The sequence below is a fragment of the Panicum hallii genome, chromosome 1, assembly GCF_002211085.1.
Source record: "Panicum hallii strain FIL2 chromosome 1, PHallii_v3.1, whole genome shotgun sequence".
NCBI classification, from domain to species: Eukaryota; Viridiplantae; Streptophyta; class Magnoliopsida; order Poales; family Poaceae; genus Panicum; species Panicum hallii.
In genome coordinates, this window is record NC_038042.1 from 28682903 (window position 1) to 28754991 (window position 72089).

Sequence of the window (72089 nt, forward strand, 5' to 3'; positions counted from 1 at the left end):
TTCAAACGAGCGATGAGATCGGCTTCAAAAGCAGCTTTTATTTCATCATACCTCTACTTATGCTCTTCAGATAACTCTTCATAAGTAATCGGGTTCTCGCTCGGCATCTTGACAATGGAAGTCGATGAAGCCAATGAAGATGATGTAGCCGATTGCGGTCGATGTAGTCGAAGTAGTCACTGAAGTAGTCGATGTAGTTGACGCAGTAGTCGATGTAGTCAACGCAGTAGTCGATGTAGCCGGTGAAGTCGATGAAGTAGTCAATGTGGTCCCACTGGGCGTGCCAGAATGTGTTGTCGGTCGAAACCCACCGGCGAGCAGCGACAGGCAACACGAGGAGCCGGGAGGCTTCCGGGACTGCTGGTGGGCCCCGGTCCCTCGGTCAACGGCCCAGAAGTCCGGCACACGCCCTGGCTTGGTGAAGTGCTAGGCGTGCCACCTGACCTATACCTGATTAGAAGGTGTAGGAACCGTTCGTCAGCTATTTTCCTGCGTACACAGCCAAATCAAACATTAGTCCGAGCCATGATCAGCTCTGACAACGATTCTCAGATCAGCCAAAGAAGCCGATGGAATCATTGCATTAAATAAGTCCTTCGGGTACCTTCCAGAATCGGCCGGAAGAAGCTGATTGCTACATTTAATAAACCGGATCTACTAAACATATGAACATTTTATATGAATCCGATAGGAGAATAAAAGCATGTTCTGTCAATGCCAAGCCGATCCAATCTGCGACGGTAAGAGTTTTCACCGTATGACCAGAACATCCTACATGTGGTTAAGCCTAACGTACATGAAAGATAACAACATGCTAACCCAAAGAGAGGCCTAAAAACCAACTTAACAAGTTGATTCCCAGAATAATCCCTCGTCAGGTTACCATAAGGCACCAAACATGCAGCCGGAACATTCAACCCATTTGAAGGGCCTAATCATACAGATATTAAACCAATTCCTTGTAACACAAAGAACACCATAACAGATTAGATCTACTAAGCGACGACAGAACAAGGCGCTGCCCTTGCACCTGGGATCGCGTACAAGAGCAGCTAAACGGTTACGAGCAGCAAGCAAAACATGGATCTACTATTCAAAACAAATGCAGCATCATAATCGTTTAAGATAACTAGTGTTACTCGCCATCAAAAACGCTTCAGTATGAGAAACACAATGATAAATAGATAAAAGCAACGCTGCTCCGATCATGCAGAGCAGGATCGGAGCAGCATGACGATTACCTGGAAAAGCCCTTAGGAAGGGGTGGCGATGCGCCGAGAGTTTGTTGTGAATGATTGATTGTTCTGATTGAATCTCATGATACATATTTATAGTCTAGAGACTTAATCTTTTCTAACTAATCCTGGCTGATTACGGTACAATCTCTAACTTACTATATTTAAACTATCCTTAGATATACGGCCATCCTGGCCCTTGACACGTTCGCTCAGAGGCCGATTTGCAGACTATGATGATGACTTCCTTCAGCCCATGTTGTTCTCGGCCCATCCTTTGGCCCAGTCAAATTATGGCGATAACACATTTGCAGTCGCCTCCCATCTTAACGGCCCCACAACTAGGCGAGAACCTATTACTCTACATTGCTGTGACTACTCACGTCGTCAGCACGACAATCGTGGTGGAACACCAAGAGGAATGCCACGTATTTGGTGTGCAGCAGCCCTTCTACTTTGTCAGTGAAGTCCTTTCTGAATCCAAGGTTTGTTACCCAACAATTCCGAAACTACTCTGCGCTATACTCATCACCTCCAGGAAGCTTCGCCACTACTTCGAGCATACAACATCTCGGTGGTCACTGTTTCCCATTGGTGAATATCCTCCACAATCAGGATGCCGCTAGGCGCATCTCTAAGTGGGCAGTGGAATTATAGGCTCTTACTCTCGACTTCAAGCCCGAAACAACCATCAAGTCGCAGGTGCTAGTCGACTTAATGGTAGAATGGCGAGAAAACCAAGTGGAAGCCCCAGCCAACCAGCCAAAGCATTAGGTGATGTACTTCGACAGCTCACTCAAGCATGAAGGTGGTGGTGCGAGAGTACTCTTGATCAGTCCAAAAGGTGAACAACTCAAATATGTGTTCCAAATACTATTTGAGGTCTCAACCAACAAAACCGAGTATGAGGCACTACCGCACGGGCTACGCCTGACAGTCTCTCTGGGCATCAAGCGACTACTTGTCTATGGTGATTACTTGCTGGTGGTCAACCAAGTCAACAAAGAGTGGGATGTCAACAAGGACACCATAGACGTGTACATCACGGAAATACGCAAGCTCGAGAACAAGTTCTCCGGGCTGGGAATTCATCATGTGATTCGCGACAACAATTTGGGAGTGGATGTGCTCTTGAAACTAGATTCTGATCGCGCTGATGTACCATATGGAGTTTTAGCCATGAGTTGCATCACCCACCCATCAAGATACCAGATCGAACATCATTATTCAGGGTCCACTGGAACCTGACCGAGAGGTCTTGATTTTTGAGGTTGATTGGCGGGTGAAGTTTCTCGACTTCATCAAGGAGCACAAACTACCCCCCCCCCCTCCCGGTGTCGACCCAAAGAGTGCTGAGGCAACAAGCATCCTAAGGCACAGCAAAGGGTACATTCTAGTTGGGGACAACTTATACAAGCATGAATCAGCATCAGGCATACTCATGAAGTGTGCCCGCACGGAGGAAGGCAAAGAGATACTCTAGGAGATTCACCAAGGCGTGTGTAGGAACCATGCCGCTTCTCGCACACTAGCGGAAAAGCTTTCAGATCTGGGTTCTACTGCCCAGCTGCTTTGGCAACGCTGATGCACAAACTGCCAGTTCTTTAGCAAGCAGCCTCATGTCCCGGCCCACAACCTTATTACCATCCCACCTGCTGGGGCCTTGGGCTGAGCTGCACGCCCCTGCTGTCCTGCCTGTGCCTTCCGAGGGCAGGCGTTGGCGTAGTGCCCCGGCTCGCCGCAGTGGAAGCACACTCGTGGAAATGCAGCGGCCTGCTGCCCAGGAGGAGGAGTGGGCACTCCCTGCCTCTGAGCTGGTGGAGCCGGAGGCGCTGGAAGCCTCTGACCCTGTCCCGCCAGCTGCTGCTGCTGAGGACGAGACGGAAACTGCTGCCACTGCTGGTACTGCTGGGGCGGCCTCTGCTGCTGCTGTGGTGAAGGTTGATAGCGGGGACGAGTGTTGCTGCCCGAAGAGGATGGAGCCATCTTCCTCTTCTTATCCTCAATCTCCCGGCGCTTGCGCTCGGTGTTGAGGGCAGCATCAACCAGCTGGTTGAAGTTGTCGAAGCGGTGGTTCAGCAGCGCGTACTGAATGTGATCATCCAGTCCCTCCTTGAAATACTCCTGCTTATCGCTATCACGAGCGACGTCAGCAGGGGCATAGCGGGCCAGCTGAAGGAAACGGTCACGGTACTCCGTCACCGTCATAGATCCCTGAAATGACAACACAGATAACAAGGATAGAAATCGCTCAATGGGTCAGGCTCACGAAAGAGGTCAAGGATAGATCGAAGCTCAAAAGAAACTGCAGGGGATTCCATTCAAATTTACCTGCTTAAGAGCACGGAACTCCTTCTGCTTCATCTTCATAATGCCCTCAGGAATGTGATGGTTCCTGAAACGCTCACGGAACTGGACCCAGGTGAGAGAGTCACGGTCCTGAGCCAGGTAGGACTCCCACCAGTCGAGAGCGGAGCCTCGCAGCTATCCTGCTGCGTACAGAACCCTCTCCCGGTCGTCGCACTGCGCAACAACCAACTGGCGCTCTACCGAACGAAGCCAGTCGTCCGCCTGGAGTGGATCCGTGGCGTGAGAGAAGGTCGGAGGGTGACCTCTCAGGAAATCCGCACGCCGATCATGAGGCTGAGGTGGCGGAGGAGGCGGTGGCTGGGCGTGGATATGCTGAAGAGCCTGAACAGTATTGTTCAGGGTAGTCATCATCTACATCTGGAGCTGGAAGAACTGCTCCGGGGTCAGTGGTGGCAGCATCGGCAACGGCTGACCAGTACTCTGGTTGTTCTGCTCCTGCGGGTTAGAACCGGAACCGGTGCGCCTGGTGTTCACCATCTGATTGCAACAAACGAAATTTATGAGAATAAGTTATGGTGCCGCTGAGGAAATGAAACTTCGATAGGATATAACAGAGAGAAAGGAATATAGGTTTTACCCCCAATGATCTAAATCAAATTTTATTATTTAGTTCAAGTTGGGTTAGGGTCGATTTGCATGAACAAGTTTAACTACTAAACTATGCAATCAACCAAAGATCCAAATCATACATTTGCACCATAACAACCATTCAATATTCACAACTTAGTCGAGTTTATCACACTACTCGACTAACACACTCGTTCTAGCGTATTTTCATCGGGACAACCTAAACTTTTAGCTTATAAGATTAGGCGACTCAGGCCAACGTCTACGGAAAACTCAAGCTACTTCTCAGAAAGGACAGGAGAGATAGCAAATCAAGGACTTGAGACTCAAGGAATAGAAGCAGAAAATGATGGTTGAAGATTTGCGGAAGCAAGGCAAGAGAAAAGAAGCCCTAAACTCGTCCAATTCTATCTAGGCTTCGTCCTACAATCGACACGGCTCTGATACCAATCTGTCACACCCGATTTATAAGAACATAAATCGAGCAATCATATATGCGCCAAGATCAAGTCACGCATATATACAACAGATTATCAAGATATCACAACACATGTCACAAATAAAAGCGTTTAAATTATAAAATGAATATCTTTATTACAACTGAATCAAGAATCAGTTCAAGGAATGCGGAAGCGTAAAATGAATACATGAAGAGCTGGACGCCACAGGGACGTCGACTGGGAGACAAACGCCTAGAAGTCATCGAAGCCGCTGACGTAGTCCTCCACGTTGCCGGGTACTGAACAGCAGTCGAAGATATCCGAAGTAGAACAGAAGAGTAGAGAGGCAAGTGTGAGTACAAACTAGTACTCAACAAGTATAACACAAACTATGAGGCTCTAGGTTGGCTGACTCAACTGCATTAGCTTTTAGTCTTGGCAAATTTTATTAAAGCTAATTACTACAAGTGGATGAATTACCATAACCCAATTGCATAAGAAATTAATCAGTATTAATTAAGAACTACTGAGAACCATCCAAGCCAAAACCACCCGGGGAATCTCCCTAATCAAAGGTTGATAGCCCCACTAATCAAAAGGAGGATCTAGGCCGCTCATGACTGTGAGCACAGCTGATATATCAGTTTTACACTCTCGAGAGGTTGCACAACTTTACCCACAAGTCGTGAGCTACGCTAGTTGTTCATCACACTTCCTTAGGTGAGATGGCTAGCAAGCACACTACGAGACCGTTAGAAAGGACCACGTTGGTAAGGTGTAACCGCTAAGGATTCTGGATCAGCGACGATGGGGCCCACCTCCGGGGGTACAAGACACACAGCACAGACCAAGCCGGAGGAGCAGGGACCATTGAAGCTTACCACCCCTCTTGCCCACGCAGGTAAGTTACTCCCGAACCAAAATGACCTAATTAGTAAGTCAAGACCGTCCCATTCCAGTCTTGTGGTTGCGCGGTTGTCCCAGGTTGTCGCTCTATGAACCGGTCCTTAGGGAGAGTGACCAACCAAGCACTAAGCACCGTGCTGGCCCCCTAAACCATGTTTCTACAAAAACATATTTTTAAGGACGCACAAACCACTCAAGCACACAGCACAGAGGGTCGGCTCCAGAATTAAATTGCATAAGACCATTAATCAAATTAATTAACAAGGACCAGGTGTGTTAAAGCGCAGCAACCTAGCACAACTAACCAAAATGCAACCCAAAGGATATATATATATAGGATATAAGTGGCTAGGAAAGTCCTTATAGGTATACAGTATTAAAATGCAGTATGGAATTGTATTAAAAAGTGATAGGCGGTTCATGTTATACTTGCCTTCCTCGTACTCTCCTGGCTGCTGCTCGAACTGCTCGGAAGATGGCTGCTCCTGGTACTGCTCCAAAGGCTCCGCGTCTACTCACGATCATCAAGCATAGTCCACACATACACACATGCACAAATGATAGCAAACTATAAGAAAACAGTACAACATTACATAGAAATAGCACACAAAACTATGCTAGAACTATTCTACGCGTTACAACGATCGCGTGGATATAAAGAACACCTAAAACGGAGCTAAAAGGCGAAAACTACGCTTAAAACAAGATCCAGGGACCTATTTGCGAGAAAAACAGAGCTTCCAGGGGGTTCTGTGCGCAAACTGAGGAGCTAAATGTAAATAAACTCTAGACACAGGGGCTAGCAAGCGAAAACACGCGGCATGGACGGCGGCACTAAAACCTGAAAGCGCAGGGGTCTAAACGAATAAAACTGGACTTAACTGCAAATACTTTTGCACTACATGGGAGCGCGGGTTGATTCCAGGAAAACCCGAGGGCTCTTTAGCAAAAGAAGCGGGCTGAAGCGGTATCTTCTGTTCTGGGCCCTTGGATCGCCATCTAACGGCTCGGATTAGATCTATTACACGAAGTGGTATCTACGCGTATCGGCCGTCGGATCTCGATCCGACGCTCCGGACCCTCCCTTAGCACGGATCTAATGCCTCCCGCTGGATTTGAAACCGACGGCTTGGATCTAATCTGATCCGCGAACCGGTACGCTCCGTTTGGGGTCGTTGGATCTGGATCCAGCGGTGCGGAGCAGGGGGGTATGCGGCTTCTAATCCTACGCGTCCAACACGGATCGGGCGGCCAGGACTACGCGGACGTGCCAGCGGCGGTGCAGGTCGCCGGAGACCAGCATCCCGCGGTGGCGCTTCACCGGAGACGGCCCAACTTGGTGCTCCGGGCTCGGTTTTGGACGAGATCAAGCTCGGGAGCTAGGGCTAGGCACCACGAACGCATCTGGGCACTCGAGGCGGTGAATTTGGGCTCGATTAGGGTGTATCGACGGTGAGGGCGGCTCGGGGTGACTATCGACTCCGGCGTGCGCGTGTTCCAGGGGCTAGGAGGGATCCCGGGCTTCGACATCTAGTGCATAAGCTGCGGGGGAACGTGTGATGCTCACCAGGGGCCTGTGGTAGCCGGTGCTGCAGTGGAGGATGGCCGGCGACGAGATCCCGCGGTGGAGGGGATCGGGTCCTCGCGGGAAGTGATGATGCAGGGGCTCTCCGGGCTACTGGTCACCGGGGATTGATGCGTGGAGGTCCTGTGAAGGCGCCAAAGGGATTAGGGGAGTTCGGGGACCACCGGCGATGAAGAATTGCGGGGGCGGAGTGGCTCACCGGCGGCAGCCTCGTCACGGATTCCTGGCGATGCAGAGGCGTAAGACCCAATTGTTGGGCCCGGGAAGCTCCTGGATGGCAAGGTGGAGCTACTACGGCCTTTGGCTGGAGCTGAAGGGCACCGGAGCGGGGGATCCGTGGCGGAGCAGGGGGCGCCGGGCGGCGGAGCAAGGCGGGCGTGGTGCTTGGGCGTCGGTGGCGGCTACGGGGGTTAGGGTTAGGGTTCAGAGAGGGTCGGAGCTGCCCTTTGTAGGGCGGCAGAGCAACACTGGCGCGCGGGCCCGGGGAGAGAAGGCCGCCGACGATCTCGGGGTCGTTGCGCGCTGAGGAGGAAGAAGGAGAGGGGGAAGAAGACGCTGACACGTGGGGCCGGCCGGGCAGAGAGCAAAAGGAGAGAGGGAGCGTGTGGGTGGCCGGGCTGAGAAAAAAGAATGGGCGGCCGTGGCCCATGCGGGGGAGGGGGAGGAAAGAGGGCCCGAAGGGGAAGAAAGAGGGAGTTTGGGCTGCTGGGTTGCTGGGCTGCTTTTCCCTTCTCCTCTTCTTTTCCTTTTTCTTTTCCACACTCAAACTATTCACACAATTCCTTTTGAATTCAAATGAATTTGAATTCAAACTCTATACACTCCACATAAATAAAACCAATGCTCCAGCATGAATGCACAAACATGTTGACCTTATAATAAATTTTATTTTCTTGTGTTATAAAATTACTTTAAATGCAAGATAAATTAGGGAAAACCCTGGAAACTTTATTTGAGCCCAAATAAATTCTTTAAAATTTGGGAAAATTACATTAGGGTGTTACAAATATGTGTTCCAAATACTATTTGAGGTCTCAACCAACAAAACCGAGTATGAGGCACTACCGCACGGGCTGCGCCTGACAGTCTCTCTGGGCATCAAGCGACTACTTGTCTATGGTGATTACTTGCTGGTGGTCAACCAAGTCAACAAAGAGTGGGATGTCAACAAGGACACCATAGACGTGTACGTCACGGAAATACGCAAGCTCGAGAACAAGTTCTCTGGGCTGGAAATTCATCATGTGATTCGCGACAACAATTTGGGAGCGGATGTGCTCTTGAAACTAGATTCTGATCGCGCTGATGTACCATAGGGAGTTTTAGCCATGAGTTGCATCACCCACCCATCAAGATACCAGATCAAACATCATCATTCAGGGTCCACTGGAACCTGACCGAGAGGTCTTGATTTTTGAGGTTGATTGGCGGGTGAAGTTTCTCGACTTCATCAAGGAGCACAAACTACCCCCCCCCCCTCCCGGTGTCGACCCAAAGAGTGCTGAGGCAACAAGCATCCTAAGGCGCAGCAAAGGGTACATTCTAGTTGGGGACAACTTATACAAGCATGAATCAGCATCAGGCATACTCATGAAGTGTGCCCGCACGGAGGAAGGCAAAGAGATACTCTAGGAGATTCACCAAGGCGTGTGTAGGAACCATGCCGCTTCTCGCACACTAGCGGAAAAGCTTTCAGATCTGGGTTCTACTGCCCAACTGCTTTGGCAATGCTGATGCACAAACTGCCAGTTCTTTAGCAAGCAGCCTCATGTCCCGGCCCACAACCTTATTACCATCCCACCTTCGTGGCCATTTGCATGCTGGGGCCTGGACATGATAGGGCCCTTGACAACTGCGCTAGGGGGTTTTACTCACATGTTGGTTGATATCAACAAGTTCACGAACTGGATCGAGTACAAGCCAATCACAAAGCTCTCTGCAAATCCAGTGGTTAGCTTCATCTGCGACATCTTGCACTGATTCGGCTTCCCCAACACTATCATCATGGATCTAGGATCCAATTTCCACTCGCATCAGTTTTTGGATTTCTATGAACGTAGTGCCATTGAGGTCAAGTATGTTTCAGTGGATAACCTCGCGGGCCAATGGCCAGGTTGAGCGCGCCACCGGCTTGATCCTTGATGGCTTGAAGAAAACACTCTACAACAAGAACATCAAAAAGGGTGGCAAGTGGATCAATGAGATCTCATCAGTAGTCTGGGGGTTTCGCACACAACCAAGCAAAGCCACAGGACAGTCACCTTTCTTTCTCGCCTATGGGTCAGAAGCTATACTACCGGCTGATGTCACGTGGCAATCTCCTCGACTGGAGATGTATGAAAAAGGTGAGGCTGATGAAGTAAGACATCTTGAACTCGACTCGGTAGAAGAAGTCCTATGTAATTTTTTGCTCCAGTCGGTCCGCTACTTACAAGGCGTCCATCGTTACCATGGCCGGAACATTCAACGACGATCTTTCAACATTGGAGATATGGTCCTTCACCGGATCTAGGATGAAACCGGGCTGCACAAGCTTAATTCATGATGGGAGAGACCCTTCATTGTGCACAAGGTTAAAGGACCAGGGTCATATCGCTTATAGTACCCTGATGGCCAAGAAGTTCCAAACTCCTGGAATATCAAGCATCTACATTGTTTTCATCCTTAGCCAACCAAGACATCTTCGCATGGAACCATACGATCTGTCATGACCTGACCAAGGAACTGATCAAACCCCACATGAAGGACCTCGTCGTCACTTCCTTCGGGCCAACCATGATGTTTTCGCATGGCAACATGTGAATTCTTATGGCCGGCCCAAGGAATCATCTTCAGCAGGTGACTGGAGATCAACACTTCCAGTACTACTCCTTTTCACTGGTTTACGACTAATACTACGTGTAGTTCACTGCATGGGCCTCGCTCCCATACATCCAGTACTACTCCGTTTACTAGTTTACGACTGGTACCACGTGCAAGTTTACTGAAGGGGCCTCACTCCCATATTTCCAGTAACACTCCGTTTACTTGTTCACGACTGGTACTACATGCAAGTTTACTGAAGGGGCATCGCTCTCATACTTCCAGTAACACTCAGATTACTAATTTTTTACTAGTATTCTATGCTACCGAAGGGGCTTCGCTGCCATACATCTAGTACTACTCCGTTTACTAGTTTATAACTAGTACTACGTGTAGTTTACTGCATGGGCCTTGCTCCCATACTTCTAGTACTACTCCGTTTACTAGTTCACGACTGGTACTATATGCAAGTTTACTGAAGGGGCCTCACTCCCATATTTCTAGTAACACTCCGTTTACTAGTTCACAACTGGTACTACGTTGAAGTTTACTGAAGGGGCCTCGCTTCCATACTTCCAGTAACACTCCGTTTACTAGTTCTTGACTGGTACTATGTGCAAGTTTACTGAAGGAGTCTCGCTCTCATACTTCCAGTAACACTCTGTTTACTAGTTCACGACTGGTACTACATGTAAGTTTACTGAAGGGGCCTCGCTGCCATACTTCTAGTACTATTCCATTTACTAGTTCACGACTAGTACTACGTGCAGTTTACTGAAGGGGCTTCGCTCCCATAACACTACGTTTACTAGTTCCCGACTAGTTTTACACGTCGTCATCCCTTCAACAACTAGTCTCGCCTACAAAACTAGTTGAAATCGACTCCGACTAGTCGGCTTCATCGACAGTTCAAGATCCAGCGACAACTTGGCCAATGCCTAACCTCGGGGGCTGGCGCCACCGACTACTTGGTGTATCTTGTGCGACTCATCTTGCTCCTAGGCTCGGGGGCTGGATGCGACATGACACTTAGGGAACAAGGTTTAATTTGAGTGGTAATTTAGGATGCTTTTTGAAGAAGTTATTTGTTTAACCATTTTTTTAGGGAATTCATTCCGAAAAAAGCTGTTTTCAAATTTCTGAACCAATTTGCCCATCTTAACCATCAAGTTATTACTGTCATATATTGCATGCCATGATTCTTTGGACATGTCATCAGTGACTTATTTTTCAAATCTTTTGGAAGATAAGGATAGAAGATTCAAGACTAATTTGACCCTTAGTCTAATTCTCCGAGTCAACCTAAGGCTCGGGGGCTACTCCATATGGAGTGCGAGTTCAATCGCACCCCATATAAATGAAGACTTGACAACTACTCGAGACATGAGCACCTCACAGCCTCGATGTAGCCAAGGAAGTACTCAGAAGACACCTTCAAGATGGAGCTCGGGAGAACTCAAAGACGCCTCAGAAGTACTTGGAAGCCGGTAGTACTCGACTACGAACAGCTTGGGGTTTGTCAGACCCGAGCCCACGGGACTGTGCATATGGCAAACATCTTACAGGATAAAGGGTGGGACATGGCCCACGCCCTACACCAGTTGTAACTACTCATAACTGTTATCGCCATAATTTGACTGGGCCAGAAAGTGGGCCACGAGCAAGATGGGCTCAAAGGATAATTGAAGTGGGCTTGCGAATCGGCCCCTACGCGGGTGTTTTAAGGCTAGGGTTGGCCATGTATCTAGATAGGCGTGTGTGTTTAAATTAGTTAAGATAGAGATAGCCAGGATTTATGTCGTAGTCAGTTAAGATTCGTTATGAAGACAAGTCTCCGGACTATAAATATGTACCTTGATTACGAATGGAAAAAAAATCAATCATTCACAAACAACTCTCGGCGTATGGCCACCCCTGTTCTAGGGTTTCTCGGGTAAGTGCAGTGCAGCCCCGATCACGCTCCGCGTGATCGAGTAGCACCATTCCTCCCTGTCTACATTTGTGTTTCTTGTACTGAAGCATTGTTGATGGCAAGTAACACTAGTTATCTTAGCGTTCACAGAGCAGCATCAGCTCTTTTATGTTATGTTCATGCATCGTTTGTTACCTGTGAACGTTTAGGTGTCCTCGTGTCCGATTTCGGGTGTGAGGGCAGCACCTTGCTCTATTCTTGATTAGTAGATTCAATCTGTTATGGTTAGTCTTTGTTCATCGAAGATTCAGCTTAACATCCGAATGATTAGGCCCTTCAAACGGGTTGAATGTTCCGGCAATATGCTTGATGCTTTTTATCAATCTAAAAAGAGATTGTTCCAAGAATTGGCTTTCTGCCGGTTTTTAGGCCTCTGCCTAGGTTGTTATTCTGTTAACTTTCGTATCTGTTAGGCTCAACCACGCGTAGGATGTTCCGGTTATGCGGTGAAAGCTTTAACCATCGTAGATTGGATTAGCTTATTAATTTCAGAGCAAGATTTATATCACCATCGGATATACGCACTTTGTCTAAATACTTAGATCTGATCTGATACTGGATACAATTGGCTCTTTACAACCGATATCGGGAATCACCCGATGAACCGATCACAGCTCGGACATAGTTTACACGTGCCTGTGCATGCAGGAAACTAACATAAATCACTTCTACTCCATCCTGATCAGGTACAAGGTCAGGTGGCACGCCTAGCAAACCCAAACGTGAGGTCGTGTGCCGGATCCTGGGCCGTTGACCGAGGGACCGGGGCCCACCAGCAGTCCCGGGAGCCTCTCGGCTCCTCGTGTTGCCTGTTGCTGCTCGCCGGTGGGTTTTGACCGACAACACATTCTGGCACGCCCAGTGGGACCTTCTTCATCAACTACAATGACTTCTGCTGATGGGATGATGAGGGAGGATCCAATCACGTATGAGAAGCTGCCTGCTGAGCATAAGCAGAAATACAACAAGATCAAGGCTCTCTTTGAAGCCGATCTCATTGGCTCTTTCGAGAAGACCCGCCACCACGGCGTTAGGTGGAAGGGGTTTTCACCTGAAGACGCTCTTGATGACGTGGACCTATCCACCCCTTCAGAAGACCGTACCAGAGCTCTGCGCCAGGAAGTGAACTACATGGTGGCCCACTCACTGCATTGGCACTCCGAGATCTTGGTGAACACTTTCGAGCGTGTCACGCTACGCGTGGTCCAGGAGATCATGAAGCATCAATACTCTCCAACGGGACCTACCCTGGGGAGTCACAAAGGAGAATTGCCGTTCCAGGCCAAACCACCGCTGCCTTATGCGCTCGCGGCTCCAGAGTCACACGGCTCCCCGACCTACGTCGTCTACAAGGTGGGAGGTGACCCTGTGGATCACTAGTTCTTCAGCGAGCCGCCCAAGGAGATCCTGCGCGGGTACGTTTGTGCTTATATACCGGACAGCAACAATCCAGTACATTCGGTGCAGATGGCGGCTCGAGGAGTTTTCGCAGCAGATGCCAACAAACAAGCGTGGCTAGCTGCTTATGCCACCGGGCCGAGTCATGACAGTACGCACTCGGCCCCAGGAGCACAGACGGTAGACCAGATCAGTGCCATCCTAAGAGATCAATTTGGCATTCTACCAAAGAGGAGGGCGATCGGCTATACTAAACTGTATCCCAGTGACTATGATCTAATTCCCCCTACCGCCCAAGTATCGGCTCCCTAAGTTCACCAAATTCAGTGGCGTGGAAGGATCTAGCTCCATCGAGCATGTGAGCCGATACTTGGCGCAATTAGGAATGATCTCGGTGTCGGATCCCTTGTGAGTAAGGTTTTTCTCACAGTCTTTTACAGGGCCAGCCTTTGGATGGTACACATCATTAGACCCTGATTCGATCCGCACCTGGAAGCAGCTGGAGGAGCAGTTTCACATTCAATACCACTCGGAAGCTGCAGAGGCCGAAATTGCCGATTTGGCACAAGTCTGGCAGAAAGCGGGGGGAGACCATGGCAGAATATATCCAACGCTTCAGAGAGGTCAAGAACCGATGCTACTCGACCCGTATTTTAGAAAAGGAGGCAGTCGAGCTGGCATCTTTGGCGCACTTGGTGCAGAAGTTAACGACATATGAGTAGCGCCACCCAGAACTATACCAGGACAGTTCAAGCATCAAGTATCATTGATCGACACAGAAGATGCTGAGGATTCTGGGGATAACCAAGAAGTAGCAGTTGTAGAATGGACTCGAGGGGGGGGGCAAATCCCGTGTCCTGTAAGTGGGTAAAACAGCAGGAACCTACAAAAGGTTTTGACTTTGATGTGAGCAAAGTTGAACAGTTATTTGATCTGTTATTAAAGGAGAAGCAGTTGAAGTTACCTGAAGGCTGCAAGCTTCCTACAGCATAAGAGCTGCAAGGGAGATCATATTGCAAGTGGCATCATTCTTTCACTCACAACACTAGCGACTGCAAAGAACTCCGTCGGCAAATCCAATCAGCTATTGAGCAAGGCCGATTGATCTTAGGTCGAAATGCCATGAAGGTCGATACCCAGCCTTTCCCAAGTGTGAATATGTTAGAAGGTTATGACCGATCTGCAAAATGACAATTGGACTTCGTACTTGGCATTAATATGGTAGGACTTGCACCATGTCACCGCGCCAGGAATGAGGAGGCCGATCCCTACAATCGGCCCCAAAAAGGGGAAAGGGGATATATCACAGAAGAACAAGTAAGGCATGTCAGGAATCAATGGCTAGTTTCTTCCGATCTTCTCAAAAAGTATGAATACCAGTACCAGCAACATCTCCAGTGCGAGTCGGAGGAGGAAGAGTATGAACGCCGTACTGGGAACAGTTTGAAGAAGCGGGAAGATACGCGTGGTCATTGGCATTGCCCATTCTTCAAGTATTGCTAGGACTCTGGCATGAGCCGATTGCCTACTACGCGAGCTGGCCATGTTGGTGCCCTGATGGACTTAACTATTCCTAGAAATGTATGGTACAGTGGTTACGCAGTCTGGAGGAAGCCGAGGCCAGATATCTTGAGACACTAAGAAAGGCACGCCCGGATTTTGCGGACAAAATTCATTACACCCAGAAAAGGGAGTCGCGCCTTCCCAAGAAAGAGTGGCGTCCAAAGCCAACAAGAGCCGATGCGAAAACATCGGCTGACGTACATATTGTGTTTGTACTCCCCACGGAGTTCCACGCCCGAGGCCATGAAGAGTTACCGGTAGCCCAGCTTGATTTGGGGCCACGGCCAGTTATATTTGAGAAGCCCCGAGCAAAGAACTACAAGCATTTGAAGGCTTTATACCTCAAGGGTTATATAAACGGCCAGCCTGTCAACAAGATGTTGGTCAACACAGGAGCGGCAGTTAACATAATGACGTACTCTGTGCTGCGTTGGTTGGGGCGGTCCACTGGAGATCTGATCAAGACCAATGTCGTGCTGAGAGATTTCAACGGCTAAACATCAGAGGCACAAGGCATCCTTAGTGTGGATCTGACTGTGGGAAGCAAGACTGTCCCAACCTCTTTCTTCATCATCAACAGCAAGAGTACATACACTATCCTACTTGGCAGGGATTGGATCCACGCCAACTGCTGCATCCCTTCCACAATGCATCAATGTCTAATTCAGTAGGATGGAGATGAGGTAGAGGTGGTTCATGCAGATGACTCGATCGAGATCTCACATGCCGCCATGAGCATCTGGGATGCGGAAGACCAAGAGCCGATCTCAGGGATCAGTTTGGAAGGCTGTGATCGGGTCGAAGCTACAAAAAATAGGGTGAGGCTGGTCTTATCCACTGGCCTTACAGAGTAGACAAAATACAAAGGGCGAGCTGTTCTGATGCACTTGGCAAGGCCGATCCCCGCGATCGGCCCCAAAAAATAAAATGTAAACCTTCGATGGCAAGTGTTTTACATGATCATAGTAGTTACAGGGAGACCCGCTCTAGCAGCCGGCCATGCTCCAATTGTAAAAATTTAAAGATCAACGAAGATTATAAAGCGACCGATCTTAACGATCGGCTGAAACTCTTTTTGTCATTTTCTCTGTCCATTTGCAGTGTTGACTTAACAGATGATGGAAAGTTAAGATATGGGTTTACATCAGCTGACGAGCTCAAAAAAGTTGACATTGGTCCTGGGGATAAGCCATGACCAACATTTATCAACAAAAAATTAAGCCCATGTCTACGAGAGCTGATGATAGCTTTGCTGAAGAAGTATGCAGATTGTTTCGCCTGGGATTATACAGAGATGCTTGGGTTGGACAGGAGCATAGTCAAGCATCGGCTCCCTCTCAAGAAGGGATTTCGGCCATTTCGGCAGCGAGCGCGGCAAATGAAGGCTAGAGTTCTGGTGAAAGTCAAGAAAGAGGTGAAAAAAATGGTAGAAGCAGGATTCATCAGTCCCTGCAGGTATGCCGAGTGGACTTCAAGTGTCGTACGTGTGCAAAAGAATGATGGCTAATGGCGAGTCTGTGTGGACTTCAGAGACCTCAACAGGGCTACTCCAAAGGACGAATACCCGATGCCTGTCGCGGAGACATTGATCAACGCAGCTGCTGGTCATAAGATCTTGAGTTTCATGCACGGCAACACCGGCTATAACCAGATCTTCATGGCTCCGGAGGATATAAACAAGACCGTGTTCAGAGTGCCTGCGGGCAGTAGGACTGTTTGAGTATGTGGTTATGACCTTCGGGTTGAAGAATGTCGGCGCTACTTATCAACGTGCCATGAACTACATTTTTCACGATCTGATCGGCAAGTTGGTGGAAATTTATATTGACGATGTCGTGGTGAAATCTGCATTGGTTGAAGGACACTTGGGGGACCTACGGCAAGTTCTGGAACGAACCAGAAGGTTTGGGCTTAGGATGATTCCAAAGAAATGCGCTTTCGGCGTATCGGCTGGTCAATTCCTGAGTTTCTTGGTTCATGAGAGAGGAATCGAGATCGGCCTAAAGAGTCAAGAAGCTGTAAAAACAATGGTGCCACCTACTACAAAGAGGGAGCTCCAGCAGCTCATTGGTAAAATCAACTTTGTCAGAAGGTTTATTTCCAATCTCTCCGGGCGGATTGAGCCTTTTATGGAGTTGGTGAAAATTAAAGCCAATGATGAGTTTCACTAGGGGCGGAGCAGCAACGGTCATTTGAAGAGATCAAGGAATATTTGTCAAAACCACCCATGTTAGTTCCACCCCAGCAGGATAAGCCATTCTATGTGTACTTATCAGTAGGTGACACCTCCATCGCTTTGGTAGTAATACAAGTGCATGACGGCAAAGAAAGGGTTGTGTTCTATCTCAGTAGAAGAATGCTAGATGCGGAGACGAGGTACACTGACATTGAAAAGTTATGTCTTTGTTTGTTCTTTACATGCACAAAGCTTCGTCATATCCTGCTATCAGCTGAGACAATGGTCATCTGCAAATCGGATGTTATCAAGCACATGTTATCGGCTCCTGGGTTGAAAGGCCGACTTGGAAAGTGGATGTTTGCATTGTCAGAATTCGATATTCGATACCAGCCCGCGAAGGCAGTCAAAGGGCAAGCGCTGGCGGATCTTATTGCAGAAAGGATCGATATTGACATAGCAGCACTCTCCGTACATGCATGGGCTATGTACTTTGACGGATCGGCTTGCGGAGATGGATGTGGCATAGGTATCCTGCTTGTGTCGCCTCGGGGGCAACGTATTCTTTTTTTATCAGATTACCTGCCGCTTGCACCAATAATCTGGCGGAATATGAAGCGGTGCCTAAGGGTATGGAGTTGCTTCTTGAGGCCGGAGCAGAGGCAGTGGAAATTTTCGGGGATTCAAAGTTGGTGATTTCCCAGCTCACAGAGGAGTATAGGTGTGAGAGCTTGTTGCTCTTCCCGTTATGGGTACAATGTTAAGAGCTGATGGCCCAATTTAGGTACATAAATTTCCATTGAATACTGAGGACGCAAAATTCAGAGGCCAATGATCTTGCACAGATGGCTTCGGGACACAAGGCTGTGGCAGACAGAGCCAATCTTCAGGTACACCTACTGGACCAAGAAGATTGGAGAGCCGATATCTTCAATTGCTTGAAGGATTCGGCTCGGAGGCACCCAAGAGGATACGTTACAAGGCAATGAAGTATGTCCTGATAGGGGATGACATGTTCTACAAGACTTTACAAGGTTTGTTGCTTAAATGCTTGGGGTCGATCGAATCCAATCGGCTCTTACACGAAGTCCATGAAGGCACTTGTGGGACTCACCAATCGGCTCATAAGATGAAGTGGCTAATTAGACGATCGGGGTATTACTGGCCCACCATGCTTGAAGATTGATTCAAATATTATAAAGGATGTCAGGCATGTCAGAGGTTCGGGAAGATACAGATGGTACCAGCATCAGTAATGAACCCTATCGTCAAACCATGGCTGTTCAGAGGCTGGGGCATGGACATGATCGGCAAAATTAATCCTCCATCCAGCAAAGGCCACCAGTTTATTTTGGCCATCATAGATTATTTGACCAAGTGGGTGGAGGCAGTTCCTATGAAGTCAGTAGCATCTAAGGATGTCATTAATTTTGTCAGAGAGCATATCATTCACAGGTTCAGGATTCCTCAGACCATCACAACAGATGGAGGGTCGGTCTTTATTTCAGAGGAGTTCAAGAAATTCGCTACTGACATGGGCATCAAGCTGATTAGGTCATCTTCATATTATGCCCAAGCAAACGGACAAGTTGAAGCATCCAATCAGAGCCTTATCAAGTTGATCAAGAGAAAGATCGATGAGCATCCTAGGCGTTGGCACGAGGTCTTATCAGAGGCATTGTGGGCATACCGTATTTCATGCCATGGAGCAACAAAAACTTCTCCTTATAACTTGGTGTACGGACTGTAGGCTGTATTACCATGGGAGATTACGGCCGGCTCGAGACGCATAGAGTTTCAAAATGACTTAACAGCTGAAGAATATGCTGCTCTGATGAACGACAATGTTGAGGACCTCACGGAGCTCAGACTTTGGTCACTTGAGAAGATCAAAGAAAATAAGGCCAAGGTAGCCCGCGCGTACAATAAGAAAGTCAAACCAAAAGAATTTCAGGTTGGAGATCTGGTTTGGGAAGCGGTGCTACCATTGGGGACTAAAGATGTAGTGTATGGCAAATGGTCTCCAAACTAGCAGGGGCCTAATAGGGGTGACCGAGTCCTACCTGGGAATGCATATATGCTTGAAGAGTTAGATGGCGTCAAGTTCCCGATGGCGGTCAATGGTCAACATCTCAAGAAGTACTTCCCAAGTATGTGGGATGATGAGCAATAAAGCCGATGCTACGCATCAGGCTGTGAGCCGATACGATCAGTTGGCCCGTACAAGAGAAAGCCGATGCTGCGCGTTAGACTATGAGTCGACAGGACCTGATGGCCCGTACAGGAGAAAGCCGATGTTACACATCAGGCTAGACACAAGGAAAGAGGGCCGACACGTGCAGTTGGCCCACATATAAAAAAAACATATTTCGTATCCAACGCACTGAGTTGGTCAAATAGCTGATGTACAACCATCGACATTAGAATCTTAATTCGGATACATGCAGGTTTATCTTACAAGGGGTGCTTACAAGGAAGTCTACTGAAGGAACTCGTCTATGGCTGCTATGGCCTCAAGGCGGACGCAATCAGCTTTAGCAATCACTACTTCATTGTCCTTGTCCTCTCCCAACACCACCTGCCTACTCAAAGCGCTCAGCTTTGCGAGTTCTATCTTTAGTTGGGCAATCAAGTCTTCTCCTTCACTTTTGGATCTGGCAATAAGGTTCTTCTCTTCCTGGATGCGCTGCTCGGTTGCCCGGACCTTAGCCTTGAGGTCTTCTAACTCTTTCTCCAGAAGTTGAAGCCTTTGAGAGTGCACCGATGTGTCAGTCTTGGCGTCCAGAGCCGCCTTCTTCTCATTAAGCAATCGGTACCTCTCGGCAATGTCAGCCTTCAAGGGGGATTGAGAGCGACGAGCTTCAATCCTGTGCCGAGCTTGTTCTACCTTTGCCCGAAAGAAAGGGAGGTGTCCGGTTGGCCAGATCTTGATCTGGAGGACTTCTGGGAGTTGAGACTTGATCTCCTCAAGAATCTGCCTCACTGCGTCGAAGTCCCGGACCAAGGCATCAATTGGAGCTGACAGAAGGCCCTTCACGCGGAGGAGTTGACTGGCGACACCGATCAGATCTGGCTGATGATCATCCACTTCTGGTATGGCCGAGCCGACGAATGCAAGGTCGAATGAAAGTAACGCCGAGAGGTTCAGATCCTGAAAGAATATAAAATTAATACGGCCAGGGAAAGGAAGGTGCAAGCGGCTTGATGATAAAATATACCTGTTCTGGAGAAGGAGTGACAGCTAATGAAGAGACGATTGGCTCTTGTAGACGCACCCTTTCTGGAGGAGGAGTAACAGCCGATATAGTAGCAATCGGCTCCTGCAGACGCACCCTTTCCAGAAGAGGACCGGTAGCCGACGAGGTGACAATCGGCTCCTGCGGAGAAGGACTGACAGTCGATATGGTGACAATCGGCTCCTGCAGATCCTGAAGGCCGACCAAAGTATCAGCTGGCATTGCGGGGTTCTCTGGAGTCAACAGGATTGGATCCTGAAGGTTGACTAAGGCATTGACCATCATCAAAGGGTCCTCTAGGGCCTCTGGAGTTGGGTCTTCCTGGCACGTTGGCTCTTCCCCGCTGGAAATATCTACAATATCAACCTGCAAACAAGGAAAGAGCAATTAAGTCGAAATATACATGTTCAGAGGATCAATTATAAGAGGGACGATCTAAACCTGATTGACGATCAGAGCTTCTTGATTGGTGGAAGATGGTCCAGCTTCCTTCCGAATCTTCCTGACAGTCATCTTCCTCGCCTTAGTTTGGGCTCGTGGGGTAGCAAGGTCAGAGGTTCGCTTCCGCTTGGGAGTTGATTTCGCCGAGCCAGGCTGAATCCGCATGATGACCTTTGACGGGAGAGGTGCATTTCTTCCGAAGAGGTGGGGGCAACTAGTGAAAACTGGAAGCTAGAGCCATCATCGTTCCTGGGCTCCAGACCATCTTCCTGCTGCAGAGAAGATGAATGAAGTTTGAGAAGGGGTTAAGTGGAGTCAGGAAAAAGTACTGAACTGAAGGTAATACCTCTTTCTCAGGGGCTTCATATTCAGCGTCAATCTGCTGCAGCATTGGCCCTAGGGCTTTCCAGAAGACATGAGTCTTCCACATGGTCCACCAGTTCTCGAATCCGATGGCCGAAGAGGTGAATGACAAGTCAACAGGGATCGGGATGAGAAGTTCAGAGAATAGGCTGTAGCATCTTTGGCAAGTGAGGACATCAAGCAGATCAGCTCTGAGTGTTGTCAAATGATGAAGAAAAAAGTGGGGAGGAACTTGTCCAAGACCAAACTGTCGGGCTGCTACGATCAGCTGGTAGAACTCATAGCTGGGCTTGATGATTCGGTTTGAGGTGCTCATGCCAACCGGAAGGAGGCAAGGGCGAATCATGATGGAGTATAAATGCCGAGTGCCATCATCATCGGCAAAATCAGCTAATCTGAAGGTGATTGGGTTCTCAAAGATTTCAGAATCACTGTAGGGGAGGAAGATAGGGTTGTCCAGACCCCTATAGAATATCTTAAACCAGCTCGAGGCATCAGAGGGGTTCAATTTGCTACTAGGAAGACTGTACAGAGCCTGGCCAAAGCTGGTACACTTGATTCACCTGCCACTTTGATCTGGAAAGGAGTTATTGGCGAAAACAGGAAAGTTTGGTATGAAGTCCTGAAAGTATAGGTGAGCCCATAACTAGATGAACCACCAGGGACCACCGGTCCTGATTTTCTTTTGGGTAAGCAGGCTCAAAGACATTAGGTGGCGATATCTATAGACTTCTCCAAGTAATAACTTACCAAGGCCAACAGTACTACCTTTGGCCAGTTCATATGCTAGGGGGAGATAGTTCTTGGTTGGGGCAAGAGAGAGACCATAGAATAAGAACTGTTCCAACCAAAGATTCAGAAAGGCCATATGTTCCTTCTCAGTCACAGGGCCTTTGGGTTTGATGTGCTGGTTCAGATATGCACCCCAGTTTGTGCACTCTATTTTGGACGATAATTTGAAGGGGACCTCGGACAGTCTGAAGGCAGAAGGAAAGGTGATGAGATGTCCAGACCAGTGATCATTATTACATCCATCAGGGTTGGAGTCATTGGCCCATGGCCAAATAAGAAGCAGTTCAAGGCATCGGACCAAAAGTAGCCGATGGTTTTTAGGAGGTTCTCGTTCTTCTCAAGAGGAGATAAGGACAGAGACAGAGCATCGGCTATCCCTATGGTTTCCCATATGGGCTGATAGGTTTTTGCTACTCTATTGTACCAGGACACCCAGCCCTCGGGAGAATTTGGCCAAGCACGCAGGCTGTCGGCCCAGGAGTCTAAGTCTATGCTCTGGCTCACAAAGGGGATAATATTAGCCTCACAAGAGATCAGATCTACGGGTTTCTCGTAAGAATGAGGCCCGAGACAAAAAGAGTTGGGGGAAGAAGGATGCAACAAAAGAATATCTGAAACCTGAAGAATCAATAAAGAGCTAAATAACCGGGAAGAATCATTTAATGCTCCATGGGATCGAATAATTACTTCATTACATTAGCAAAGGTCAGAGTTTTACCTTCAGACCAAGGACGCCCGCATCGACATTCGAAGATTCCGCCATTTGAAATCCCAACGAAGATCGAGAGCCTGGAAACTGGATCTAGGGTTTGCTGTGCAAATTTTGAGTTCGTGCTCTAAGGCTTTGGTTCGGGTCTTTGCGATTAGGGTTTATGAGCAAGGGTTTTGGAGAATAACTTGGATTCGGGGAATCTTTGAAGATCTATTTCGGGAAGGTTCCGGATTTAATCGGAAAATGGAATTGATTTGAGAATCGACTCAGATCCTGATTGGCACTTTAAGGAAAGGAACCGATGCGTTTCCATTGGCTCCCAAGAAATCGGCTTCTTGACAATTTGTGGCTAAAACTAAAGGATTTTATTTATAAGGGGAAATGATTACAAAATGGGAGCCGATTGCTCCAAGAGTCGATCTATCAGCTTAATCCTACGATCTACCTCCAGTAGGTGCTTGAGACTCTATGGTGCTTGATCGGAGGAGCCATGCTAGCGTCACTGTCGCCATCGCTGCCGTCACCGTTGTTGCCGCTATCGTCTCCGCTGCTGTCGCTGCTGAAGCCGCTGCTGGCTTCAGATTCCTCGTCGTTGTCGTCGTTGTCTTCCAACAATCCGCCAAGCAGGAAGTCTCCTGCCACCGAGTCCTCCTCAGTTGAGGACGAATCAATTTCTTCCTCCGAGGAGAAGAACAAGTCTCCCTCCTAGGACATGTCATCTTCATCATTCAGCTCCCCGCTGAGGAGAAGCTGGAGGTCTTCACCATCGGTCAAGGATTCATCGTCCTCTGACCAGGTCTGGAAGTCCCACTCCTCCGCATCCCAATGCAGAGGAGCGCAGGCCACATAGGCGGCAATGGGGTCGTATTCTGGAGTGGCTTCTCGAGTGGACTCAGACTTGAAGGAAATGGTGGAGGAAGTAGAGGAAGAAGAAGCCATTGTGAGAGAAGGAAAGTTGTAGCAGGTGCGGTTGCTAATGGCAGAAAGAAGGGAATGAAAGAAAAGAAAACTATCGGGGGCAGATTTATAAAGATGGAGTGGAATGTGAATCGGCGCCGTGACGGTTTCCAAGGAGTTAGATGCAGAACAGTCACATCCTCTAGAAGTTGAAGAGGCACGCGTGTATGGATTTTGGAAGCCCAAGAGGCGAGGCGATGGGAAGAAAAAGAATGGTTCGGAATTATTATTCCCGAAACCAGGAGGCATGTGTTATCGCCATAATTTGGCTGGGCCAGAAAGTGGGCCACGAGCAAGATGGGCTCAAAGGATAATCGAAGTGGGCTTGCGAATTGGCCCTTGCGCAGGCGTTTTAAGGCCAGGGTTGGCCATGTATCTAGATAGGCGTGTGTGTTTAAATTAGTTAAGATAGAGATAGCTAGGATTTATGTCATAGTTAGTTAGGATTCATTATGAAGGCAAGTCTCCGGACTATAAATATGTACCTTGATTACGAATGGAAAAAAATCAATCATTCACAAACAACTCTCGGCGCATCGCCACCCCTATTCTAGGATTTCTAGGGTAAGTGCCGTGCAGCCCCGATCACGCTTCGCGTGATCGGGGCAGCACCGTTCCTGCCTGTCTACATTTGTGTTTCTCGTACTGAAGCGTTGTTGATGGCAAGTAACACTAGTTATCTTAGCGTTCACAGAGCAGCATCGGCTCTATTATGTTATGTTCATGCATCGTTTGTTACCTGTGAACGTTTAGCTATCCTCGTGTCCGATTTCGTGTGTGAGGGCAGCACCTTGCTCTGTTCTTGATTAGTAGATTCAATCTGTTATGGTTAGTCTTTGTTCATCGAAGATTCAACTTAACATTCGAATGATTAGGCCCTTCAAATGGGTTGAATGTTCCGGCAATACGTTGATACTTTTTATCAATCTAAAAAGAGATTATTCCGAGAATCGGCTTTCTATCGGTTTTTAGGCCTCTACCTAGGTTGTTATTCTGTTAACTTTCATATCTGTTAGGCTCAATCATGTGTAGGATGTTCCGGTTATGCGGTGAAAGCTTTAACCGTCGTAGATTGGATTAGCTTATTAATTTTAGAGCAAGTTTTATATTACCATCGGATATACGCGCTTTGTCTAAATACTTAGATCCAACCTGATTCTGCATAGAATCGGCTCTTTACAGCCGATATCAGGAATCACCCAATGAGCCGATCACGGCTCGGACTAATATTTACACGTGTCTGTGCATGCAGGAAACTAACATAAATCACTTTTACACCTTCCTGATCAGGTACAAGGTCAGGTGGCACGCCTAGCAAACCCAAACGCGAGGTCGTGTGCCGGATCCTGGTCTGTTGACTGAGGGACCGGGGCCCACCAGCAATCCCGGGAGCCTCCCGGCTCCTCGTGTTGCCTGTCTCTGCTCGCCGGTGGGTTTTGACCTACAACAGTAACGTAGTAGAACTACTCATACCGTAGTAGAACTTGTTGGAATAGAAGGAAACTACCCGAAAAGTACTCAGGTAGGACTCCTGAGCTCGTATCCGACTAGAATTTCCATATAAGCCTGTCGGCCCAAACTATATAAGGGCGGGCACAGACCCCCTCCAAACAGAGATCACCCCGATCAACACCTAAGGCAATACAAACCACACACAGGACGTAGTGTATTACGCTCTCGGTGGCCCGAACCTCTCTAAACTTTGTGTTTCTTGCACCTTCGAGTTCCTGATCTCAGCGACACCCTACCTACAAACTCACCACCTCAGGGGTATCCGGGCATGGTGGTAAAACACCGACATATTGCGATGTAGCTGATCACCAAGGCAAAGCTGGATGGCTCGCTGATATGTAGCCCCTATGTTCTTCAATTCAAAGGACATAGTCTTATAGGCGTATGCTCCAAACGGGGTGAGGAATGCTGTCTTGATTTGGTCTTCTTCCTTGAGGGCAATCTGATGGTAGCACGAGTAGCAATCAAGGAAAGAGCGCAGGACGCAGCCAGTCATGGAGTTGATGACTTGGTTAATTCGTGGGAGCGCGAAAGGATCTTTTGGGTAGTGCCTGTTGAGATCAGTATAATCCACACACATCCTCCATTCATTATTATTCTTTTTCAAAACAAGTACAGGGTTAGCTAGCCACTCTGGGTGGTAGACTTCTTTAATGAAACCAGCCACGAGTAGTTTTGCTAACTCCTTTTTGATGTCCTCCCTCTTATCGGAGGAGAACCGATGCAGTCATTGCTTCTTGGGGTGGCTTTCAGATCGACTTTTAGGCAATGCTCGATCAACTCCTTGGGCACCCTAGCATATCTGCTGGTTTTCATGCACATATATCTCAGTTAGCCCTAAGGAAGTTGATGAGCATGAGTTCCAATTTGTCGTCCAATCCGGCACTGATGAGTGTTGTCTTATACGAGTCGCCCTCCTGCAGTTGGATGGTCCTCACGTCAACGTTGCTGGTGTTGGGCTTCACCGTTGACTGGCCCAGCTTCTTTTGTGGAGGTATAGCTGGAATCACCATCTCCTAATGGGAGAGGTGCTGCGCAGCCGTGAAAACTTTAGATGAAGGTTCTGGCATGCATATAGTCTAGGCGTACTCGATTGCCTCTTGATCGCAGTCGTATGAATTCTTCAAGTCATCGCGGAAGGTGAAGACCCTTGTCTTGCCCGGCATCTTGAGAAGTAGGTTGACGTAATGGGGTACAGCCATGAATTTGGCTAGAGTGAGTCTGCCAAGGATTGCGTGGTATGCGGATTCGAAGTTCGCCACCTCAAACTTGATGTACTCCATACGGTAGTTTTCCTTTGTCCCAAAGGTAACTGGCAGTGTTACTAAACCAATCGGTGTGCCGCATTTCCTGGAATGATGCCGTAGAATGGAGCCTTGCTTGGGGTGAGCATCTTAGAGATGTCCAGCCGATCTTCTTCAAAGTAATCACGAAGAGCAGGTTGAGGTTGCTCCCGCCATCGATGAGTACTCGGGTGAGCTGTGAGCCTGCCACTACAGGATCCAGAACAAGCGGGAATTTTCCCAGCTCGGAGAAGTTGGTCCACTGTTCCTCTCAAGAAAAAGAAATCGGGACCTCGCTGTATCTCAAGGGCTGTTGTATGGCTGGCTCGAAAGATAAGATCTCGTGTAGAGTAAGCTTCTGTGCGAGCTTGGTTGGGAAGCCGCTGTCGCCAGCGAAGATAACATTAACGATGTTCTGGGGATCTTGATATCCCTAGGGCCATGACTTGTCTCCCTCCTCATCATCCTTGTCCTTCCCCTTTTCATCCTGATCAGGGAGAGATGCGTTGAGAGACTTGCAAAGGCTGATGTACTAGAAGAGTGTGTGCTTGGACTTCGGGTGCATCGGGCATTGCTTGTGCAAGATCTTCTCAAACTGATCCTGTTGGTTCCCCAACTTCTTGCCACGCGAGTTGCACTCTACAGCCATGACTTCATGGTCTGGCTTACGCTTTAGGGAGGGTTCCGAGTAGTTCCACTGGCTTTTGTCGGAGCGATTGCCGTTGTTGTGCTTGTCATTGTTGCGCTTTGGGAAGCGCTTGTTCTCCTCGTCCTCCTGGTCGGCCCATTGCTGCATCATGTTGTGGAGTTCCACAACAGTCTTGGGGCGGCTACGGCCAAAGTTGCGGTAGATGTTCTTGGAGCCGAGGCCATTTTGGAAATAGTGGATGACGTCCTCATCGGTGATGTTGGCAATGGTGGCATGCATCTCGAAGAAGCGCCTGATGTAGGACCTCAGGGTCTCATTCTCCTCCTGCTTGACCTGTGACAAGTCATGGCAAGTACCTCCACGGAGCATGGAGCCTTGGAAGTTGTCAACGAAGGTTTTCTTCAAGTCCTCCCAGGAGTCAATGGAGTCTGGCTTGAGGCTTTTGAGCCAGGTGAGCAGTGCGGACTCCAGCGCCATCGAGAAGTAGATAACCTTGGTCGTGTTGGAGCTGCCTGATACTTCAATGGTGGTGGAGTAGCAACGAATCCACTGCCGTGGGTCTTGTTTGCTGTCGTACTTGATGATGCCGACTGGAACTCCCTTAGGTAGTCGTGGGAGGTGATGTTGCAGGTGAAAGCTGGGAAGCAATCACTATCATCGATGTCGCATGGATCACTACCGCACTCATGGCGTCTCAAGTCGATGATGTCTCGAGAGTCATGACCTTCGTTGATCTTCTGCCTTAGGTCGACTGTAGGAAAATCACGAAGATTTGCATGGTGGCCATGGCCTCCCACAGAGTGACTGCCGGCTTGAGGCCTTGCGACCTGGTGGTTTCCCGACTGAAGTGGAGGCTGTTGGACATCTTGGTCAGCGTGGCCGCGTGCGGATTGCTGGGCATGCTAGTGTCCATGGCAACCTTGATTGTCTTGGTTGTGATGGCGGTTGTCGTTCCCTTGAGGGTTGGGTCCTCCTCCTAGGGTGCGACTAACCTAGGAGACGGAGCTTGCGTGACACTCTGATCTTGAGCGGCTGTGCGCTGCAGCGACGGCATGGGTCCCGTTGGTCTAGTTGAATGATGGCGCATTGCATCAGATGCAACAGCCTCTTGATCTCCGGGTTTTGGGGTAACCGCTAAATTAACAAAGCTGCTTCCACGATGTTCCCGATCGGAGTGTTGTACTACCGATCGTCAGCTGCAGTGAAGGCACCGTTGAGGTTTCAGCGGTAAGGTGGGTTCCATGCGCGGGCTTTTGCGTTGCACCTACGCTTGGCACGCTTGGCGTTCCTGATCTTCCGGATTCTTCTGTGCTCCTCACCTTCATCTTGAGGGGCATCTGTCGTGCGCTCGTCGGTGGAGACATCCACGAGAAGTTTGTCATCGTACTCTCTTCCTTGTTCGTCATCATCGCCGTGCTCGTGGAGGGCGGCCATGTAGACGTGATGTTGCGGTGAAAACTCTCCGCTGGAGCTGTAGTTGACGAGTACTGTCCGGCATTCTCCCTCCTCCTGTGGATGATGGATTATTGTCATAAATCTTTTTAATTTATTCAAAATCATCTGAGCAAAAATTGAAGGTGCAACTTTCAGATGTTGTATCCAGAATAGCCAATAATAGAAGGTACAACATCAAGAGAGGATAGATGGATCACTGGATGATGGATTGAAGGGTTTGATGATGATTATCATGGTTTAATCATCAATGGAAAAGCTTAGTGCTTCTGCCAAAACAGATTCAAAGCACGATCAAGGGTTTGATTCGGCTGTCAAGCTAAGATTGGTAACAGGGTTCAAGCTAGCAGATTACGTTGGCTCCTACAACACAAAGTCTAGGTAGGCATCCAGATACAAGCAATATATCTTAACACAACAATGTAACAAGCAAGGCAATCAAATCCATCCAAGATGCCATGATGTATGCACATTCTACACGTCCTCACAAATAAAAATAACTGCCAAGTAATCTTGGTCTTACGTGGTTAATTATGGTGGCACAATATAAATACATCTCTCCCTGTAATATCTAGTCGATAATCCTACCGTTCAGAACCTATCGAATCGTGGTTAGCATTCCTGCAGAAAACACAATATGTATATACTGAACCTTTCATGCCAGCATGTCATGAAAGCGTCCCCAAACATTACTGTTCACTATAGAAACAGCATCTGTACAATTACAGCCGTACAGACAACGTTAACATACGTTATCGAGATAACGTATTCACGGGGGTACCGCAACATGCGGGGGTATTGCTGTTCATACCCTGTACCTAACTATTTACTCCCAATGTAGTCAACCGAAGTTGGTACATTGGCAGCATCTCAAGTAGGCCACTGCTTGAGAAACAGCGTTCGGTTCGCATCACCGATGGGAAGGCTAACTCCCCAGTTAGCTGAGGATCCTTACCTTCTTACCTCATCGTCGAAGGTGTCGTTACAGAATGTAAAGTTGGGGTTGTGCATGAATTTAAGTTTTGACAGAAAAGTAATGCTGGTAGTTAGGGTACACATATATATATAGCCACCTCTATTTCCCTCATAAACATTACCCTAGGGCTTTACATACTAAGCACAATCCTTAACGAATCCAACACGGCTTTGCCAAATATTTTGTTGGTCAAACTTTTATACTGATACCAGCTGTGGCAGAACCAACCAGAATTATACCGGCTCAAGTACGTGAGTCCATTACTGAGGGCTCCAACGTGCTTCAAACGGTATAATCCCTTGGCCTGTCGGGTAACGTCCTGATAAACCACCGAATACAGGATCAATAAGGTTACCTCACACGAAGGTGAGTCCAGAGATAAAGTCACCATCATATTTTACATCACCGGGAATTACATTACAAGAGTTTCCAACAATAGTGCAAAGTTTCAAATTTAGAGAAAACATTACAAACTGTTAAAGTTATGGTTTTTAGCAGCGGAAAATATACACGACGATTCACAACACGCCGTCAAGACGGATGTCATGCTAAGCCCAGGCACGACATCACTCGGTATCATCAGTGTTGGCCGGGGACGGATCCCATTCCACGGACCAATCATCCGGAAGAGCACAGGGCCAAGACAGGGGAAGAGTAGAGTCTTCAAATGCTTTACCTGAAAAATATAAAACTAGCAAGGCTGAGTATACTAATACTCAGCAAGGCTTACCCGGGATTGGGTATACTTTAGCCCATAACTAGACTCATGAAAGCTTGAAATGGTTCTGGGTTTAATTTCAGCTGAAAAGCGTTAAAGGGTAGATCCTTAATATCAACTTTTAGCTTTCAAATTATATGTGATTATTCAATCTAGATGAGCACCTATAGCTATTCAAGCATGGTAAAATCTTTGGTCAAACATCATCTTTGATAACCATGTAATTGCTCTTGTTACTCTATGTGACAAAGGGATCAAGCAGTCTCAATCTTCGTGAGAAGCGGACGATTCTGAATCGAATTCAACCTTGCAAGGTAAACCTAACTCACACGCTTGGAACACCAAAGGGTCGTTCCGAAGCAACCGTTTGCCTTTCATTCCGACTCGTGGACAGGTCCACCACAAGCGACTGCAGGACCATACGCACTTCCAAAGTGCAGGACGTACGTCTGTAGCGCGACTACAAAACCCGTACTCCTGGTTGCCCTTGCAACACGTATTCCCACACGTCGAACTTAAGTAACCAGAAGAAGCAAATACGAGTGGTGGGAGGTATGTCCACTCCTCGGGCCGATTGGTTACTAGGCTTGCCGCTTACCCAAAACTCACGGCATGTGGTTAGTACTTTCAAACGCTTAACCCCGATCACCACACACTGCGATCTTATCAAAATTCAACAACACAGACGGGGTATCATTCCCTTCCATGATATTGTACATAACCCCATCCGTCATCCTTATAGTGACAACAGAATTGTAAACAACCAATTCCTATATCGCGCGAGTGACAGGAAATCACCCGACTTCTACCGGTCCTATTAGCAGAGCATCTACACGGTAAGGACTCCGGTACAGTACATTGGTTCCTAGGATTTATGCATCTAGGGTTTCATCTCAACTCTTAGACTTAATGCAAGATATAATATATAAGTATAAGATTGCATAATGTAGTAATTTAAAATACTGGGTTATGCACCGGGGCTTGCCTTTACTGGTGGGGCTGAAGTCAGTAAAGTTAAGATCTTCCAAACTTTGGTTCGGGGCTTCAGACAACTCCTTGGTGACGTTCATTTGGTCTTCAGAAATATCTTCTGCAGACTCCTGGGAGATCTTGTAGGTATCGGTTGCGGAAGTAGTCGTATCTACATGTAATGCAACATTACATTCAAGGTGTGCACATAAACTATCTTACTTCACAATAAAGTTGCAATTCAACACTCATTTAACACACTACTCACATAACAATCAAAAAGATCTAAAACTAAACTTAGATAGAGCTTTAAGGAAACACTAACTAGAATCGGCTACTGTTGAGGGTTACAACAGAATCGATTGGAAACAATGGGGGTTTAGCTGATTGATCTGTTTAGGTCGTGCCTAACAGAGGCGTGTCTACTGTGCTATCTTACTGATCTAGGGTTGTGTACTTTGACCTGTGTAGCCGACTGATAGGTGCATCGTGTTCCTAATTGATCGATGAAAGCATCGACTACTTTAACAGAGGGATGATTCCTAAAACAGCTGTGTCTTAACTGAGATGTGCTTAAGTGTTATTCTAGGTAACTAGGTGTGGTTGTATCGACTTGATTATGTCAGCACAATAATTGAGTGACGTACAGCCGATTGGAGTGGGGTTAAGGGTATGTGACCGATAGGTATATAGCCGACTTCTTAGCTGATAAATCAGCTGATAGAAGTGTGTGGATAAGGATGGGAAAACTAAGGATTGATCGGCCATAACCGATATGGAAAACAACTAGATTCGGCTTAGATCAGCCGATAGCAAGAACCCTAAGATCGTGTGTGCATCTCCGGTACATCGACTATGTGCAGCCGATGTAGGATAGAACAAAAGATTTGTATCGGCAGTAGCCGATATCAGCAAAATAACAACCGTATCAGCTAACCAGCCGATGGTAGAAGCATATCAAAAAAAAATGCATCGGCTGACAGTTGTTACACAGAAACATCATAGACTCAATGGAAACGGATGCTTAGCGACTGAGCTGATAGCCGACGCTGAAGCATAGCTGCCGAGATGTATTAGCTGAGCAGCGGATACACACGAACTAACAAGGATCCTTATACGAAAAGGGCCTTAAAGAGATTGCAATCAAGACGAGAACAATGTCTTGATGGCAGGGATATGAGCATTCATGTAAAAGGATTAACTAAACATCACACATCTCTATTTAAGGCATACATGCTATGGCTTACTTTCCAGTTATAACACAAGCATACAATATAAAGCACAATAAAACATTCATTCCCTAACATTTGACCTAGACCACACATCAAAGACTTTCACTCCAGATTACAACATAAAACTTGTAGGGTTTGACTTAGGGTTTCAAACAAAACTGATTTTACATTTTTATGAACTTCCTACGAAAATCTATGAAATATAGAAGTTCACTGATTTGAAATAAAGAAAGCTTTGGAAATTTTACAAAGAACACCCTAGAACTTTCTAAATCAAAGCAATTAAGTCCCTGGTCGGAGAAAACAGAGACCGGAAAGATAATGACGATATTCCGGCAAAGGAGTCGCCGGCATTAAGAAGATTCAGTGAATCAGGGCAAACCTTGGGGTAGCCTCGGATGTGGAGGAAGAATGGGCGGAAAGTGAATTCCCGCGATGAACAGAATCAGCGATAAGATGAGCTCGACGGTGACGAGGTTCCGAGGATGACGAAGAAGTTTGCCGGGAAGGGTTGCAGTGGGTGGAAGATGGTCGGGGTACTTCTCATGGTGGCCCGTGGCGACAATAGTCGGCTTTACCACGGTGATGATGTTTCGGCGAAGGGATCCAAAGAGGCTCGATAAGAGGGTTCACGAGCTTCCTCGAGGTGTCGTGGTCTTGCTCGGCGATCGACGAGAAATAGGAGTTGCTGGATGTCGTAGACTCAAGGAAGAAGCCGATAGGGCTGGATTGGTTCGCTATGCCGACTCCTTTGCGAACCTCAGGGTTTTCCTACTCACGGCTAAGCCTCCACTGCTCACGCGCGTGTGCTGCAGAAACACGGTCGGCACACTCGCGTAGCCTCTTGTAGGACCGCCGTGCCTGGCCGCATCTCTGGTGCGCCGCTTCTGCTCTGCTCCCACACCAACGGCCCCCAGCCTGCATGCGCGTGGACTGTTGCCTCTCGCGCGCACGCACTTGCAGAAACGAGTCGAGCCGGCTGTCGGTCCTGTACCATGTCGCACTCAACCCCTCTGCCTCCGCGAAAACCGAAGCCCATTCGCACCGAGGCCATCTTCGTATCCTCCACGAGCAACTCGCGGTGCCGCCTGACTTCGTCCGCCGCCTTCGCCACGACGGCCCCCGACGTTCTCCACGCGCGACTCTACTGCTCCTTGGGCGGGTCCGCCCACAGCCGCCGCATTGCAACTCCTTTCGCATCGCGCGTGACCTCCCTACACATCGTCGTCCTGCACGCCGTGCAGCTGCTCCTCCGCTTCCTGCTGCCGAATCCGTGTTCGCCCGGCCTTGCTGCGTCACTCCCGCGCTCGCACACGCGTTCCAGCGCTGCTCGCGCCACCTGTCCTCCGGCCGCCCAGCGCTTGTACTCCAGCGCGCTGCGCCAACGTCGCCAGCGCCGCGCTCTGGCGCCACCTGGATCCCGAGCGCTCGCGCCGTTCCAGTGCCTGCTTGCCGCATGCTGCTCCACCCGTGCGCCCGCACTTGCGCGCTCCAGCCCCGCACAGCTGCTCCTCTTCCACGCTGCTACTGAACCCACGGGCCTCAGCCTTGCCGCTCCAGCGCCCGTACACGGGCCGGTCCAGCTCCTGCACCTGCTCCACCTCTGCGCTCGCAAGCCGCCTAGAGCTGCGCCCCGACTGGAGCCACCCGCTGCCTGCTTCCGCGCCACCCGAGCCACGTCGCACCGCACACGCCTGCTGCCCTCGCGCCAGCACCGTGCCGAGCCACTGCCTACTACGAGCCACCGCGCCACCACCGCGCCGAGCCGCGGCCGCGCCCGCTGCTCGCTAGTGCCAGCCGCCCGCACGGAGCCGCTCGCCGCGCGCCTGCTGCCGCAGCTGCCCGCGCCGGCTCGCCTCCGGCTCCCGCGCTCGCGCCCCGCCTGGGCCGCGCCCTGCGCCCACCGGCCTGCCGCCCAGGCGCTCGCCCGAGCCGCCCGGCCTGCGCCTGCTTGGAGCTGAGCAAAGGGAGAGAGGAAAGAAAGAAGATTTGGATGGAGCTGTGGCTTGTGGGGAAAGAAAAAGGAAGGAGACCGCAGGATAAGGAAGAGGAGAGAAGAAGGACAGATGAACTTTCCCAAGGGCTTATACGCAAAATCAGAGAACTGCAGGGACCTATTTGTAAAGCAAAATTTCCCATTGATTTAAAACCCTAATGAAGAAATGCCCAAAATGAAAGTTGGAGAGTTTTTCAAACTCTACAACATTGCTTTAGGGCTCAAGTTCAAAAACTCAAAACTTATATTTTTACACGTGAATTTTTGAACAAAAGTCGGATTTAAATTACTTTTGTCCTAAAGAGTGTAACTTTATAAAATTCAGGACCTAAAGGCAAACATTTATGACACATCATGATGACGGGATAGACACGTCATAATGATTGGATAGACATATCATAATGACTTGCACCTTTTACACTTTAGTCCTCAGTAATTTTGAATGTTACTTTTGTAAATCAAATATTTGCATAAAAGGACTTGTACTTTTATAAAATTACATAAATACCCTTATTTTCAACACGTTACCCAAAATATTTACGCACTTCAACACACACATTTCAAATGAAACCTTTGGATAAATATATATTTTTTACAAGGGATAAAATAAGTAAAACATGTTTACAAATCCACCTCACTCATTTTGAAATTACCCTAATCCAAATACATTTTACAAAAGCAACCCTAGGTTTTTCTGTAATTACAAAAATACCCTTTTTACTTGCACTTTAAATTTTTAAAAGCTTAACACAAACACACATGAGCTTTATACTAACAAACACATAGTTCACACTAACAAAATATATTTCTAGCATTGCAAGTACACGAACTGTCACACCTCCCCAATGGGAGAGAGAGGCTTGCCTTCCTAAAAAGGCAATTCTTGTATGAAGGCCACAAGGCGGGAGTCGTATTCGAGTAGCTCAGAGGGCTCCATGCCCTTCCAGTACACGAACCGGTCCTACGGTGTTGAGGTAATAATCAGACCCAGATTACAATCTTCGTAGTCGTCATCCGAGTCCGAGTACTTGTCGAAAATGGGGCCTCCCGACAGGCGGTGGCTCCCTCATCTCCGATCTTGAGTAGGTTATTCAAGTTCTCTTCCAATGCGGAGAGGAACTCGGATTGAGTGAGCTCCTAGTAGATAGAAGCCATGTTGCATAGTGTCACACCCGATTTATAAGAACATAAATCGAGCAATCATATATGCGCCAGGATCAAGTCACGCATATATACAACAGAATCATCAAGATATCACAACACGTATCTCGAAATAAAAGCGTATAAATTATAAATGAATATCTTTATTACAACTGAATCAAGAATCAGTTCAAGGAATGCAGAAGCGTAAAATAAATACATGAAGAGCAGGGCGCCACAGGGACGTCGGCTGGGAGATAACGCCTAGAAATTGTCGAGTCCGCTGATGTAGTCCTCCACATCGCCTGGTACTGAGCAGCAGTCGAAGATATCCCCGAGAGAACAGAAGAATAGAGAAGGCAAGTGTGAGTACACAGCTTGTACTCAACAAGTATAACACGAATTATGAGGCTCTAAGGTTAGCTGACTCAACTGCGTTAGCTTTTAATCTTGGCAAATTTTATTAAAGCTATTTACTACAAGTGGATGAATTACCATAACCCAAGTTACATAATAATTAATCAAGATTAACCATGAGACTACTGAAGACCAAGCCAAACCAGCAAAGGTACAACCCACTAATCAGACGGAGGATCTGGGCCGCTCATGACTGTGAGCACAGCTGATATATCAGTTTTACACTCTCGAGAGGTTGCACAACTTTACCCACAAGTCGTGAGCTACGCTAGTTGTTCATCACACTTCCTTAGATGAGATGGCTAGCAAGCACACTACGAGACCGTTACAAAGGATCACGTTAGTAAGGTGTAACCGCTAAGGTTTCTGGAAGAGCGACGATGGGGCCCACCTCACAGGGGTACAAGCACACAGCACAGACCAAGCCGGAGGAGCAGGGACCATTGAAGCTTACCACCCCTCTTGCCCCGCAGGTAAGTTACTCCCGAACCAAAATGACCTAATTAGTAAGTCAAGACCATCCCATTCCAGTCTTGTGGTTGCGCGGTTGTCCCAGGTTGTCGCTCTATGAACCGGTCCTTATGGAGAGTGGCCAACCAAGCACTAAGCACCGTGCTGGCCCCCTAAACCATGTTTCTATCAAAAAACATATTTTAAGGAGACGTGAGCCGCTCAAGCACACAGCACAGAGGGCCACTCTCATAATTAAGTTGCATATAACCATTAATCAAATTAATTAAAAAGGACCGAGGTGTGTGAGAGCATAGCACCTAGCACAACTAACCAAAATGCAACCCAAGGTATATATATATAAAGGATAAGGTGGCTAGGAAGTCCTTATAGGCATACAGAATTAAAATGCAGAATGAAATTGTATTTAAAAGTGATAGGATATTCATGTTATACTTGCCTTCCTCGAAGTTCTCCTGCTGCTGCTCAAACTGCTCTGCAGAAAGGGGCTCCTGGTACTCATCCAAAGGCTCAGCATCTACTCACGATCGCAACGCCAAAACATGGTCCAACACATACACATACATGCAAACAAAGACAAAGGATAAGAAACAGTACAACATTACATAAGAACAGCATACAAAACTATGATAGAACTATTCTACGCGTTACAACGATCGCGTGAGCGTGAAAACCGCCTAAAACGGAGCTAAGACGCGAAATCTAGGATGAAAACAAGGTCCAGGGGCCTTTCTGTAAGAAAAATAGGAAAACCAGGGGGGTTCTGCGCAAAAACTAAGGGCCTAAACGCAATTAAAGGCTAGATCCGGGGTCTAACCCGCAAAAACTCAGGGCATGGATGGCGGGTTCAATTTCCTAGGAGCTCAGGGGTCTAAACAATTAAAACAGGACCTAACTGCAAATATTCTTGAATTACAGGTGGACCGCGGGTTGATTTTTCAAAAGGGCAGGGACTCTTTAGCAAGAAGATCAGGCTGAAGCGGTATCCTCTAATTAGGGCCACTGGATCTTGATCGGGTGGCTCTGATCAAAGGGGATGGGGTAGGCGGTCTGGCCGGCGGCGATGACTCGCCGGAGGTCTCTCCCGTGGCGGCGCCTCGCCGGAGTTGGGCAAACTTGGCCGTTCGGGCTCCATCTGGGACGAGATCAAGCCCTGGAGGTAGAGCACGACGCGGTGAACTCATTTAGGCGCTCAAGAAGGCTAAATAGGGCTCGGGTCGGTGCTCCCCACGGCGGAGGCGGCACTGGGTCACGGCGGCAAGGGGGACGCGCTCGTGCAGAGGGAGAGAGGAAGGGGGAAGGGGTACGGCGCGTTCCTTACCACCCTTGGAAGCTGCGACGACGACTAGTGGCCAAGGATTGGTGGTGCCGGAGTGGAATTGTGGCGTCGCAGGGCTCGGTCGACGGCGGCGTCACCCTCGAGTCGGGCGGCGGCACGGCGGCGCACGGCTCTGGGAAGGCCGGGGGTGTGGAGGCGGCTTAGGGAGGGAGGTGTGAGGGACAGCTGCGGCTAAGAAAGGGGGGCGGGGCGGCCTCGGCGTGCGGGTCGCCCGGCATCCGAGCGCGGGTGTGCTTCTAGAAGGGTCTAGGCGGGGGATGGGACCGACGTGCGGCTCGGGGAAGGGGCCCAGAGGCGCGGCGGGGCGGGGCCACGGCCAGCGACGGGCGGCCGGCCGGTGGGGAAAGGAACAGGGGAGGGGAAAAGGAAAGAGAGGGAAGGAGCTGACGCTTGGGTGGGAGAAAGGCGCCGACAGCGGGCCCGAGGTGGCAGCGAGAGAGAGAGAGAGGTACACGCGGATTGGCCGGGCTGAGGAAGGAAGTGGGCCGGGCGTGGCCCATGCGGAAAGAAAAGAGGAGGGGAAGGGGGCCCGAGGGGAAGGTGGAGAAGTGGCCTGCGGGAAAAGGAGATGGGCCCAAGGGAGAGGGAGGGAGAGTTTGGGCTGCTGGGCTGGGCTGCTGCTCTCTTTTCCTTTCCCTCTTTTCTTCTACAAACTATTCCAAATCAATTTGAATTCAAAAGAGGTTTGAATTCAAACCCATCAACTTAAACAAACCAAAGAAATGCACCAGCATGAATGCACAAACATGTTGTCCCTAATTAATTTTTTTTAATTACTTGTGATATAAAATTACTTTAAATGCAAGATAAATTAGCGAAAGCCCTGGAAATTTTATTTAAGCCAAAATAAATTTCTTAAAATTTGGGAAAATTACATTAGGGTGTTACAAACCTACCCCCCTTATAGGAATCTCGTCCCGAGATTCGAATAGCCTAGCTAGCAAAGAGATCGGGATACGTCTTCCTCAGCTCATCTTCTCGCTCCCAAGTAGCCTCATCCTCTGTGTGATGACTCCACTGAACACGGCACATCTTGATCTTCTTGTTTCTGGTAACTCTCTCGGATGTCTCCAGAATCTTCACCGGATTCTCGGTGTAGGTCAGATCCTCCTGCACATCTAACCCTTCTATCGGTGCTTGCTCTTCTGGCACCCTCAAGCACTTCTTCAGCTGAGACACGTGAAACACATCATGCACTCCCGAGAGGTTGGGAGGCAACTCCAAGCGGTATGCTACCTCACCTTTCTGCTCCACCACCTTGAATGGACCGATGTATCGAGGGGCTAGCTTCCCTCTCACATTAAACCTGCGGATTCCTCTCATCGGCGAGACCTTCAGGTACACATGATCACCCACTGCAAAGGTCAGATCTCGACGACGAACATCCGCGTAACTTTTCTGACGAGTCTATGCGACCCTCAGGTTCTCTCGCACCTGCTGTACCAGCTGTTCTGCCTCCTCAACAATATCTGGACCAAACACCTGCCTCTCGCCAATCTGATCCCAATACAGCGGAGTCCTGCACTTCCGACCATACAGAGCCTCGAAAGGAGACTTCTTCAGACTGGCCTGATAGCTGTTGTTGTATGAAAACTCTGCATACGGCAGGCATTTATCCCAGCTGGTACCATACTGAATAGCGCAGGCTCGAAGCATATCCTCCAACACTTGGTTGGTTCTCTCTGTCTGCCCATCTGTCTGAGGATGATAAGCAGTGCTGAAACGTAGCTTCGTATCCAACGAATCATGCAACTACTCCCAGAACCGTGAAGTGAACTGAGATCCTCGGTCAGATATGATCTTCTTTGGAACACCATGCAGACAGACGATCCTGGAGATGTACAACTCTGCGAGTCTAGCACCGGAGTAAGCAGTGTTCACCGGAATGAAGTGGGCAACCTTCGTCAACCGATCCACTACTACCCATATGGAGTTGTACCCTTTGTGAGTACGGGGCAATCCCACAATGAAGTCCATAGTGATCTCCTCCCATTTCCACTCTGGAATCTTCAATGGCTGCAATAGACCTGTTGGCCTCTGATGCTCTGCCTTGACACGCTGACAAGTGTCACAGACAGCCACGTACTCCGCAACGGAACGCTTCATTCCATACCACCAGAATCGTTCCTTCAGATCATAATACATCTTCGTGCTGCCCGGATGAATGGAATATGCCGTATCATGAGCCTCACTCAAGATCAGCTTCCTGAGATCCTCTACATCTGGCACACATATCCGACCCTTGTACCACAAGGTACCCTGATCATCCTCTCTGAAATGAGGTGCCTTGCCAATCTTGAGCAGTTCACGGATCTCCTACAGCTTCTTATCTTCTTTCTGATGCTGCCTGATCTCTGCCTCTAGAGTGGGTTCTGCCTCGAATGATGTACCCGAGGTGTGATGCAAAAAACCCAGACTCAGCTGCTCAAACTCCTCGCATAACTCCTAAGGCATCTGAGAAGCCACGGCCATGTTAACATAGCTCTTCCTGCTCAGAGCATCTGCTACAACATTGGCCTTGCCCGGATGATAGTGAATCTCCAGATCATAATCCTTGACCAACTCTAGCCATCTTCTCTGCCGCATGTTCAGCTCATTCTGAGTGAAAATATACTTGAGGCTCTTGGGATCAGTGTAAATATTACACCTCTGCCCAAACAAGTAATGGCTCCATATCTTCAGAGCATGCACGACTGCGGCTAACTCCAGATCATGAGTGGGATAATTCAGCTCGTGCCGGCGCAACTGTCGCGAAGCATAAGCGATAACTCTGCCATCCTGCATCAGGACACAACCAAGACCATCCCTCGAAGCATCACAATACACTGTGAACCTCTTGCTCTGGTCTGGCAGAGTAAGGACTGGCGCCGTAGTCAACCTCTTCTTCAGCTCCTCGAAGGCCTTCTGATGCTCATCAGTCCAAGAGAAATCCACACCCTTCTCTAGCAGGGAAGTCAAAGGCTTCGCAATCTTGAAGAAATTCTCGATGAACCTCCGATAATATCCTGCTAAGCCCAGAAAAGAGCGGACTTCCTTCACTGTCTGCTGTACCACCCAGTCAAGTACATCCTTCACCTTTCCGGGGTCCACAGCAATACCTCCTTTGGAGATGACATGACCGAGGAATGGAACCTCGTCAATCCAGAATTCGCACTTGCTGAGCTTGGAATACAGCTTGTGCTCTCTGAGCCTCTGCAACACAAACCTCAGATGCTTCTCATGCTCTGCTTCTGACTTGGAATATATCAGGATATCATCAATGAATATCACCACAAAGGTGTCCCGATAATCCATGAAAACCTTGTTCATCAGATGCATGAAGAAAGCCGGAGCATTGGTCAAGCCGAATGACATGACCGTATACTCGTATAGCCCATACTTGCAGGTGAACGCTGTCTTCTGGATATCCTCAGGACGAATCTTTAGCTGGTGATTACCCGAACGCAGATCAATCTTCGAGAATACACAAGCACCCTGAAGCTGATCAAAAAGATCCTCGATGCGAGGCAATGGATGCTTGTTCTTGATGGTGACTGCATTCAGATCCCGATAATCGACGCACATCCTCTTCACGACATCCTTCTTCTCTACAAGCAATACAGGAAAAGCCCAAGGAGAGAAACTGCGATGGATATAACCCTTGGCTAGCAACTCGTCGACAGTCTTCTTAACTTCCTCATGCTCAATGGGTGCCATACGATAGGGCCGCTTAGCAATAGGAGCTGTGCCAGGCAAGAGATCAATAGAAAACTCAATGTTGCGATCAGGTGGCATACCTGGCAAATCATCCGGAAAGACATCCGGGAATTCAGACACCACGCGAATACCATCCGTGGGTCTAGCCTCCATCTGACAAAGAATTCCAGAAGGCTCCGAAGCACTGACTGTGACTTCCTGTCCATCCGGTGCTGACAAGTGGACAGTCCTCTGAGCACAATCAATCTTGACACCCCATCTAACAAGGGTCTCCATTCCCAAGATCACATCGATACCCTTGGTGTCTAGCACCATCAGATTAGCACTGAACTCTACCCTCCTTATGACAACACTGACTCTGGGACAGAAGATATGAGACCTCAACTGCCCTCCTGGTGAAGATACTAACATGCCCCTCTTTAATGTGCTAGTATGGATGTCATGATGCTCAACAAAAGACCGGGTAATGAAGGAATGCGTAGCACCAGTATCAAAAAGCACTGTAGCAGGGTGAGTATTGACCATGAACGTACCAATAACCACGCTGGGAGCCTCGGCCGCTGACTCGGCCGTCACGTGGTTCACCCTGCCCTGGGCTGGCGCCTTGGGCTGAGCTGGGCGCCCCTGCTGTCCCGACGGCGCCTTCCGAGGACAGACGTTGGCGTAGTGTCCCGGCTCGCCACAATGGAAGCACACTCGTGGGAGTGCTGGAGCCTGCTGCCTGGAAGGCGGAGTAGGCACTCCCTGCCGCAGAGCTGGTGGAGCCGATGGAGCAGAGCGTGCCGGAGGCGCTGGAAGCCTCTGACCCTGTCCCGCCTGCTGCTGCTGAGGACGAGGCGGGTACTGCTGCTGGCGCTGCTGGTACTGCTGGACCTGCCTCTGGTGCTGCTGCGGGTACTGGTACCGAGGCCGGGTGTTGCTGCCAGACGCAGCAGGAGCCATCTTCCTCTTCTTGTCCTCAATCTCCCGGCGCTTGCGCTCGGTATTGAGGGCAGCGTCAACCAGCTGGTTGAAGTTGTCGAAGCGGTGGTTCATGAGCGCGTACTCCAGGTGGTCATCGAGTCCCTCCCTGAAGCTCTCCTGCTTTTTGCCATCATTGGCGACCTCAGCGGGGTCGTAGCTAGCGAGCTGAAGGAAATGGTCACGGTACTCGGTCACCGTCATAGCTCCCTGAAATGACAATCACCAAAAAAAGAGGATGGAAATTTGCTCAGCATTTCTTATAACAAGGGTGGGTTTGAGCTCAAGAAGAAATTGCGAAAAGATTTTACTCTAATTTACCTGCTTAAGCGCAAGGAACTCCTTGTGCTTCATCTTCATCACTCCAGTAGGGATGTGGTGGTGCCTGAAACGCTCCCAGAACTGGACCCAAGTGAGGGCGTCGCGGTCCCGAGCTGGGTAGGACCCCCACCAATCGAGAGCTGAGCCTCGCAGCTACCCTGCTGCGTACAAGACTCGCTAACTATCGTCGCACTGAGCGACATCCAACTGGCGCTCCACCGAACGAAGCCAGTCGTCAGCCTGGAGTGGATCAGCCGCATGAGCGAACGTCGGCAGGTGACCCCTCAGAAAGTCCGCGCGCCTATCGCGGGGCTGCTGCGGTGGAGGAGGTGGCGGCTGAGCGTGGATCTGCTGCAGAGTCTTAACAGTGTTGTTCAGAGTGGCCATCATCTGCATCTGGAGCTGGAAGAACTGCTCCAGAGTCAGAGGTGGAGGCATCGGCAGCGGCTGGTCGGTACTCTGGTTGTTCTGCCCCTGCTGGCCAGAACCGGTGCTGGTGCTCCTGGTGTTCACCATCTGTTTGCAGCAGAACGAAATTTATAAGAGATAGATATTGTATAACTTCCGGAAAGAAAACTCTGACAGGATAAAATCGGGAGAAAAGAGTGTACGGTTTTACCCCCAACGTTCTAACTCAAATTTTTTTTATTTAATTCAGGTTTGTATTAAAGTCGTTTTGCATGAACAAGTTTAACTTCCAGACTATGCAATCAACCAAAAATCCAAATCAAACATTTTGCACAATCACAAACATTCAATATTCACACGTTAGTCGAGTCTATCACTCCACTCGACTAAAACAAACAGGCGCTCTAGCGTGTTTTTGCAAAGGCATCCTAGACTTATGAGGACAGTCAGAAAATTGCAGGCCACGTCTACTGAAATTATCGGACTAATTCTCGGAAACTGCAGAGAGGATTAGCAAACTCGAGGTTTAGCGCTCAAGGAATAGAAGCAGAAACGAATGTTTGAGTTTTGCAGAAGCAGAGCAAGCGAAAGGAAATCCCTAAACTCGACCATTCCTATCTAGGCTTCGTCCTACAGTCGACACGGCTCTGATACCAATTCTGTCACACCCGATTTATAAGAACATAAATCGAGCAATTATATATGCGCCAGGATCAAGTCACGCATATATACAACAGAATCATCAAGATATCACAACACGTATCTCGAAATAAAAGCGTATAAATTATAAATGAATATCTTTATTACAACTAAATCAAGAATTAGTTCAAGGAATGCGGAAGCGTAAAATAAATACATGAAGAGCAGGGCGCCACAGGGACGTCGGCTGGGAGACAACGCCTAGAAATCGTCGAGTCCGCTGATGTAGTCCTCCACGTCGCCTGGTACTGAGCAGCAGTCGAAGATATCCCCGAGAGAACAGAAGAATAGAGAAGGCAAGTGTGAGTACACAGCTTGTACTCAACAAGTATAACACGAATTATGAGGCTCTAAGGTTAGCTGACTTAACTGCGTTAGCTTTTAATCTTGGCAAATTTTATTAAAGCTATTTACTACAAGTGGATGAATTACCATAACCCAAGTTACATAATAATTAATCAAGATTAACCATGAGACTACTGAAGACCAAGCCAAACCAGCAAAGGTACAACCCACTAATCAGACGGAGGATCTGGGCCGCTCATGACTGTGAGCACAGCTGATATATCAGTTTTACACTCTCGAGAGGTTGCACAACTTTACCCACAAGTCGTGAGCTACACTAGTTGTTCATCACACTTCCTTAGATGAGATGGCTAGCAAGCACACTACGAGACCGTTACAAAGGATCACGTTAGTAAGGTGTAACCGCTAAGATTTCTGGATGAGCGACAATGGGGCCCACCTCACAGGGGTACAAGCACACAGCACAGACCAAGCCGGAGGAGCAGGGACCATTGAAGCTTACCACCCCTCTTGCCCCGCAGGTAAGTTACTCCCGAACCAAAATGACCTAATTAGTAAGTCAAGACCGTCCCATTCCAGTCTTGTGGTTGCGCGGTTGTCCCAGGTTGTCGCTCTATGAACCGGTTCTTATGGAGAGTGGCCAACCAAGCACTAAGCACCGTGCTGGCCCCCCAAACCATGTTTCTATCAAAAACATATTTTAAGGAGACGTGAGCCGCTCAAGCACACAGCACAGAGGGCCACTCTCATAATTAAGTTGCATATAACCATTAATCAAATTAATTAAAAAGGACCGAGGTGTGTGAGAGCGTAGCACCTAGCACAACTAACCAAAATGCAACCCAAGGTATATATATATAAAGGATAAGGTGGCTAGGAAGTCCTTATAGGCATACAGAATTAAAATGCAGAATGAAATTGTATTTAAAAGTGATAGGATATTCATGTTATACTTGCCTTCCTCGAAGTTCTCCTGCTGCTGCTCAAACTGCTCTGCAGAAAGGGGCTCCTGGTACTCATCCAAAGGCTCAGCATCTACTCACGATCACAACGCCAAAACATGGTCCAACACATACACATACATGCAAACAAAGACAAAGGATAAGAAACAGTACAACATTACATAAGAACAGCACACAAAACTATGATAGAACTATTCTACGCATTACAACGATCGCGTGAGCACGAAAACCGCCTAAAACGGAGCTAAGACACGAAATCTAGGGTTAAAACAAGGTCCAGGGGCCTTTCTGTAAGAAAAATAGGAAAACCAGGGGGGTTCTGCGCAAAAACTAAGGGCCTAAACGCAATTAAAGGCTAGATCCGGGGTCTAACCCGCAAAAACTCAGGGCATGGATGGCGGGTTCAATTTCCTAGGAGCTCAGGGGTCTAAACAATTAAAACAGGACCTAACTGCAAATATTCTTGAATTACAGGTGGACCGCGGGTTGATTTTTCAAAAGGGCAGGGACTCTTTAGCAAGAAGATCAGGCTGAAGCGGTATCCTCTAATTAGGGCCACTGGATCTTGATCGGGTGGCTCTGATCAAAGGGGATGGGGTAGGCGGTCTGGCCGGCGGCGATGACTCGCCGGAGGTCTCTCCCGTGGCGGCGCCTCGCCGGAGTTGGACAAACTTGGCCGTCTGGGCTCCATCTGGGACGAGATCAAGCCCTGGAGGTAGAGCACGACGCGGTGAACTCATTTAGGCGCTCAAGAAGGCTAAATAGGGCTCGGGTCGGTGCTCCCCACGGCGGAGGCGGCACTGGGTCACGGCGGCAAGGGGGACGCGCTCGTGCAGAGGGAGAGAGAGGAAGGGGGAAGGGGTACGGCATGTTCCTTACCACCCCTGGAAGCTGTGACGACGACTAGCGGTCGAGGATTGGTGGTGCCGGAGTGGAATTGCGGCGGCGCAGGGCTCGGTCGACGGCGGCGTCACCCTCGGGTCGGGCGGCGGCACGGCGGCGCACGGCTGGGGGAAGGCCGGGGGTGTGGAGGCGGCTTAGGGAGGGAGGTGTGAGGGACGGCTGCGGCTAAGAAAGGGGGGGCGAGGCGGCCTCGGCGTGCAGGTCGCCAGGTAACGGATGCCGCGCATCCCGCGGGTGGTTGCGGCTCGCCCCCATCCGAGCGCGGGCGTGCTTCTAGAAGGGTCCAGGCGGGGGATGGGACCGACGTGCGGCTCGGGGAAGGGGCCCAGAGGCACGGTGGGGCGGGGCCACGGGCGGCCGGCCGGCGGGGAAAGGAACAGGGGAGGGGAAAAGGAAAGAGAGGGAAGGAGCTGACGCTCGGGTGGGAGAAAGGCGCCGACAGGCGGGCCCGAGGTGGCAGCGAGAGAGAGAGGGGTACACGCGGGGTGGCCGGGCTGAGGAAGGAAGTGGGCCGGGCGTGGCCCATGCGGAAAGAAAAGAGGAGGGGAAGGGGGCCCGAGGGGAAGGTGGAGAAGTGGCCTGCGGGAAAAGGAGATTGGCCCAAGGGAGAGGGAGGGAGAGTTTGGGCTGCTGGGCTAGGCTGCTGCTCTCTTTTCCTTTCCCTTTTTCTTTCTTTTCTTCTACAAACTATTCCAAATCAATTTGAATTCAAAAGAGGTTTGAATTCAAACCCAACTACTTAAACAAACTAAAGAAATGCACCAGCATGAATGCACAAATATGTTGTCCCTAATTAATTTTTTTTAATTACTTGTGATATAAAATTACTTTAAATGCAAGATAAATTAGCGAAAGCCCTGGAAATTTTATTTAAGCCAAAATAAATTTCTTAAAATTTGAGAAAATTACATTAGGGTGTTACAGCATATAATTGCTCGATTTATGTTCTTATAAATCGGATGTGACACGTAGCCCGAATAGAAGTCAGCTACGCTCTTCCCCAGATCGGATTGAATCCAACCCGAGAAGTCCTGGTGCAGCACGAGTTGAAGTCACGTCGACAGCGGAGTCCTCCTCGATCTCCCTGGCTAGGTCAAGGAGCAGCATCTCATCGAGGTTTTCGTCGTCGATATTGTTGTGTTGAGTTGCTGTAGGTGTCTCTGACTCCCTGGAATTGGCTAGATGGCTGTTGAAGCCACCCGAGCCATTGGCGATGCAGATCCAGAAGTCGAAAATGAAGGTTGTGCACTCGTCAAGCACAGTGCTGGTGAAGTAGAAAGATGCCATCAAGTTCTCCGGTGGATGCTCAACGAACACCCATACTTGGCACGCTATCTGTCGGTGTTTAACCTCCAAGCCCACTGAGGGATACCCCCCGAGGTGTTAGATTGTAGGTGGGGTGTCGCCGAGATCAGGAACTCAAAGGTGCAAGGAACACAATACTTTAGATAAGTTCGAGCCACCGAGAGTGTAATACCCTATGTCCTTTGTGATGGTTTGTAATTCCTTAGATGACGTAATGTTCGGAGGGGGTCCCTGCCCGCCCTTATATAGTCTGGGGGGACAGGATTATATGGAAGTCCTACCCAAATACGAGCTTAGGAATCCTACCCGAGTAGTTTTCTTCTGTTCCAAATAGTCCTACTCGCATATGAGTAGTTACAACTGGTGTAGGGTGTGGGCCATGTCCCATCCCTTATCCTAGAATATGTACACTATTTGCGCAGTCTCGTGGCCCCGGGTCTAACAAGGTGATAATGCTGATAGCAATGGTAATGTTGATGAGATAAAGCAGTTTACGGGCGTTTGGTGGGTGACGCCTCCTAAAGCAATGTGGAGGATATATGGTTTCAACCTGAGCAAAAACCACCCACCAGTGAAACAGTTGCAGGTTCATCTACCTGATATGCATCTGGTGTCATTCCATCAGTGTTCCAATATACAAAATATAGTAAATCACCATGGTGTGGAAGAGTCAATGCTTACAGCATATTTTGCTCAAAAAATAGGGTCGACGAGTTTGCACATGGGATATTGTATCATGATTTTCCAGAATTCTATATTTGGCATTCCAATGGTAAATTTGAAGGGTATATGAGGGACGCAAGCAAGTTGGTAGAATTGTCTCCGCACACCCGGCCAAGTGAGAACGCTATTATCTTCGCGTTCTACTTAACCATGTTGCTAGAGCTACCTCATTCGGCCATCTTAAAATGGTTGATGATGTCGTGCAACCTACATTCTGCGAGGCAGCCAAAAGAAGAAGTCTAATTGAAGAAGATAATGCATTAGATGAGTGCTTTACGTAAGCTTCTACATTCCAAATGCCTTCTTCACTACGAAGGCTATTTGCAACTATTTTGGAGTTTTGTGAACCAAGTGATGTGTTTGCACTTTGGCAGAAACACTTGGATGCAATGTTAGAGGAATATCGGCGAAATAGTCCATCACCCGATATAGCCACACAAATGGTACTTATTGATATTAGAAATATGTTGCAGTCAATGGGGAAGGACGTTAAGACATTTCCTCTTCCGGAGATTGATGAGATGTATGATGATGCTAATGGTATTCCTCGTGAAATATTTGAGGATGCAAGCGTCGAGGTGGATATCGATGATGTGTCATTGGTCAACTCCCTTAACCCAGAACAAAGGGACACCTATGAGGAGATCGTGGCAACTATTGATTCCGATAAAGGTGGACTTTTTTTCATGGATGGTCCTAGTGGCACTAGAAAGACTTTCCTATATAGATCTCTGCTAGCGACACTACAAAGTCAGAACAAGCTTGCCATGGCAACAGCTACATCCGGTGTTGCAACATCAATAATGCCTGATGGGAGAACAGCCCACTCATGTTTCAACATACCCCTTACCATTGAGGATGGAAGTTTTTGTAGTTTCACAAAATAGAGTGGTACTGTGAAGCTGCTCCGTCAAGTGTATGTTATTATTTGGGACGAGGCTTCTAAAGAGGCAAGCTGTTGAAGCACTAGACAACAGTCTAAGCGATATAATGGATCGGCCTCAGCTACCATTTGGGGGTAAGACATTTGTGTTCGTGGAGACTTTAGGTAGGTACTACCAATTGTTAGAAGGGGGTCGAGGGCTCAAATTATCGATGCTTCGCTACGGAGATCGTACCTATGGGGTTCCATGCGACATCTTAAGCTGGTTCACAATGAGAGCACAAATTGACCCTTAGTTTGCGGATTATTTATTGCACATTGGTGGTGGAATGGAAAAGGTTAATTCCAACGCTGAGGTCAAACTACCGGATGAGATTTGCATCCCATATACTGGGAAGGCAAGTGACCTCGATACATTAATTAATAGCATATTCCCAAATCTCAACGAGAACATGTTAAATAAAGACTACATCACTTCAAGAGCTATATTATCTACCATGAATGATTGGGTCGATAAGATTAATATGAAGATGATAGGTACCTTCCAAGGTGGTGAGATGGAGTACCATAGTTTTGATGATTCAGTGGATGATCCTCATAATTATTATCCAGCGGAGTTTTTTAATACTCTGACGCCAAACGGGCTCCCCCCTCACCTGCTAAAACTCAAGGTTGCATGTCATATCATATTGCTTAGGAATATAGATCCTGCTAACGGGCCATGTAACGATACAAGATTCCGGTTGTACAAGGTTTCCAAAGAAATACAATCGATGCAAAAATTGTGTTAGGTCAGCATGCTAGGAAACTTATTTTCCTCCTCCGGATACCCTTATGTCCGTCCGATGATGAGATGTTCCCCTTCCAATTTAAAAGGAAGCAGTTCCCAATCAAATTGAGTTCAAACAATCCCATGACGGTCAACAAATCATGAGGCCCTATTGTTCCTACTCATCACGTTGAGTCATGTGTAGTTTTGCCATGACGGTCAACAAATCATGAGGTCAAACAATCCCAAACGTTGGTGTGTACCTTCCTGAGCCGGTATTCTCTCATGGCCAGTTATATGTTGTGACGTCTAGAGCTACTTCGAGGAAGAACATCAAGATTCTCGCCAAACCGCCTAATGCAATTGAGGAAGATGATAAACCTAAAAAGATCAAGAAGAACAAGGGTAAAAGGAATGGGAAGGAGAAAATAAAAAAGAATGAGAAGAAATATATCCCAACTGGGAATGGTACATTCACGATATAAGGAGATTCTTACACCATAGTTGTGAGGTAATGATAGTTCTAATTATTTGTTTCTTGCATATTCTAATATATATAATCACTGTACCAAATTAAATAATATGTCATAATGACTTGCTCTTGGAAATGTGTCTCACGTCTGGTCATGGATTGCAGCTAAAGTGGCGTCCTGTGCACTGGTAATTAGTAATTTCTTTAAATTCTTTCCATTATATGATGTTAGAAGTAAGTTATTAATTCTCATTCTGAAATGTTTTATGTGCAGATATTCCGGAGATATGTGTGACTCAAGACACTTTTGAGGAAACGTTGATGTGTTCATTTGTATCTTTGTAAAGTCCATTGTTTGATGGAATAAAGTTTTTGACTCTATATACTGGTGCAATTGTCTAATATAATTCATTGCGTGTGGATGACAATAAATCTTAATGTAATACGCTTTTTCTATGTTCCGTTTGTTTATTTGAGAAAAATTCTTGTGTTGCCGCACGGGCACGAATTTAGTTAAAGGAAAAATTCATTTTACCCTCCCCCACCTGTTTAGTTTGTCCGTACCACATCTCACCAAAATGTTGGCTAAATTTACTCCTATTGATACCAGATCATTTTTGTTTGGAAAAAGTCATTTTTACCTTCCTGTACTTTGGATGAGTCCGCGTTTCCTCCCTAAACAATAAAACCGCCCATCTGGACTCCTCGAACTCGCCCGTCTGGACTCCTCGAACTCGCGATACCGGACACATGACCTCACTGGCTGTTTTCTCTCTGTGCTTTTTTTATTTATTTTTATTTTGGCCGAATCTTTGAAATATCATGTACATAAAAAAATTATAAAATGGAGATCTAATTTTGTTGGACTCCATATGAGTAGATCTATGCAGTGAACATGAGTAGATCTATGCAGTGGACTCCACAAACAAAATTTTTTACTAAATTATATTATATCATATCTTTACTGCATAGATCTACTCATGTGGAATCCAACAAAACTGGATTTCTATTCTATGATTTTTGTGTGATCTACTATAATTTTTCAAAGATTCAGCTAAAATAAATATAAAAGAAAAAGAGAAAACCACTAAGAGAAAACTAGGAAGATCATGTGTCCGGTAACGCAAGTTCGAGTAGTCCAGATGGATGGTTTTATTATATAGGGGGAAACGTGGACTTGTCCCAAAGTTTAGTAAGGTAAAAAGAACTTTTTCCTTTTTTTTGCAATGAAGTTGAAAACGACGCACACATTGAAATGTGAAGTTGTCACAATCATTCGATGTCACCTTTTGCTTTAGTTCAAATCGGCATGGTGCAGGCAGAGACGATTAACGAGATCAGCAAAATGATACATGCACGCAGGCGGCAGCGAGAAACCACGCGCTGAGCTCGGGTGGTTGTGTGCCATGCGCGGCACGGTGCTCCAGCTTGGCTTGTGCAAGGGAAGGATGCAGGCTAGGTCTGCGTGCTAGGCGCGACACTTGGATCTGCTCAGCTCTGTGCCACGTCAGACGTCCAATCACCTAAGACCAGTCTTAAACTAATAAGGTATCAATAGGAGGAGAGAATAAATTAAGCAAACTTTTGGTGAGGGTGTGGGATTGGACAAAGTAAATAGGTGAGTGGAGGGAAATGGAGTGTGTAGCGAAGGTGCAATAAATCTATTGTTGGAGTAATGGGCTTGGCCCATTCATTCTAAAGCATTAAAGAATTTAAAGCCCACTATTAATGCTAGGGAATCAATGCTTAATTCCATACCGGGAATTGAGGAGAATCTCAACCGACTTAAAAGGTGGACTTCATGTACACCACTTGTGAAACCGGTAAGAGGAGGATGGTGAATCACACGTGCGCGCTCGCTCGCCTCGCCGGGCCGGGCCGGGGTGTGGTGCGGTGCGGTGCGAAGGACGTTTTGCAGTAAAGAGCATTAAAACAGAGGGTTAATGTCGACACTAATGACCGGACATTGAAGGCTCTTTTCGACGTCCAGGTTCATTGAACCTGAGGCACAATAACTGCCGCTCATCAAAGCCATTCATGACGTTCAGGTTCGTTGAACCTGAGGCACCTCACGCCTATATAAACCAGCACCCTCTCCTCCCATCCTGACTCACTCAGCTCTTGCTCCAGGTACTCCTTTTTAGGAGACCTCTCGCTTCTCCCTCAGCTGCTTTCTGCCATTCCCAACGCTAGCACTGCGCGCACACCTCTAGTGAGAGCAGGGCCTCCGGAACCTTTGCTCGTTGAAGGCCTTGCACGGGGCGCGGGCAATCAGATTTTTGGGGAGCGTCTTGACGCGACTGCTCACTCCCTGAACGACTACTTCGTCTAGTTCCTGGCGTGTCCGTGCGAACGACTACTTCGTCTACTTCCCGGCGTGACCGTTCGTGGGACTGCACTGCGAACATCTTCCTGCATCGACATAGTTCGGCTACTTCAAGCAAGGCCAGTCGAATAGCATGTCTATTCCAGCTGGTAACGGCGCAACCGGTGCCCCCGGCACTGGTCCCGCCTTGGGGTACATACTAAACCTATTCTGGTTTAATTCTTTGTTCATGCTTATTAGTGAGAATAACATGAACACATGCACATATCTCCTACACACATTATCATTCATCTATATCATGAAATTGCTAGTAATATTTGGAATTAAAATATACCAAAAATTGCCTAATTATCTAACAATCCAAAAACCTAATTTTGTTAATAGGCTTTCGGTATCTAGCTTTGCTGCATCAATCAAACCACCACCTTTTGATGGTTCAAATTACAAATGTTGGCAAGAGCGGCTTATACTGTGGTTAACACTGTCGAGAGTGATCCATGTGAAAGAGGGTAAGCCTGAACAATTCTCTCCAGAGGAAGAGAGTGCGTTCGATGAGGCTGATATCCTCTTTCGAGGCTTGATCATTAGTGTTCTCGGTGATAACCTGGTGGATTCTTATATCTGGCTGCCAACTGGCAAAGCATTGTGGGATGCTCTTGAGGCTCAATATGGAGTATCTGACGCCAGGAGTGAGTTGTATATCATGGAGCAGTTCCTTGAGTACAGGATGGTCGAAGACCGTTCTGTAGTGGAACAGGCTCATGAAATACATACTCTGGCAAAAGATCTTAAAAATTGCAGTAAAGAGTCCCCATGTGTGTTACCCAATAAGTTTGTGGCTGGAGGTATAATCTCTAAGCTGCCACCTTCTTGGAGGGACTTTGCTACTTCTCTAAAACACAAGAGACAGGAGTTTACAATAAATGGACTCATAGGGACTCTTGATGTTGAGGAGAAGGCGAGAGCAAAGGACATACGTGGGAAAGGAGTTGTTGGTGCTTCAAGTGCCAATCTTGTTCAGAAGAACAACTCCCACAAAACAAGAAAAAGCCACCGCAGAACCAACCAAAGACTAAGAAGACAACCACTTTTAAGAAGAAGAAGAAGACGAGAGCTTGCTATGTGTGCGCTAGTACGGATCACTTTGCTGCAAAGTGTCCGAACCGCAAAGGCAACGACTCCACTAACATGGTTATTAGCGAGCCTGGAGGAACATCGGGGTACGGTAATTTATTACCTACTGTTCTTTCAGTCTTTGGTTCACCCGAGTGGTGGGTTGACACTGGCGCTAATATTCATGTTTGTGCTGATGCTTCTTTGTTCTCTTCTTACCAGACCAGCGGGACTTCCTCCTTGCTGATGGGGAACGGATCACATGCGCGTGTTCTTGGTGTTGGTACGGTAAATCTAAAGTTTACTTCGGGGAAGACCGTGCAGCTGAAGAACGTGCAGCATGTCCCCACCATCAAGAAGAATTTAGTCAGCGGCTCTCTACTGTGTAGAGATGGTTTCAAATTAGTCTTTGAGTCCAATAAATGTATCTTGTCTAAGTTTGGTACTTTTGTTGGAAAAGGTTATGAAAGCGGAGGCTTGTTCCGTCTTTCTTTGTCAGATGTTTGTAATAAAGTTGCATACAATGTTATTAACGTTGATGAAATAAATGTTTGGCATTCGAGGCTTTGTCACGTTAATTTTGGATGTATGATGCGCTTAGCTAATTTGAGCTTAATTCCAAAGTTCACTTATGTCAAAAATTCTAAGTGTCATGTATGTGTTGAATCAAAACAAACTCGTAAGCCTCATAAGACCGCGGAGGCAAGGAGCTTGGCACCCTTAGAATTAATTCATTCCGATTTGTGCGAAATGAATGGAGTGTTGACAAAAGGTGGTAAAAAATATTTCATGACTTTGATTGATGATAGTACTAGATTCTGTTACATCTATTTGTTGAAGTCAAAAGATGAAGCTTTACACTACTTTAAAATCTATAAAGCTGAAGTAGAAAACCAACTTGAGAGAAAGATCAAAAGAGTTAGGTCAGATCGTGGTGGCGAGTATTTCTCAAATTTATTTACTTTATTCTGCGAGGAACATGGTATTATTCATGAGAGGACGCCTCCCTATTCACCTCAGTCAAATGGGGTTGCCGAAAGAAAGAACCGCACTCTAACGCATTTGGTTAACGCCATGTTAGATACAGCGGGACTTTCCAAGGAATGGTGGGGTGAGGCTATATTGACTGCATGTCATGTCCTAAACCGTGTTCCTACAAAGAATAAAGAGATAACTCCATTCGAGGAATGGGAGAAGAAAAGGCCAACACTGTCATACTTACGTACATGGGGTTGTTTGGCAAAAGTGAGTGTGCCAATAACCAAGAAACGTAAGCTTGGACCTAAAACTGTGGATTGTATCTTTCTAGGTTATGCTATTCACAGCGTTGGATATAGATTTTTAATAGTGAAATCTGGAGTACCTAACATGCATGTTGGTACTATAATGGAATCCAGAGATGCTACATTTTTTGAAAACATTTTTCCCATGAGAGATGAAACAAGTTCATCTAGGCGAGTTCATCGAGGATGATGGCTCTGCTAAGCCGATAGAACACAATGAACATACACTTGTAGAAAATCCTGAGGAGGATAACAATGATGCTCCGAGAAAAAGCAAGAGACAAAGGACTGTAAAGTCTTTTGGTGATGATTTCATTGTATACCTCATAGATGATACACCCAGAACCATTGAAGAGGCATATTCATCTCCTGATGCTGACTATTGGAAGGAAGCAGTAAGGAGTGAGATGGATTCTATTATGTCTAATGGAACCTGGGAGGTCGTTGAACGTCCTTATGGATGTAAACCGGTTGGATGCAAGTGGGTGTTCGAGAAAAAGCTTAGGCCAGATGGTACTATTGAAAAGTACAAGGCTAGGCTTGTGGCCAAGGGTTATACCCAAAAAGAAGGAGAAGATTTCTTTGACACTTATTCACCAGTTGCTCGATTGACCACAATTCGAGTGTTACTTTTCCTGGCAGCCTCTTATGGTCTTCTCGTTCATCAAATGGACGTTAAGACGGCTTTTCTCAATGGAGAGTTAGAAGAGGAGATCTATATGGATCAGCCGGATGGGTTTGTATCAAAGGGTCAAGAAGGAATGGTTCGTAAGTTGTTGAAATCTTTATATGGTCTCAAGCAAGCGCCTAAGCAGTGGCATAAAAAGTTTGATAGAACTTTGACCTCTACCGGCTTTGTTGTGAACGAAGCTGACAGATGTGTGTACTATCGCTATGGTGGGGCTGAAAGAGTGATTTTGTGCTTGTATGTGGATGACATACTGATCTTTGGCACTAGTCTTAATGTGATTAAGGAAATCAAAGAGTTTTTATCTCAAAATTTTGAGATGAAAGATCTGGGAGAAGCTGATGTTATCCTTAATATAAAACTGGTAAAAGAGAGCAATGGTGGGGTGATTCTTACACAGTCTCACTATGTGGAGAAGGTGTTAAGTCGCTTTGGTTATAGCGACTATAAACCTGTCTCAACACCATATGATGTCAGTTTAATTCTTAGAAAGAATAAAAGGATAATGCGAGATCAGCTGAGATATTCTCAGATCATTGGTTCATTAATGTATTTAGCAAGCGCTACAAGACCTGACATCTCGTTTGCTGTAAGCAAACTGAGCCGGTTTGTTTCAAACCCGGGAGATGATTATTGGAAGGCTCTTGAAAGAGTAATGCGCTATCTAAAGGGGACAATGAACTATGGAATTCACTACACTGGGTACCCAAGGGTACTAGAAGGGTATAGTGATTCAAATTGGATTTCTGATGCTGATGAGATAAAGGCCACAAGTGGATATGTGTTTACACTTGGTGGTGGAGCTGTTTCCTAGAAGTCTTGCAAGCAAACCATCTTAACGAGGTCAACTATGGAAGCAGAACTCACAGCATTAGATACCGCCACTGTTGAGGCTGAGTGGCTTCGTGAGCTCCTTATGGACTTGCCGATAGTTGAAAAACCGTTACCGGCAATCCTAATGAACTGTGACAATCAAACGGTAATTGTCAAGGTGAATAGTTCAAAGGATAACATGAAGTCATCTAGACATGTGAAAAGGCGGTTGAAATCTGTCAGAAAATTGAGAAACTCCGGAGTTATAGCCCTGAACTATGTTCAGACGGCTAAAAATCTGGCAGATCAGTTTACAAAGGGTCTTTCACGAAATGTGATAGATAATGCATCTATGGAATTGGGCTTGAGACCCACGTGAGTCATTCTTTAGTGGAAACCTGTCCTATGTGATCGGAGATCCCGTGAATTAGGATGGTGAAACAAACTAAAGTCTGACTGTGAGAAGAGAACCTTTGTGAAAAGGGCTCATTCCGTGTATAAGGTGCATTTCTCTTCTAATCTGTATGGCAGGTTGGTCTATACCTTAATGTGTGCCAGGTGGTTTATTTTAAACAAATGAGTTGTTTTCTTGAAACAAAGATGTTGTCCTACAGAACATCTGAAAGGAACACACCTATATGAGTTTGACCACTGGTCATGGTCTATGAGAACTGAGTATTCTCTAGAAACTCATGAAGGGCCTGGAGTATGACTTATAAGCTCCAAACCGCGGGGATGCTTTTGCAGCCTAGTACCAGTGTAGGGCTCTGGTCAAACTTGTTTGCACAAAACTGGCAATTCAAGGCATAGTCCATTGCATAGTTGTGAATAAGTGTAGCCTTTGTCCTAGATGGAAGTTCAACTTAACAGTCTCTATCGAATACTGGTATATCAATGAGGGAATGAGGGCATTTCTAGTGTCGCTTGAATTTCTTGGTGGGGATTGTTGGAGTAATGGGCTTGGCCCATTCATTCTAAAGCATTAAAAGAATTTAAAGCCCACTATTAATGCTAGGGAATCAATACTTAATTCCGTACCGGGAATTGAGGAGGATCTCAACCGACTTAAAAGGTGGACTTCATGTACATCACTTGTGAAGCCGGTAAGAGGAGGACGGTGAACCACACGCGCGCGCGCTCGCTCGCCTCGCCGGGCCGGGCCGGGCCGGGGCGCGGCCGGCCGGACGTGACGTGACGGTGCGGTGCGGTGCGGTGCGAAGGGCGTTTTGCAGTAAAGAGCATTAAAACAGAGGGTTAATGTCGACACTAATGACCGGACATTGAAGGCTCTTTACGACGTCCAGGTTCGTTGAACCTGAGGCACAATAACTACCGCTCATCAAAGCCATTCATGACGTCCAGGTTCGTTGAACCTGAGGCACCTCACGCCTATATAAACCAGCACCCTCTCCTCCCATCCTGACTCACTCAGCTCTTGCTCCAGGTACTCCTTTTTAGGAGACCTCTCCCTTCTCCCTCAGCTGCTTTCTGCCATTCCCAACGCTAGCACTGCGCGTACACCTCTAGCGAGAGCAGGGCCTCCGGAACCTTTGCTCGCTGAAGGCCTTGCACGGGGCGCGGGCAATCAGATTTTTGGGGAGCGTCTTGACGCGACTGCTCGCTCCCTGAACGACTACTTCGTCTACTTCCTGGCGTGTCCGTGCGAACGACTACTTCGTCTACTTCCCGGCGTGACCGTTCGTGGGACTGCACTGCGAACATCTTCCTGCATCGACATAGTTCGGCTACTTCAAGCAAGGCCAGTCGAATAGCATGTCTATTCCAGCTGGTAACGGCGCAACCGGTGCCCCCGGCACTGGTCCCGCCTTGGGGTACATACTAAACCTATTCTGGTTTAATTCTTTGTTCATGCTTATTAGTGAGAATAACATGAACACATGCACATATCTCCTACACACATTATCATTCATCTATATCATGAAATTGCTAGTAATATTTGGAATTAAAATATACCAAAAATTGCCTAATTATCTAACACCTATTAAGGTGGCGAACATAATTATTGCAAGTGCACGCAGTAGACACATGTATAGAGGCTTTTGGTGCACTAATGAGATATGTATGTCTAGTGCTTTTGCTATACCTATGGCAGATCAGTACATCCTTGTAAGCATAGAGGATGGTTCTGGAATCCATCCCAATCGACATATATTAGCAAATATGAGCATGTACATGATTTAACACAATTAAAAGTTAGCCAAAACATAAAAAACAATATAAGGGCATAAGAAATAGGATTTCAATGAGTTTCATAGTGGTGAATTTTATTTGATGAAATAACGATTCACATTGTGTTGGAAAGCTATATATTTTTGTCGTAGCTAAAACTTAAACACCAATATGGAACCTATCGTTGCTCTCATGGTAAAGCATAGTTATTGCTACATTTTATAGGAACGTGTTTGATTCTGCATTGACTCTGGCTGGCTCCAGATTCAGCCACTGAAGCATTCATCTAATATAGCACCATGGACAAGCACCAGCATATGGACATGATGCACAAGGAGGAACATGAGAAGAACGATGAAAACCGGCACCAGGCATAAACTGCTTAGGATGATGATAATCTACAACAAATGATACTATTGTTAGGGGACTACATACATCCAAGAAATCGAGATTGCTCCAAATCGAATAAAATCATGTAATAGTTTGTTTGGATCGAAAACCCCCCTATCCAAACAGAACCGCCATAAACACCACAAAGCAACACACTTGCCAAGGCATGCCATTGCAACCGTACAGGCCCAAAATAAAAGGGTTTTGGGTAATGGAATCGCTCTTATACTCTTAGGTTTGGATTTGAACTCCCATATCCTTCCAGTTTTCAGATAAGCCATATGAACCATTACCTGTGGTCTGTGGAGGTTTACCATTTCCAACATTTTTCTAATCTACTAACAGCATCTGTGGAACTAAATTTAAAGAAGGCCCAATATTTGCAATTAAAGAATTCAAAATCCACCATTAAATGCTCGAGAGTTATTGTGTAATTCCATAACGAGAGTGGAAGAGGATTTCAACTATGAAGTGGTGTGGGCGGATGTTTTGAACCAAGTAATGGCCATTATGACCGCGATTCATTCACAGTGATTCATTCTTGTGATTCATTATGCGCGAGTCAATCGCTATTACTTCGTTTGATGGCGTTGATGATGACCAAATACATCCTCTCATCCCCAGACTCTCAAGTATATCACCAGATGTCTTCTACTCTTCCTGGGCACGAAAATACACCTCTCTTCCTCCCTTTGCTGCTTTCCTACATTCCCATCGCCGGTGCTGCGTGCACATCTCCGGTTAGAGCAGGTGCCTCCGGAACCATTGCCCGCTGAAGGTTTTGCACGGGATAGCAGGCAATCAGGCTTTTGGGGAGCGTCTTCACGTGACTGCTCGCCCAAAACCGTGACGTCTTCACCGGTGTATTGTTCAACGTCCGTCCTTGCGCACCAACTCCGTCCGTCGACATCACCGCCCATACCTCTTTGTATGACTACTTCCTAAAGCTTTGAGCGACTACTTCCCAACGAGTACGACTACTTCATCAACAAGTACAACCACTCGGTGCCTCGATCGACTACTTCCTGAAGCTGTGCGACTACTTCAACAACTGTGTGACTACTTCCTCAACAAGTATGACCACTCGGTGCCCTCGATCGACTACTTCAACAACTCGTACAACTACTTCCTGAAAGCAATCTGCACTGCACCGAATTCGTTCAACTACTTCAAGCAGGCTAGTTGAGCATATCTGCCCCAGCTGGTAACAGTGCATCCGGTGCCTCCGGCATTGGACCCACCTCGGGATATAGTCTGATACTCCTCTTTTTGATTAAATTCATGTTAACTTTAAACACGTGCACATGTCTTATTTCACTCATCGTAGTCATAAAATTAGTAATAAGTTGTATGTGTAATTTTGGAATTAAAATGTACCCGAAAATGCCTATTTATCTAACAATCCAAAAACCTGATTTTGTTGATAGGCTTATGGTAGCTAACTTTGCTACAATAATAATACCAAATGCTTTTTATGGTTCCAACTTTAACCGTTGGCGTGAGCGGGTGATATTGTGGTTGATGGCTTTGAACATTATGCATGTGGCAAAGGGGAAGCCCAAACAATTCACTCCAGAGGAAGGGAGTGCATTCAAGGCCGCCGATAACCTTTTCCGAGGCTACGTCATAGGTGTTCTAGCTGAAAATCTTGTGTACTCATATATCCATCTCAAAACGGGAAAAGAAATATGGGATGCTCTTGAGTCTCAATACGGAGTTTCTGATGCTGGTAGCGAGTTGTATGTTATGGAATAGTTCCTAGACTATAGGATGGTGGAAGATAGTTCTGTGGTGGAACAAGCCCATGAGATAAAAAGCTAGCAAAAGATCTCCGAAGTTGCAGCAAGGAGAGTCCATGTGTGTTACCTAACAAGTTTGTGGCTAGAGATATTATCTCCAAGTTGCCACCTTCTTGGAAGGACTTTGCTACTTCACTGAAATGTAGGAGATAAGAGTTCACCATCGATGAGCTCATTAGTTCTCTTGATGTTGAAGAGAAGGTGAGAGCAAAAGATACATGTGGAAAAGGAGTTGTTGGAGCTAGCGCCAACTTTGTTCAAAAGAACAATAATTTTGTTCAAAAGAACAACTCCCACAAGAACAAGAAGAAGCCACCGTAGATGCAGAACCAAACAAAGACTAAACAAACAACCACTTTCAAGAAGAAGAAGAAGAAAGGAAACTGCTATGTATGCGAGAGTCTGGACCACTTCGCTGGAAAGTGTCCGCATCTCAAGGGCATGAAATCTGCCAACATGGTCATTAGCGAGGCTAGAGGAACATCGGGGGTATGATAATTCATTACCTACAATTATTTCAGTATTGTGTTTACCCGAGTGGTGGGTTGACACTGGGGCTACTATCCATGTGTGTGCTGATATTTCCTTATTCTCTTCTTACCAGGTTGGAGGGACTATCTCCTTGTTGATGGGGAACAGATCGCATGCGCATGTTTTTGGTGTTGGTACGGTCAATCTGAAGTTTACTTCGAGCAAGACCGTACTATTGAAGAACGTGCAACTTGTCCCCACCATCAAGAAGAATCGAGTCAGCGGCTCTCTACTATGTAGAGATGGTTTTAAATTAGTCTTTGAGTCCAATAAATATATTTTATCTAAGTTTGGAACATTTGTTGGAAAAGGTTATGATAGCGGAGGCTTGTTTCGCTTTTCTTTGGATGTTTGTAATAAAGTTGTGAACAACATGGTTAACGTTGATGAATCTAATGTATGGCATTTGAGATTTTGTCACATTAATTTTGGTTGCATGATGCGGTTATCAAAAATTCTAAGTGCCATGTATGTGTTGAATCAAAACAAACTCGTAAGCCTCATAAGGCTGCGGAGGCGAGAGACTTGCCACCTTTAGAATTAATTCATTCCGATTTGTGCGAGATGAATGGCGTGTTGTAAAAGGTGTAAAAAATATTTCATGACATTGATCGATGATTGTACTAGATTTTGTTACATCTATTTGTTGAAGTCAAAAGATGAAGCTTTGCACATTTTAAAATCTATAAAGCTGAAGTAGAAAACCAACTTGAGAGAAAGATCAAAATAATTAGGTCGGATCATGGTGGCAAGTACTTCACAAATATTTTCACTTCATTCTGCAAGAAACATAGTATTATTCATGAGAGAACGCCTCCTTATGCACCTCAGTCAAATGGGGTTGCCGAAAGAAAGAACCATACTCCAACTGATTTGGATAACGCCTTAGATACAGCAGGACTTTCCAAGGAATGGTGGGATGAGGCTATATTGACTAAATGTCATGTTCTAAACTGTGTTCCTACAAAGAATAAAGAGAAAACACCATTCGAGGAATAGGAGAAGAAAAAGCCAACCCTTTCATACTTACGTACATGGGGTTGTTTGGCAAAGGTTAGTGTGCCAATAACTAAGAAATGTAAGTTTGGATCTAAAACTGTGGATTGTGTCTTTCTAGGTTATGCTATTCACAATGTTGGTTATAGATTTTTAATAGTAAAATTTGGAGTATCTGACATGCATGTTGGTACAATTATGGAGTCCAGAGATGCTACATTTTTTGAAAACATTTTTCCCATGAGAGATGTAACAAGTTCATCTAGGCAGGATATTATCGAGGAGGTTATCTCTACCGAGCCGATAGTGCTCAATGAATTTACACCTATGGATCATCCTAAGGAGGATAACAATGAAGCTCCAAGAAAGAGCAAGAGATAGAGGACTGCAAAGTCTTTTGGTGATGACTTCTTTGTATACCTCGTGGATGACACACCTAGGACCATTGAAGAGGCATATCCATCTCCTGATGCTGACTATTGGAAGGAAGTAGTGAGGAGTGAGATGGATTCTATTATGTCTAATGTTACCTGGGAGGTTGTTGATCATCCTTATGGGTGCAAACCTGTAGGATGCAAGTGGGTGTTCAAAAAGAAGCTTAGGCCGGATGGTACTATTGAAAACTACAAGGCTAGGATTGTGGCCACGGGTTATACTCAGAAAGAAGGAGAGGACTTCTTTGACACTTATTCACCTGTTGCTAGATTAACCACAATTCAAGTGTTACTTTCCTTGGCAGCATCCTATGGTCTTCTCGTTCATCAGATGGACGTGAAGACAGCTTTCCTAAATGAACAGTTGGAAGAGGAGATCTATATGGATCAGCTAGATGGGTTTGTATCAAAAGGTCAAGAGGGAATGGTGTGCAAGTTATTGAAGTCTCTATATGGCCACAAGTATCTAAGCAGTGGCATGAGAAGTTTGATGGAACTTTGACATCTTCCGGCTTTGTTGTGAACGAAGCTAACAAATGTGTGTACTATTGCTTTGATGAGAGTGTAGGAGTGATATTGTGCCTGTATGTGGATGACATACTAATTTTTGGGACAAGCCTTAATGTGTGAAAGGATGTCAAAAAATTTTTATCTCAATGTTTTGAGATGAAAGATCTAGGGGAGGCTGATGTTATCCTTAACATAAAGCTGGCAAAGGATGGAAATGGTGGGGTGATTCTGTCACAGTCTCACTATGTGGAGAAGGTTCTAAGTCACTTTGGGTATAGTGACTGTAAACCTATCTCAACTCCTTATGATGCCACCATAATTATGAGGAAAAACAAAAGGATAATGAGAGATCAGCTAAGATATTCTAGGTTATTCATTCATTGATGTATTTAGCTAGCACTATAAGGCCTGACATCTCGTTTGCTGTAAGCAAACTAAGCCGGTTTGTTTCAAACTCGAGAGATGATCATTGGAATGCTCTTGAAAGAGTAATACGCTATCTAGTAGGGACAATTGACTATGGTATTCACTACACCGGGTACCCTAAGGTACTAGAGGGGTACAGTGATTTGAACTGGATCTCTGATGCTTATGGGATAAAAGCCACAAGTGGTTATGTGTTCACACTCGGAGGTGGTGCTGTTTCCTGGAAGTCTTGCAAGCAGACCATCTTAACGAGATCAACAATGGAAGCAGAACTCACAGTGTTGGATATCGCCATTGTTGAGGCCGAGTGGCTTCATAAACTCCTTATGGATCTGCCGATAGTTGAAAAACCAATACTAGCAATTCTACTGAACTGTGACAGTCAAACTATGATTGTCAAGGTGAACAGTTCAAACGATAATATGAAGTCATCCAGGCATATAAAGAGGCGGTTGAAATCTGTTAGGAAGTTGAAACTCCAAAGTTATAGCCTTAGACTATGTTCAAACAGCTAAGAACCTAGCAGATCAATTCACAAAGGGTCTTTCACGAAATGTGATAGATAATGCATCCATGGAATTGGGCCTGAGACCCACGTGAGTCATTCTACAGTGGCAACCTGTTCTGTGTGATCGGAGATCCCATAAATCAGGATGGTGAAACAAACCATAGTATGATTGAGAGAAGAGAACCTTTGTAAAAGGCTCATTCCAGGTGAAAGGTGCTTTTCTATTCTATTCTGTATGGTAGGTTGGCTTATGTCTTAATGTGTTCCGAGTGGTTTTTTTGAAACAAGGGAGTTGTTTTTCTGAAACAAAGATGTTGTCCTACGAAACATCTTTAAGGAGTACATCTATATGAGTCTAACTATTGGTCATAGTCTATGAGATTTGGGTGATCTCTAGAAACTCATGAAAGGCCTGGAGTATGACTTATAACTCCAAACCGCGGGGATGCTAATGCAGCATAGTATCAGTGTAGGGCTTTGGTAAAGCTTGTTTGCACAAGACTGACAATTTGTACAGTTGTGAATAAGTGTAGCTCTAGTTCTAATTGGAAGTTCAACTTAACAGTCTCTAACAAATACTGGTATATCAAAAGGGAATGAGAGCATTTTTCCGTGTGGCTTCAAATTCTTGGTGGGGATTGTTGGAATATGTGAGCTTTTGGCCCAATATTTGCAATTAAAGAATTCAAAGCCCACCATTAAATGCTAGGGAGTTATTGTGTAATTCCATAATAGTGGAAGAGGATCTCAACTGTGAAGTGCTGTGCTGCGGGGCAGATGTTTTTAACCAAGTAATGGCCATTATGACCGTGATTCATTCACAGCGATTCATTCTTGTGATTGATTATATGTGAGTCAATGCTATTACTTTGTTTGACGGTGTTGATGATGACCAAATGCATCCTCTCGTCCCCAAACTCTCAAGTATATCACCAGATGTCTTCTCTTCCTGGGCATGAAAATACACCACTCTTCCTCCCTTTGCTGCTTTCCTACATTCCCATCACCGGTGCTGCGCGCACATCTCTGGCAAGAACAGGTGCCTCCGGAACCATTGCCCGCTGAAGGTTCTGCATGGGATAGCATGGCAACTAGGTTTTTGAGGAGCGTCTTCACGCGACTGCTTGCCTAGAACCGTTATGACTTCACCGGCGTACTGTTCACCATCCGTCCCTACGCACCAACTCTGTCCGTCGACATCGCTGCCTGTACCTCTTCATACGACTACTTCCTAAAGCTCTGAGCGACTACTTCCCAACGAGTACGACTACTTCATCAACAAGTACAACTACTTGATCCCGCCATTGACTACTTCGTGAAGCTGTGCGACTACTTCAACAACTATGTGACTACTTCCTCAACAAGTACGACCACTCGATGCCCTCAATCGACTACTTCAACAACTCATACGACTACTTCGTCAAGGCAATCTGCACTGCACCAAATTCGTTCGACTACTTCAAGCATGCCAGTCGAGCATGTCTGCTCCAGCTGGTAACGGTGCATCTGGTGCCTCCAACACTAGACGCACCTCGGCGTATAGTCTGATACTCCTCTTTTTGATTAAATTCATGTTAACTTTAAACGCATGCACATGTCTTGTTTCACTCATCATAATCATGAAATTATTAATAAGTTGTATGTGTAATTTCGGAATTAAAATGTACTCAAAAATGCCTATTTATCTAGGGGCGGATCAAAATATAATCCATTACTACAAAAGGAGCGGGGTTACTGTAGCAGCAGACCCACCCCTAGAAATGCATCTTTAGAGGCAGGTGACACATCACTTGCCCCTGAAAATGGGGCTTGTTTTTACAGGCAGGTGATAGCGTAGCCCACCCCTAAAGATGGGATTTACAGGGGTGGGTGATGGCGCCACCCACCCCTAGAAATATATTTTTAGGGGCAGAGGCACCATCACCCGCCCCTAAAAATCTCCATAAAATTCCGGGTGCAAGGATTCTTCCTCCTCCTGACAGCCCATTGCTTCTCGGGGGAGGTGCTGCCCAAAAATCCAAAAAAAGAAAAAAGGGGAGGGGAGATTTTAAACATGATTCTCTTCAAGTTAGGGGCTCTAGGATGTAAGTTGATGATACTCCCATAACTTTTCTAAGCTTTTTAGATAGTTTTAAGACTCAAAGCTCTCTTACCTCTAGCTAGATCTAGATCTCCATGGTGTGGATTTGCCATTTCAGGCTCCATTTGCCTCAAACTTTTGGATGAAATTAGGTTATTTTAGTAGGAGAACAAGATCATGTAATCATTTGGGTCCAATCTTTATGTTTTAGCCTCATTGCTAGATCCATGGAGAAGAGAGAAGAAGCCTTGTTTCTTTTCTATATTTATGTACATGCATGATAGTTTTTTCCATAAATTTAGTTTTTCAATAATAGTTTGGGTCTTGATTTTTTTATTTTTTCCATGTTAAATTGACTTTTTCCAAATTATTGAAGAGCTTGTTTTATATTTTAAAAATTATTGAAGAGCTTGTTTTAAGCCATTTAAATTATCTCTTGATGTTCGTAGATAGATAGGACATGCATGTACAAAGCATAAAGGATGGATGCCTATTTCCGTGGAGAACTTAATAAATTAATTCAAACTACGGAAAACCACACAAGAAATAAGAAGACACAGAGGATACCTTGCCCATGCAAGAATATGAGAGTATTTAGCGACACAACTACAATCAGATCACGTGTGTTGGTGGGTAGTTTTGTTGAGAATTACACACTCTAGACGTATCAAGGCGAGAAATCACCCCCTCCGACGGAGAATCCGCTCGATGATTTTGTTTGATGCTTATGATGATTTTGATGATGCTGGCAATGATGGTAAAGATGTTGGTGGAGGCTATGGTGATGGTGGAGATAGGAAAAAAATATGCTAAATATATTTCTGTGTATATAATGGTTAAGAGTGTTGAAACCATAAAGTATAGCTTGAGTTGTATGATATAGTAAGTGTGAAAGAATCTTACATTGTTGTTTCAACACTCGTAACCATTATATACACTGAAATATGGTTGTCATATTTTGTCACACCCTAAAATATTTAATTTTAGGATGTGAATATCTTTTACAATGAGTTCATCTGTAAATAGGATTTTCCGAGAATTTTAAAGATTTTCCTGGCAATTATTCTATTTATCCTAGAGCTAGATCCATTATTTTATTATTTGGAAAGCTCTAAAATTCTTTTTCATGAAGTTCAAATATTTTATTTGGATTCCTTGTATCCTAAAATTACCTCCCGAGTTTCCTCGAAAATTTTTAGGATTCTTCCGAATATATATTTCTTAGTTTGAAATATTTATCTGGACTTTTCTAGATTTATTTTAAACTTGAAAATGTGTTCTGGAAAATATTTATATTTTGATTTTCATCGCAGTCGGACCGAGCTGTATCCTTGTTGTGCATCCTTTTAACTTTATCCTCTCCGAATCTTTAAGATATCCCAACGAGCTCCCGATCCTCTAACCGTTTCCCCCGATCAAGTCATGCTTGAAAACGACACCTCGTGGCTCGTCTTCGGTATTTTTTCGACGATGTTCGATCACCATCAGCCCCAACGACTCGGCCTGATCACTTCCTTTTCTTTCCGCGCTACCGAATAAATAGTTCACGTTCAACCAGCCCTGTCAGCTCGTTTTCATGTTCAGCCCTCACCCGATCCTTTTTCAGTCCATAACCGAACCTGCTCGATTTTTCCCTATCTCCATCTCTCTATCTCATTCTATCCGCAATCGATCCTCGCTCTCAAACGACCGTCGGTTTGCGCCAATGCGGTTCCACCTCCCCGTCTTTTTTTTTCTTTCTGCGGCCCAGTTCAGTGTTCCAGGCCCGCACCAAATGAATCTGCTCGGCCAGCCCAGGTTTCTCTCGGCCCATAGGCGAAATTGTTTTTGCCCACAATCGAGTCCCATCCCGATGCGCCTCCTCGACCCCACCTGTCATTTCCTTTTCCCCTTTTTGCTTTCTGTTCAGGCCCAACCCGTTTCGTTTTACGTTGAGGCCCAACCCGTGCACGCGGAGAACTCGGACTCCTCGCACACAGCACCCCTATAAAGGGCGAGCCAAAACTCTCAGGCCGCAGCATGATCTCCTGCTCGCAATCTGTTTCCTATGCAGCGCCATTGCCCTAGCACATGCTGCCCCACGCATCCTCCTCCGCTCGTCTCTGCGCAGCGCCGCCGTCGCCCAGGCCGTCCATCTGCTGCATCGCATCTCCCTGCCGAGCGCCGCCATCGCGTCCTCCTCCCCCTGCCCCTGCGCGCCCTGCACTTCTCCTCCAGCGCCGCCCCCTGCAAGGCTTCCCGTGCCCGTCTCCCCTGCGTCGCACCCCAGGAGCCGCGCTCGCCCCTGTGCTGGCCCCTGCACGTCCCTGCCCCGTGCAGAAACGTCACCACCAGGAGCACCGCCCTCCCCTGCGTGTCTGCGGCCATGCACCCTTGCCCTGCCCGCCTTCTCCCTGCAGCCGCGGCCTCTTCTGCAGTGCTGCCGCCAGGAACAGGAGCGCAGCTGCCCAGAACGCATGAATAGACCCGCAGCCACCTCCTTCCTCCGCGAAATTCGATCTCTACGATGCGTCCCCGGGGTAAGTTAGGTATGGAATGGAATCCCCTCGTCGTTCTCTTTCTTTTCCCCCACTTCCCGCGACCTCTCATGCCCTAAATTGTCGGGAATTCGAGCTACAGTACCCGCCGGTCACCATTGCTGCCTGTTTCAATCTTTTCGCAATTTAGTCCCTGAACAATCCTGTAATTATCGTGTAATTTTCTGTGTCTAGCGAAAATTGCAGAAAACCCTCTAGATCTTTTCCATCTTTTCAATCCAGCCCCACCATGGAATTTTTCAGGTCTAACCCTAATCTTCTCAGTATTTGTGAGCCCTATTTTTCTGTGTCTTGTATTTCTTTTCAGCTAACCCTTGAAGTCTATAGTTAATTGCGTATAGGTCCTTGCAGCGCTGTTTTATGCGTAGTTTCCGCGTTTTATATCCGTTTCGATCCGTTCTTTTTGCGTTAGTCTTCTAAAACCCTAAGCTATCATTTAGTAGTGTTGTTGTGCCGTAATTCCTATTTTTAAAATTATATATCAATTTAATTTGAATAATATCCTCTTATCTAGTTTTCCGAAATAAAATCCAATTAAGTCTTTTCTCCGGTTTTCATAACTAATGTTAATTTGATTAATATCCACTTAAATATATTTATAATTTAATTTGTTTAGTTCAACTCGAATCATAAAGTTATGCGTTTAGATGTTCTCACAAGTTTTCTTTTCTAATTAATTATTTAATTAGTGTAATTTGTACATAGAGAATTGTATATAAAATTTGACTAAGTTCTACTTCGTCTTTATAAATGCAAATATAATATGAGTTAAATATAATTAGGGATATTCTCTTTTGAATATCTTTTACATTGGTTTTCTAAATTAAAATAAATTAAAGCCTATAGTTCTTTTATTTCTTTTATAATATAAATCTCCCGATAGCTGTATCTTTTCAACCCTAGCTCCGTTTTCCGTGTTTCTTTCCTTCTCGTGATCGTAGCAACGAGCCTTATCCTTTAGTTTGCTCTTTTAAAGCTTTCCTTTTGTTTGTTCTATCTGTTCTTAGTTGTTCTTGTTTGTTTGCTTGCTTGTATGCTTCGGTCGGATGCTTGTGTGACGTTAGAAGAAGCGCGATCGAAGAGTTTTGAAGATTTAGAGTTTCAAGAACAAGAGTTGAAGACTCTGAGCAGCTATTCTCTAAAAGAAAGGCAAGTGTTTCCTTGATCATACTTTTGTCCTAATAATCACAATAAATACAACATTTTCTTTATATGCATGCATGTGTCCTAATTTTGATGGATCCTAATTAAGGATATGCCTAGTCTTTATGATCATTCCTTGACAACCTGGGTTTAATCTTTATCGTTGGATAGCTATTGCTTAGTTGCTATAACTGGTTCCGGTTTGGGGATAATTTATAGCCATGATGATAACAATGATGACGTTTTACCTGTTTTATCCATGTTCATACGCTATGCGTTGTTAATACAAGATTATATGTTTAATCGGAATATGGAGAACCACCTAGGAAAACAGTGCAACCACAATACTATATGGCTCTGGTCTTGGCTAATTAATTAGAAACTCTAGCTTGTGATGATCTTACCGAAAGGGCAAGAGGGGAGTGCGTTGATGGGGTATAACCCGGTCCTCTTGAGGTGTAGATATGTTCCTGGGTAAGGTGTCTTCCTCATTAGGGAGGGTTATGACCACTGCGGCCTGAAACCTTAGCGGATTGTCATAAGTTAGGGAATCTTTGTAAAGGCCTCGTAGTGAATCCCTTGCCACTCACCTCGGAAGTGTTTAAGAGGCTAGCTACTTCAGGCAAATCAGGAGACATGAATTGTGGGTAAAGTGTACAACCTCTGCAGAGTGAAAACTGATATATCAGCCGTGCTCACGGTTAAGAGCGACTTGGACCCTCACATGATTAATGAACTTGAAGATGAATTAAATCGTGGACCATGTTTATGGTTATGGTTATTGTAGACCATGGTTATGGTTGTGGTTATGCTTATGCTGTATCTCTTTTCTCTTTTAATGTGGGTATTTGGTATGAATTTATACCATAGTAATCAGGTGCTAATAAAATTTGACCAACTAAAATTGCTTATCGCAGTAAGCCAGTCAGCCTTTCCTTGATTTTGGCCTTCATATCATATAATTCCCAACACTTGCTGAGTACCAACCATAAGTGTACTCACGCTTGTTATAATTGCTGCTCAGAGGAGAAAGTGATGTGAAGTCTTTTGAAGATGATGCTGAGTTCTAGGCCTGCGCAACCCCCGGTCGATTGCCTGTGAAGTTTGGAGTCTACGTTTCCAGGATAAGCTGTACAACTCTGATAATCTTTATAGTCTTTTAATTCTCTTTTCGTGATACTGTTGCTGATTATTCACTAATGAAGTCACTATATGTATGGAACTTGATCCTGGCATACATATAGTTATGCATTCGGTTTTGTCTTTAAAAACCGGGTGTGACATATTTTTTCTAGTTCTATAGGCGACAATATCCTTAGGGTAAAATTTTTAATTTTTATGTGTTTTGCTATCTTTTTGGAAATAATTGATTTTGCAGAATAAATTCGAAAATAATTTGCAGGGCCGGGTGGGGTCTAACCCGCCAATACAAATTGAAATATGCTTGTCATATTGTTTTCTTATTCTGTGGTCACAATAATCATAGGGTTAAAGTTTCACCTTTTTTGGATGCTTTTTGCTATTTTTTCTGATTTAAACCAAATTTCAGAATTTTCTGAAAAAATTTGTAGGGGCGGGTGACACCTCCACCTGCCCCTACAAATCGATTTCTAGGGGTGGGTCGTGGCGTCACCCGCCCCTAAAAATCGATCTGTAGGGGCGGGTGGGGGTGTCACCCACCCCTACAAATGGCTTCCTATATATACAAGCCATCGCCCGGGACTTAGCAATTTTTCGGTTCACGCTTACGATGCCATTAGGCTGCCAAAATTTCCAGCGCCGCCGTCATCTTCTTCAGATTTCCGTGGCGGCCCTCCTCCATGGCGGCGCTCCTCCCCGCCAGCCCTCTACCCCGCAGCGGCCTCCTCCTTCGCGGCACTCGTCCCGTGCCGATCGAGCGGCCGTGGCCCTCCCAGGCGGCGCCTCTTCCTCCTCGTGCCGCCTCGACACGAGCTCCATGCGCAGCCACCGTGCGCCTCCTCGAGTTGTGTCGCGTGCATCCTCCTCGATACGCGCTGCAGCACCACAGCCACGCGCCTCCTCGACCCGCGCCGTGCCGGCCTCCTCTCCACCGCCGTGCACTACTCTCTCCTTGTGACAGCCCTCCTCCTCGACTCGCCGGCCTCTCCGTGCGGCCTTCTACCCGAGGCCCTTCGCGGCGCAGATCTACATGCGGGGCCCACCCTGGCTCTTCCCTCCTCGACGCTCCCCACGGTAGGTTCGTCTTTCTTTTTTTTCCTTTTTTC